The sequence below is a fragment of the Sciurus carolinensis genome, unplaced genomic scaffold (assembly GCF_902686445.1).
Source record: "Sciurus carolinensis unplaced genomic scaffold, mSciCar1.2, whole genome shotgun sequence".
In the NCBI taxonomy this organism is placed as follows: domain Eukaryota; kingdom Metazoa; phylum Chordata; class Mammalia; order Rodentia; family Sciuridae; genus Sciurus; species Sciurus carolinensis.
Genome location: NW_025920138.1, coordinates 252,314 through 324,402, shown reverse-complemented (window position 1 = coordinate 324,402; position 72,089 = coordinate 252,314). Strand labels below are relative to the sequence as shown.

Here is a 72,089-nt window from a genome sequence, read left to right as displayed (position 1 = left end):
ATGTGTCTCTGTCTGGTTTAGGTATCAGGGTGATATTGGCTTCATAGAACGAGTTTGGTAGGGTTCCCTCCTCTTCTATTTCATGGAATAGTTTGAGGAGTATTGGAATGAGCTCTTCTTTAAAGGTTTTGTAGAACTCGGCTGAGAACCCATCTGGTCCTGGACTTTTCTTTGTTGGTAGGCTTTTAATGACCTCTTCTATTTCATTGCTTGAAATTGGTTTATTTAAGTTGTGTATGTCCTCCTCGTTCAGTTTAGGTAGTTCATATGTCTCTAGAAATTTGTTGATGTCTTCAAGGTTTTCTGTTTTGTTGGAGTATAGATTTTCAAAATAGCTTCTAATTATGTTTTGTATTTCACTCGTGTCTGTTGTGATGTTTCCTTGTTCATTCCGAATTTTAGTAATTTGAGTTTTCTCCCTCTTTCTCTTTGTTAGTGTGGCTAAGGGTTTATCAATTTTATTTATTTTTTCAAAGAACCAACTATTTATTTTATTAATTTTTCCGATTGTTTCTTTTGTTTCGATTTCGTTGATTTCGGCTCTGATTTTAACTATTTCCTGTCTTCTACTACTTTTGGTATTGGTCTGCTCTTCTTTTTCTAGTGCTTTGAGCTGTAGTGTTAACTCGTTTATTTGTTGATTTCTACTTCTTTTTTGAATGCACCCCATGAAATAAATCTTCCTCTAAGTACTGTTTTCATAGTGTCCCAGAGATTTTGATATGATGTGTCTTTGTTCTCGTTTACTTCTAAGAATTTTTTTATTTCCCTCCTGATGTCTTCTGTTATCCATTCATCATATAATAGTGTATTATTTAGTCTCCAGGTATTGGAGAAGTTTCTGTTTTTTATTCTGTCATTTATTTCTAATTTCAATCCATTATGATCTGATAGAGTACAAGGTAGTATCTCTATCTTCTTGTATTTACTAACAGTAGCTTTGTGGAATAAAATATGGTCTATTTTAGAGAAGGATCCATGTGCTGCTGAGAAGAAAGTGTATTCATTCTTTGTTGGATGGTATATTCTATATATGTCCGTTAAGTCTAAATTGCTGATTGTGTTGTTGAGAACTATAGTTTCTTTATTCAATTTTTGTTTGGACGATCTATCCAGTGGTGAGAGAGGTGTGTTAAAATCGCCTAGTATTATTGTGTTGTGGTCTATTTGATTTCTGGAATTGAGAAGGATTTGTTTGACGTACGTGGATGAGCCAATGTTCGGGGCATAGATATTTATGATTGTTATGTCTTGCTGATTTATGCTTCCCTTAAGCAGCATGTAATGTCCTTCTTTATCCCTTCTGACTAGTTTTGGTTTGAAGTCCACATTATCTGAGATGAGGATGGATACTCCAGCTTTTTTGCTGTGTCCGTGTGCATGGTATGTTTTTCCCCATCCTTTCACCGTTAGTCTATGGGTGTCTCTTTCTATGAGATGAGTCTCTTGCAGGCAGCATATTGTTGGATTTTTCTTTTTAATCCAATCTGCCAGTCTGTGTCTTTTGATTGATGAATTCAGGCCATTAACAATCAGGTTATTATTGTGATATGATTTGTATTCCCAGTCAATTGACTCATATTTGTTTTTGACATGATTTGGTTTCTCCTTTATTTGGCTATTCTTTAGGCTAGCACCTCCTGTTGCTGATTTGCATCATTGTTTTTCATCTCTTCCTCATGGAATATTTTGCTGAGAATGTTCTGTAATGCTGGCTTTCTTTTTGTAAATTCTTTTAGCTTTTGTTTATCATGGAAGGATCTTATTTCATCGTCAAATTTGAAGGTAAGTTTTGCTGGGTATAAGATTCTTGGTTGGCATCCATTTTCTTTCAGGGCTTGGTATATGTTGTTCCAGGCCCTTCTAGCTTTTAGGGTCTGGATTGAAAAATCTGCTGATATTCTTATTGGTTTCCCTCTGAATGTAATTTGATTCTTTTCTCTCGTGGCCTTTAAAATTCTGTCTTTATTTTGTATGTTAGGTATTTTCATAATAATGTGCCTTGGTGTGGATCTGTTGTAATTTTGTATGTTTGGAGTTCTATAAGCCTCTTGTACTTGGATTTCCATTTCATTCTTCAGATTTGGGAAATTTTCTGTTATTATTTCATTGAATAGATTGTTCATTCCTTTGGTTTGTTTCTCTAAGCCTTCTTCAATCCCAATAATTCTCAAATTTGGCCTTTTCATGATATCCCATAGTTCTTGGAGATTCTGTTCATGATTTCTTACCATCTTCTCTGTTTGTTCAACTTTGTTTTCAAGGTTAAATATTTTGTCTTCAATGTCTGAGGTTCTGTCTTCCAGGTGTTCTATCCTATTGGTTATGCTTTCTATGGAGTTTTTAACTTGGTTTATTGTTTCCTTCATTTCAAGGATTTCAGTTTGGTTTTTTTTCAGTATCTCTAACTCTTTATTGAAATGATCTCTTGCTTCCCGTATTTGGTCTTTTATCTGTTGATTGGTGCGATCATTTAATGCCTGCATTTGCTCTTTCATCTCCTCCTTCAATGCCTGCATTTGCTCTTTCATCTCCTCATTAGCTTCCCTGATCGTTTTAATTACGTACATTCTGAACTCCCTTTCTGACATTTCTTCTGCTGTGCTGTCATTGGGTTTTTTTGATGTAGTATCTAGGTTTGTTTGGGACATTTTCTTCCCTTGTTTTCTCATAATGGTCAGTTGTCAGTGGGACCCTGAGATATTGCAGTTTTCCACTATTGGCTTATAGTGTCCCAGTAGATTTCCAGTGTATCACCTCCCAGCCTTCAGTAGCCTGATGTCTTGGAGGAATCTGATAAAGCTGCTCATTCGAAGAATACTGCCCCTAGCCCCCTACTGTTTCCACGTTTTGGAACTGGCTCTGTGCGGAAATGCTCTCACTGTGGGCCTGCACCGTGCAGCTGGCCGTGTGGGAAGAGCCCACTGCCGGAGTGTGGAAGACTACCTTGGGAAGACTCAAGCTGCCCTGCCCGGCTCTGCTAAGCCACCTCTATCTGGGCCTGCCACCCGGGCTGAGCTTTACCCAGTGGGCAGAGTCACCCGTGGCTCTATTTCAGTCCGAGTCTCTCTATGCCTCCCCCTCTTAGCTCCTGGGTTCTGGAGCGACTGGGGGTGCAGTCTCCCTCTAGGCCGCCATCTTGGATCTCCCCGTGAAGAGAGCCCGCAGCTGGAGTGGGCAGAGCCGCCTGAAGAGGTCTCTGGCTGCCCTGCCCTTATCCCTGAGGCTGATTGCAGATCGAGGCTCTCCGCTGGTTCTTTGCAGGAGTACACTGCACTGCAGCGGCTCCGGGACTCGGAGCCTGCTCTGTTCAGAAAGGCTCTCACTAGCGGGCCAGTTCCGTTCCGAGAACCTGGAGAAGCTGGCTGTGTGGGCGGGGCCCACCGCTGGAGTGCGCAGGACTGCCTGTGGATGACTCTAGCTGCCCTGCCCGGCTCCGATAAGCCACCTCTATCTGGGCCTGCTACCCGGGCCGAGCTTTACCCAGTGGGCAGACTCACCCGTGGCTCCACTTCAGTCCGAGTCTCTCAATGCCTCCCCTTCTTAACTCCTGGGTTCTGGAGCGACTGGGGGTGCAGTCTCCCTCTAGGCCGCCATCTTGGATCGCCCCGTGAAGAGAACCCGCATCCAGAGTGGGCAGAGCCGCCTGAAGAGGTCTCCGGCTGCCCTGCCCTTATCCCTGAGGCTGATTGCAGATCGAGGCTCTCCGCTGGTTCTTTGCAGGAGTACACTGCACTGCAGCGGCTCCGGGACTCGGAGCCTGCTCTGTTCAGAAAGGCTCTCACTAGCGGGCCAGTTCCGTTCCGAGAACCTGGAGAATCTGGCTGTGTGGCCGGTGCCCACCGCCGAAGTGCGCAGGACTGCCTGTGGATGACTCTAGCTGCCCTGCCCGGCTCTGATAAGCCACCTCTATCTGGGCCTGCTACCCGGGCCGAGCTTTACCCAGTGGGCAGACTCACCCGTGGCTCCACTTCAGTCCGAGTCTCTCAATGCCTCCCCTTCTTAACTCCTGGGTTCTGGAGCGACTGGAGGTGCATTCTCCCTCTAGGCCGCCATCTTGGATCACCCCAAATTATGGCATTTGTAGGTGAATGGACAGAGTTGGAGAATATCATGCCATCAGGGGTCTGGTAGAAGACCTTCTCCTCCTCCTCCTCCTCGCAGCCTTGTTCTCCTTGTCCTCTTCTTTTCAAGGCTTCCAGGGGTAGTAAAGGCCTTTGCCTGTGATTGTGGGCAAATGTGGGTGAGCAGGGTGCAGGTGTGGGGGCTCTGCTGGCTCCCACTGGCTCCAGCGGGATCCGGCTGGCTCCAGCTGGCTGAGAGCCTGGGCAGAGGCTGCCACTTTTCTCAGCACAAGTCCTGGGTAACAGTTTCGCCTAGTGGAACAGGATTAGGCTGGAGAACAAGCACCCCATGAGGCCTGGATTCCCACAGGTCATAGTGACTGCCACCATCAGGTCGCCCAAGCTGGGGTCTGAAATGTCCTTCTTTATCCCTTCTGGCTAACATTGGCTTGAAGTCCACATTATCTGAAAAGAGGATGGATACTCCAGCTTTTTTGCTGAGTCCATGTGCATGGTATGATTTTTCCCATCCTTTCACCTTTAGTCTTTGGGTATCTCTTTCTATGAGGTGAGTCTCTTGCAGGCAACATATTGTTGGATCTTTCTTTTTAATCCAATCTGCCAGTCTATGTCTCTTGATTGAAGAATTCAGGCCATTAACATTCAGGGTTATTATTGAGATATTATTTGTATTCCCAGTCATTTGGTTCATATTTAAAATTTTTGACACATCTTGGTTCCTCCTTTATTTGACAGTTCCTTTAGGATAATTCCTCCCTTTTTTGATTTGCTTCTCTGTGTTTTATCTCTTCCTCATGAAATATTTTGCTGAGAATGTTCTGTAATGCTGGCTTTCTTTTGTAAATTCTTTTAGCTTTTGTTTATCATGGAATGATTTTATTTCACCGTCAAATTTGAAGGTAAGTTTTGCTGGGTATAAGATTCTTGGTTGGCATCCATTTTCTTTAAGAGTTTGAAAAATGGTTTTCCAGGCCCTTCTAGCTTTTAGGGTCTGGATTGAAAAATCTGCTGATATCTGTATTGGTTTCCCCCAAAATGTAATTTGGTTCTTTTCTCTCACAGCCTTTAAAATTCTCTCTTTATTTTGTATGTTAGGTATTTTCATTATAATATGCCTTGGTGTGGGTCTATTGTCATTTTGTGAATTTGGAGTCCTATAAGCCTCTTGGACTTGATTTTCCATTTCATTCTTCAGATCTGGGAAATTTTCTGATGTTATTTAATTGAATAGATTGTTCATTCCTTTGTTTTTTTTCTCTCAGCCTTCCTCAATCCCAATAATTCTCAAATTTGGCATTTTCATGATATCCCATAATTCTTGGAGATTCTGTTCATGATTTCTTACCATCTTCTCTGTTTGTTCAACTTTGTTTTTGAGGTTAAATATTTTGTCTTCAATATCTGAAGTTCTGTCTTCCAGGTGTTCTATCCTATTGGTTATGCTATCTATGGAGTTCTTAATTTGGTTTATTGTTTCCTTCATTTCAAGGATTTCTGTTTGGATTTTTCAATATCTCTAACTCTTTGTTGAAATGATCTTTTGCTTCCTGAATTTGCTCTGTTAACTGTCGATTGGTGCGATCATTCAATGCCTGCATTTGCTCTTTCATCTCATCGTTTCCTTCCCTAATCATTTTAATTATGTACATTCTGAACTCCCTTTCTGTCATTTCTTCTGCCATGCTGTAGTTGGATTTTATTGATGTAACATCTAGATTCGTTTGGGGCATTTTCTTCCCTTGTTTTCTCATATTGTTCAGGAATCAGTGGGTCATTAAGATATTGCAGATTTCCTCTATTGACTTATAATGTCCCTGAAGATTGCTAGTATATCCCCTCTTATCCTTCAGTAGTCCTGAAGTCTTGGAGGAGGTTGATAATGCAGAGCTCCACGAAGAAGCTGCCTCTCTAGGGGTGGTGACCCTCAGGTGGCGTATATTCCCTGCTAGTGGGCAGAGGTGCCTCCACTTGTTGACCAATGGTCATCCAAAGCAGAACTAGACTGTGGGCTGAGGCAAGGCCTGTTTGTGCCTGTGTCTCTGGTTTTACCGTCCCTGTGGGAAAACCTCCCCCGGCAGGGAAGACTCACTTGGTGGGGACGTCTCGCTGGTCAGTTGCCCTCCTAGAGGTTCCCCTCAATCTACAACTACCACCTGGGCTGGGCTGTCTTCCTCTGCAACATTACCAGGGGCCCAGACCTACCTCCTGGGCCTGGGAGCCTCACCCTTCGCAGGTGAGTCTCCTTAGGCTGCCTCTCCCAGAGAATCTGCCCGCAGTCCTGGAAACTTCGCTCCGCCCCTAGGCGTGTCTCTGTGCGGCTCTTCCAGCAAGAAGCTGCCTAGCTCCTGGGACCCTGCTCTGCACCTAATCACCTGGCTATGCGGCCCCTCCTCTGAGCCGCCACCTGGAGCCCCATACAATAGCTCCAATACCCAGAGACCTGCCACACACCTCCTCCTCCGGACAGCAGCCTGGTTTCTGATGCAGTCACTAGGAGTCCAAGCAACTCACTTCACATCTCCTCCTCCCACCAACCACTTGTAGCCCTAGGCAGTCACTCAGAGTCCAAGTGACCTGCCCTGTTCCTCCTCCTCCTCCTCGGGGTAGCCCCCTGGGTGTTCAGGAGTGGTGGCTCTAAGACCAAGTGACCCACCACGCTCCTCCTCCAGGCAGGCCACCGGTGTTCTGGAGCGGTCGTTCTGAGTTCAAACAGCTCACCACGCAGCTCCTTCTCTGGCAACTGCCTGTGGCTCTGATGCAGTCACTCCTAGACCAAGCGAACAGCTGCGCTTCTCCTCTTCCTCCGGGCAACCCCCCAGTGTTCAGAAGTGGTCGTTCTGAGTCCAAAACAGCTCGCCACACAGCTCCTCCTCAGGCAGCCGCCTGGAGCCCCAGTGGTTGCTCCGAGTCCAAGCACTGTGCTGAGCCACCTCCTCTACGATGATCCCAGTTGCCCGTGTTTACCGATCCTCTGGGGGGAGGGGCGTCTTGCTGGGCAACTCTACTTCACAAAGTTCCCTGTGTTCCAGGGCTACCGCCCCATCCGGGACACCTCCCCAATGGGAGAGACTCACCCGACATCTTTGAGTTGGTCCCAAGCCTCTCACTATCTCCTCTTTTGAATCTTGTGTCCTGGAGCAACGTGAAATGCAGCCGCCCTCTAGTCTGCCATCTTGAAAACCCTGTGTTCTTTCTCTTGACCAGACTAGTGCCAGCCTGGCACAAGGTCCTATGGAAAATTTCCACCAGTCCTCTTAGCAGCCCTGGGAAGATGCTGACTAAAAGTCAATGGATAATCAAAGAACCTGCTGATGGCTCAAGGAACACACAGCATCACGTGGAATAACTCCAGATTGGAACATGCACCATACTGAAGGGGCTAAGATGAAAAGTTTGCAAGATGAATATTCAAAGAGGTAGAGCAAGGACATTGTGTTGGCACTGAAAGCTCAAGGCTGTTGAAGCTGAAAGCCTACTTCAATGAAGATATATTCTAAAACTATACAGCCATCATCGTCCACCCTCAAATTCCACGATGTGTCTTCAGGTTCAACATACTCTACAAATACAGAAAATCATACTTGCCAGTTTATTCTGTAAGCATCCATCCTTACAGACCAAATTCCCCTTGCAAGGACCTCAAAGGCCTTGCAAACTCATGGCTCTGTCTTGTTGCTCTCAAGGGAAAACTTATTAGATATATGCTGAGTCATAGCTTTTCTGGCACAAGAACCATGAGAAAGGACTTTCTTAAAGCACAGCAAGTATACCCATGATCTACAGTTTAAACGAGTTGAATTTGGAATATGCAGCACTGAACCCAAGTCTCAAAATAAACCTGCACCACAACATCACGAATGTAAACAGAAAGAACTCTGCTAAAAGGAAAAAGTGAAGACCCAAAACTGAATATCAAAACAGGAGTGGTTCAAGAATATCTGAATGTGAGATCAGACTTACCTAGCAGGAAACATATACCACAGGATTTTTCAAATTGTTAAATGCTTTTCATTTCTTGACTTGCTTCTACCCACCAACAACCTGCAACATGCCTAATGGCTCTTGTTTCCTTCATTTGGTGTGAGTTCTTGCAATGAATTTTTTTTTCCCCTTGCCCTACAAAAAACAATCCAAGGATTCCCAGATCCCTGGTAAACATGAGAAGAACATATGCTTTTCCCGCTTCTGCAGTGTATCTACTGGGGACATCCATCAAAATTAACAAGTCTCTACAAGTGTTCCCTTCCTTTTGACACTGGAACTCCAATGATAGTGGGAGAGTAGGTGGTAAATTCCCCCTTTCTCCTGAATACTATCTACACCAACTAACATGGATTCAGCCCCAAATCCTTCCATTTTTCATCAAGTCATAAGCAAGGGAATACAAAACAAAACTGACTAGGAAATCTGGTACAGGGGTGGGTGTCTTTTGTCTTCACATGTTGGTTTTGCAGTTAACCTTGTGGTTCACATGGCAAGTGCTCAGGTGTGGAAGTCCCCTTCACTGGCAGTCTGGGAGTGTGTCCAAAAAGCCTCAAAATTGGCAAGGGCCTTGTGAGGGATCAATTTGAATTTTGTGCCACTGCAACTTGGTGCACATTGCCAATGAGGAGAATTTGCTGGGAAAATAAGGTAATAGCATACTCGTGAGTGAGTGGTAAGGTCTGAAATGATGAGAGTTGAATGATGGGAAGGAATAAGTAGTCTTAAGAAATGCAGGTGACTGGGGATGCACTGCTTCCTTTGAGTGCAGCTCCTGAATCAAAGGTATCAATGGAATTTGCTGGCAGGTGAAATTGATAGTTTGTGAAAAGGGTTGATTCCGTTGAATAAGAGAGGACAAAAAGAAAAAGGCCAAGAGGATAGGAGATTTCCACCCTCCTAAGTATCTTTTCTTGTTTTTTTTTCTTTTCTTTTCTTTTCTTTTCTTTTCTTTTTTTTTTTTTTTTTTTTGGCATTTTACTTTGGAAACTTCTACCCAGTCGACTATAGTGCAAAATGCATAAGCCAATGCTGGGTCTGGATCTTGCCTATCATCTCAGGTAGGGGTGAGTAGAGGAAGGTGTTTGTCCTGGGAAAGTCCAGTTTCCTTCAATGAGGGAATGCCTCATCAACTTAGCCAGACGATGTCAGAAAATAGAAACAGGCAAATGCAAGTGGTGATGACTGTTGAGGTCTGGGTCTCCAGTACCCATATTTTCTGGCAAAAAAACAAACATTCCTCATCCAATTTCAATCTTCCTCTTGGTATGTTTGTAGATTTCACTCTCAGGATTTGTAACAGTGAGATAAGGGCTGAAATTCATATCCCTGATATCTCAATGATTCAGTTGCCTTCAGTTACACTCAGGCAATGCCTCAGTTGGTTATCAGTGCTCCTGTGATGTGAAAGCAAATATGGATGATCTCCTCTCTCCAGGTGGAAGGAGCAGGCATCAAGGATTTCAGGTGTGAATGGCTAGGGGATGCCAGGTTCCAGTTGGAGGACAGTTGGTTTCTCGCCCCAGAGGGTTTTTCAGAACCTTGAGCTACATGGAGTTTGAGGAGTGGATCCCATGACCTGGTGCCCGCCCCGCAGATTCTGCCTGAGATCACAGAGGAAAGACCTAACAGCACCATGGCCTCTCAGTTCCCATGGCAACCAGAGAAGCTTCTGCTCCTGGCTGCTTCAGACCAAGATTGAAGTGAAGCACCAGGTCAGTTGCAGTGGTCAGGGGAAAGAAAATGGGAGTGAGTGCCAGGGAACTGAGGTTTTCCAAAATGTGATTCTAATCACAGCCAAGAGAGCAGAGCCCCATGGTTCATGGATCCCTCCAGGAACATGCAGGACAAGGAACTCCTCTAAAGCCTGAAAACTCACACTAAACTTCATGTCCGCTAGGTGTCGATGCACTCATTTGACCACACCAGGCATCACAAAAGCAGGCAGTTATCCCCCACCATTTCCAGTGGGCCTGGTTGGGTGGAGGTGCACTTGGGGCCACATGGATCACCAAGCTGAGCACAGGCTCCAGCGCTATTTCCTTTGACTGGAAACACCCAGAATATCCTAGTCAGAAAACTAGCCTAGGGTCCTAGCAACCACAGAGAATGATGACTGGTGAGAGCTCATGACAGTGGAGACTGCAGTGAGCATGGTGGCTTAAGTGATATTTGAATTGGGAGACTTCACACACAATCTTGAGGGTTGCTCCTTTTTTCCTAGAAAGTTCAGCCAGGTGCCATCTGGAACCTGGGAAGTGGGTCTTCTAGGTGAAGGTGGATGCATCTTCTGAAGGCTTATGTGGTGTCATGGGAGTCATTCACTCAGGATGTCCCATGGAGGATAGATTGCTGCTGAAATGCCAGGAGAGATATTCTGTACTCACTATACCTGTAAGGCCACACTTCCTTGGCCATGACCTTACAACAAAGATGCACTCAGAAATTTACCTGCTGAGAAATTCCAGGGACACCTCAACTCAGGTTGAGATGCAGAAATGACTGGCCTCTCTCTGTCTGCACATGTGTTCTTTCTCTTGACCAGACTAGTGCCAGCCTGGCACAAGGTCCTGTGGAAAATTTCCACCAGTCCTCTTAGCAGCCCCAGGAGGATGCCAACTACAAGTCAGTGGATCAGAGAAGAGCCTGATGATGGCATGAGGAACACAGCGTCATGTGGAATAACTCCAGATCTGAACATGCATTGTGCTGACAGAGCTATGATGAAAAGTTTCCAAGACCAATATCCAAAGAGGGAGGGCAAGGACATTGTGTTGACACTGAAAGCACAATGCTGTTGATGCTGAAAGCCTACTTCAATGAAGAGATATTCTAAAACAATACAGCTATCATCGTCCACCCTCAAATTCCACCACATGTCTTCAGGTTCAACATACTCTACAAATACAGAAAGTAGTACTTGCCAGTTAATTCTTTAAGCATCCATTATTACAGACCCAAATTCCCCTTGGAAGGACCTCAGAGTCCTGCAAACTCATGGCTCTGTCTTGTTAATCTCAAAGGACAGCTGATTTGACATGCCGATTCATAGCTTTTCTGGCCCAAGAATAATGAGAAAAGACTTTCTTTAAAACACAGCACGTATACCCATGAGCTAGTATTTTAACAAGTTGAATTTGGAATTGCAGCATTGAACCCAGCTTCCAAAGCAAAGACTGCACCACAACATCACCAATGTGAGCAGAAGCAGCTCTGCTGAAAGGAAAACATGAAGACCCGACCTGGGCAAAACCTGAATATCAATACAGGACTGTTTCAAGAATACCTGAATGTGGGATGGGACTGGCTGAGCAGCAAACTTGTAACACAGGCATTTGCAAATCATCAAATGCTTTTCATTTCTTGACTTGCTTCTACCCACCACCAACCTGCAACATGCCTGATATCTCTGTTTTTTTTCTTTTGGTGTGAGTACTTGCAATGAATTTTTTTTCTCCTTACACTACAAAGCACATTCCAAAAATTCCCAGATCCATGATAAACATCAGAACAATATATATTTTTCCCACATCTACAGTGCATCTATTGATGACATTCATCAAAATTAACAAGAGTTTACAGAAGTGCTCCATTCCTTTTGATACTGAAACTCTGGTAATAGTGGGATAGTAAGTGTTAAATTCCCCCATTGCTCCTGAATGCTCTCAGCTGTAACTACTATGGATTCAACCCCAAATCCTACCATTTTTTATCAAGCCATATTCCAGCCAATGCACAGTAAAACTTACTAAAAATATCAGGGCCAAGTTCAGTTGTCCTTTGTCTTCATATTTTGGTATTCCAGTTGACCTTGTTGTTCACATGGAAATTCCTCTGGTGTGGAAGTTTCCTTCATTGGCAGTCTGGGATTTTTTCCAGAAAGCGTCAGAACTAACAAGAGCCAGTAGGTGTCATTTTGAATTTTCTGCCACTGCAACCTTGTGCACATTGTCTATCAGGAGAAGTTTGCTGGAAAAAGATGGGCATATGCACATTGTCTATCAGGAGAAGTTTGCTGGAAAAAGATGGGCATAGCATACTCGAGTGAGAAATAACTTCTGTACTCATGTGATTTGAAAGATGTGAATGAACACATCCTCTTAAGAAATGCAGGTGAATGGGGATGCAGTGCTGCCTTCAAGGGCAGCTCCCAGCTGAAAGGTGTCAATGGAAATTGCTTGCAGGTAAAACTGGTAGTTCTTAAACCATGTTAATTACAATGAATAAAAGATTAGCGTGATGGAAGGTTGGCTCTCTCAGAAGTGTGTTTTCTTGTTTTTTTATTTTTTGTTGTTGTTGTGTTTTGTTTTTTGTTTTGTTTTATCCACAGTGCTGGGGATTTGAACCCCATTCTTTCCATTTGCAAAGCAAGCACCTACTGGATGGGCTATATCATTAGTACAGGGATAGCTCCTTTAAGGTACATGACTTGATCCCCTCAGGTTCTGTGTCTGTGAAGTTCTATGCAGAGAAGCATCCCTTAACAAAGCCAATCAATGACTAAGAATATCTTAATTTTCCTTTTCACAACAATCTTCCAAATTACCATTTTTGCATGTGAAGAACCACAGTTTAAGTATTTGTACTGAGGGAAAAATTATCCCACTTTTAATTAAGGAGGATACTGATTGTAGGTGATCCCTAAGTAGAAAATTATATCAGTGATCCATGGAGGACAGGGCATGAGGAGAAGCAGGACTATGTGGGTATTAGAATATGCTCAGCTTGTTAGTATGAAAGGAGATTTTGGCGATCATTCCCCATTGCCTCCCCAGCCATTACATTCACAATCTACTGACACCTTCCTTGATTTCTTTTTCTTACTTTTCTTTTTGGCATTTTACTTGGAAAATTCTAACTAGCAGAGTACTGTGCAAAATGCATAAGCCAGTGCTGGTTGTGGATCTTCCCTAACATCTCAGGTATGGGTGAGGCAGAGAAACGTGTTCCTCTGGGCAAAGCCAGTTTTCTTCAATGAGGGAATGCCTCATCAACTTAGCCAGATGATGTCAGGAAATATAAACAGGCAAAGGCAAGTGGTGATGGCTCTTGGTGTCTTGGTTCCCAGGACCCCTATTTGCTGGTAAAAAGGAAATATTCCTCATCTAATTTCAATCTTGATCTCAGTATGTTTGTAGGCTTTAATCTCAAGATTTGTTACAGTGAAATAAGGGCTGAAATTCATATCCTTGATCTCCCAATGATTCAATTGCACCAGTTCCACTGAGGACAATGCCTCACTTGGTTACCAGTGCTCCTGTGACTTGAGAGCAAAAATGTGAGATCTCCTGTAATTCAGGTGGAAGGGGCAGGCATCTGGGTGGTCAGGTGTGAATGACTAGGTAATTCCAGGGTCCTGTTGGAGAACAGTTGGTTTCTCTCTCCAGAGAGCTTTACCAAGTTTGGGCAACATGGAGTTTGAGGAGTGGCTCTTGTGACCTGGAACCCACACTGCAGATTCTTCATGAGGTCACAGAGAAAAGGCTTGACAGCACCATGGCATCACAGTTCCCATGGCAAACAGAGACTCTTCTGCTGTGTAGAGAAAAATGGAGTCTTGTTTAAGAGTGCTTTCAAAAAGTGAATTCAGGGTAAGGAGTAAACAACTTGCATGAGAAACTTAGTGGTCTAGGCAGTGCCCATGTTCAAGGACTGATAAGCTCTCTACCCAGAAACATTAAAAAATAAAAAAAACTTAAAGACATCTGTTTTCTACTCTCAAGGCCTGGCTCCTGGCCAGATCCAGGTCTGGAGACCAAATCTACTGATGGCACTGAGCCCAGTGGTTCCAGACAATAACTTTATATGTTTATTCCAGTGTATTTAAGAGAGAGGAGAAGAACTCAAAGGTGTCAAAACTGCTTTCTTTGGTTATGTATGCTGTGAAATGCCCATGATATCTCTCCAGTTCTGAGTTGGTATGCTACCTGGGATGGTTCTTCTTTTGTATATACTTTATGTCTTAGTAAATACTATCTTTTCATATACAGCTTGTGGTGGTGATACATTCAGCAGATCAGCCCATATAAATTATAAGACTGTGCACACCAACGGGAAATATGTTCCTAGACAAATTTGCATAGTCGGCAAGATCCACTGGGGTGCCAAAGCAATGCCACTGTTTAAGAAAAAGGACCAGTTAGATGTGTCATATGTGATGTTCCTGGATGGGAAGATGCTCAGTTAGCTCCTTGGCTCTGGTATGGGCCATAGGGACTGGTTTGGGGGAACATTGGGATTTTAAATTACAAATGGCTGATCCCCCTCAAGTGATTGAGGTTTTGCAGACTATGCTGGTAGATAAAGACAAAAAATTTACTGCTATTCCTCATATAGAATGGGTTCTGTTGTCTGCCTGTCAAAAAAAGTGCTTGCAGACACAAGATTTATTGTGGGAAAAACTAGCTATGGATTAGGAGCTCACTGAACTACAAAGTATAATGACTTTGCTGCTATGTCAGAATTTCATTTTGGGAGATCAGGCTCGAAATTATCAGAATGTAGCCAAGAAGGCTACAGTGTGGAATGCTAAATATAAATATAAAAAACAGAAGGGTAAGGTAAATGTGAAGAAAGTATATGCTGTATTGCTACTGCTAAGGCTGATTGGTATCCTGATACATGGATGTGGACATTTGTCATGATACTGAGGATGATGATGATGTGAACTGGTATACTTTGGATGATGTGATTCATAATGATGATGAGCAGAAATATCCTCCAGTTTTGCAGGCAAAACCTTTATCTAGGAGACGAAAAAGTGCAGTACAATGGGAGGTGAGAGTTTTATATTGTACATGAAGACTTTACACAGCAAGAAATAAATGATATGTTAACAAAGTTTACCCAGAGGTCTAATGAGAAATTGTTGGACTGGATGATTAGAATAACTGATGCTGGTGCTGGTAGTATTCAAATTGGTCAACAAGATGCTTTAAAATTTACAACTGTATCTACTGATCCTTTTGTCCAAACAGCAATACGTGATCAGCAGTATACTCAAGATATGACCTTATTAGCTTTAGCAGCTAGAGGATGTATTGGACAATGTCCCTCTAATTCTTCATGGCCCATGGAAACTAAACCATGGTACACTTTGAGAGATGGAATTTATATATTGAAGGGAGAAACAATGAAGACAGCTAGTATGATAGAAGCCGCTGACCAGTATTTGACTGGATCTTTAACTGCCCCACAGCATAATGCAGTGGTTAGGACTGCTTTCCCTGCTTATAAAAATTTGATCATTACTTTACTGCTTGCTGAAATGGGCAACGCTATTGAACAGATTCAGGAAAAAATGGCTGAGTTATGATATATGGGGGAATGGAATTCACCAAAGCAAAAAGATCCTGGAAGAAATGATTCAAAGAATAATGGAGGTAACTGTGTTTCTAGGAAAGAGATGTTTCAAGCATTATTAAAAGTAGGAGTTAAACCTAAAAAGTTAGATGGAATACCAACAAAGGATATGTGACAGATGTACAAGGACAGAGTAAAACGGTTTAATCAAGTAGAGGTAAAGAAAGAAAATGATTCTACTCTTGATCAAAAAATTAACACTTTCCTCTCAGATTCAGGACTGTACCCCTTTGCAGATTTGCAAAAACTGGAATAGAGATTGGCCCAACCTCCAGTATCCAGGATAAAAATAGTTTGAAAAGATTATAGACCTCATGTTCCTATAATAATTTTTTGAAAAATGGATCCTTAACCATGCCAATGCTCTGGTGGATACTGGAGCAGAGGCCTCCTTAATCTTTGGAAACCCTAATAAATTTAAAGGGGCCCCCATAACAATATCAGGACTGGGAGGAACAGAAATTCATGCCAAACAAACTAAAATATGGATAAGTATTGGAAACTTACCTAAACAAAAATATTCTATTGTAATAGTCCCCATCCGTGAATATGTAATTGGAACAGATATACTTCAAAGAATCTCATTAAAATTGACAGGTGAAATATACAACTTTGCTATTAGAACAATATTTAAAGTAAACTCTTCTGCTGTTATACTGGGGAAGGTACAAATGCCTCCATTAAAACTGCCTGAACCTACTAAAATGATCACATGTAAGCAATATCATATTCCAGGGGGCCATAAAGAAATTGGGGATTATATACAAAAATATGTTCAGGCTGGGGTAATGGTACTGATAACTACAGAATGAAATAATCCTATTTGAACAGTGTGAAAATCTGATGAAACTTGAAGGATAACGGTGGATTATAGAGAATTAAGTAAAGTAACTCCTCCTTTACAAGCTGCTGTTCCAGATACCATTAACTTCATAGAACTTATACAATCACATCCTTACCAGGTATGCAACTACATAGTATGCAGTTTTAGATTTAGCTAATGCTTTCCTCACTATTCCTATAGATCCTACTCAATGGGAATACTTTGCCTTTACATGACAAGGGAGACAATATACTTTTACCCACTTACCTCAAGAATATAAACATAGCCCTACCATTAGTCATAGAATTGTAGCTGAACATCTAGATGACTTTACTAAGGATTGTTCTATTTTGTTAACCCACTATATTGATGATATATTAATACAAGGACAGAATAAAAAACAAGTATAAACCTGCTTGGAACAATTATTAGATCATTTACAACAAAGGGAGTGGAAAATTAACCCAGATAAAATTCAGGATCCTTCACAAACTGTTAAATTTTTAGGAATTATTTGAAAAATGGTACATCACTCAATATTACCCAAGACTTGTCAAAAAATACTAAATTTTCCAACTCCAACAAATAAAAAAGAAGCACAGAAATTTATTAGATTATTTGGGTTTTGGAGAAATCATATCCCTCATTTAGGACAAATACTTTATCCATTATATAAAGCAACATGGAAAAAGTATGAATTTGATTGAGGTAATAAACCAGAGCATGCATTTCAGGCAGCTAAGATTGTTATTAAACCAGCTATGGATCTTTGGTCAGTGCAGGAAGGGACCCTATAATTAATGGTAACAGTAGATGATGACTATACAAATTGGAGTCTCTGGGAAATGCAACAGAGGAAAAGAGTTCCTCTAGGATTCTGGTCAAGAAAATTACCTGAAGCTGGAATACAATATACTCCTTTTGAGCAACTATTATTGGCTGTTTCTTGGGCATTGGTGGATACTGAGCATTTAACAATAAATCATGATGTGGTTATATGATGTCATATTCCTATCATGACTTGGATAATGAGTAACCCTATATCTCATAAAATTGGACATGCTCAGGAATCAAACCTTATAAAATGAAAATGGAACATACAAAATAGAGCCAAAGCAGGACCTGCAGGTATATTACAATTACATAAACTTATAGCAAATTTGCCTGATGCACAATTACCTGAAGTATCTAGTAAAAAACTTGTAAAACAACCTCCTGTTAAATATAATAAAGGATATGATAATTAACACCTACACAAGAAGAACATGCATGGTTTACAGATGGATCAGCCAAATATACAGGAAATGAATGTTATTGGAGGGCCACAGCTTTTAACCCATCTAATAAAAAGATATTAGAAAAACAGGGTAAGGGACAAAGTAGTCAATATGCTGAATTATATGCAGCTTTCCTGGCTTTAAAATATAAAGAGGGAAAGAAATGTCATTTGTTTACAGATTCCTGGGCTATAACAAATGGATTAACTACTTGGTTACCTAAATGGTATAAAAATGATTAAAAAATAAGGGATAAACAATTATGGGGAACAGAAATATAAAAAAATATTTAAAAATACTTAAATGTACTAATGCATCTGTGTTTCATGTAGATGCCCATTCTCGGAGAGACACCCCAGAATGTGAGTATAATAAAATGGTGGACAATCTGGCTAAAATAACCATTTTAGAAGAAAACACCTCCCAGTCTAAAAAAGATAAAATTATCCAGTTGGCTAAATGGGTTCATCAAAAGACAGGACATACCAGACCTGCTGCTATGTACAGGTGAGCATGTGAATGAGGAATATATATTCCATTATCTAAACTTAAGGAAACAGTTATGCAATGTCCCATTTGCCAATTGGATAAAGCTTGGTCAGTACCTCCCATTGTCACTGGAGAATTAAGTAGAGAAACTCATCCAGCTCAGATTTGGCAAATAGATTATATAGGACCTCTGCCTATATCTAGAAGATATAGATATATTTATACTTGTGTAGATACATATTCTGGGGTGTTAGTAGATTGTGCATATAGAGATGGTACACAAAGGAAGACTATTAGAACTTTAGACATAATAAATTTATATTATGAAACACCTTTACAAATCCAAAGTGAAAATGGCTCTCATTTTAAAGAAAAATTAATACAATTACACTGCCAAGAAAACAGTATTGAATGGATATTTCATATTGGTTTTTATCCACAGGCTGCAGGGATGATGGAATCAATAAATGGTCTTTTGAAGAAAAAACTAAGAAAACTGGGAAATGATCAATATGGACAGTGGAAAGAATTTATTTGCAACTTTAAAACAATTAAATAATCAAATATTTACCAAATCAGGAACTCCCTTGTCTCAAATGATGACTCCATATTTACAAATTTGGGAAGCTGAAATTTCTCATATAAAATGGTGGGCCTTACATCCTAAAGCCAAACTTCCCTGGCAAGGCACTCCTGCTTCTGCTGGTTATGATTTGTATAGTGTAAAAGATGTTCTTATCCCTCCAAATCAAACTCAAGTAATACCAATAGGTCTACAGATTAAAATCCTTCCCCAACACTTTGGGCAGATTGCTGCTTGATCTAGCCTGGCCATACAAGGAATCCAAATCATGGCTGGGGTAATTGACTCTGATTATCAAGTAAAAATTAAAGTTATATTACATAATGTATCCCCTGACCCATTTCAAGTTAAAGCTGAAATGCAAGTTGCTCAAATAATTATAATACCTTGTATAATACACAATCATTGGACTCAAATAAAACAATCTAGTATGGATAGCAATAGGAAAAGTTATTTTGGATCGACAGATATTATTGCAGGGACCAAAGTATGGATAAAACAACAAGAAACTGATGTTCTTATAGCTGCAGAAATAATAACACAGGGAAAGGATAATACGGCAATAGTTATGATTCCTGGCCATAAACAACCTAAAATATTACCTACTAACCATCTATTTTTACAGAACTAGGTTATGAGCTGGATCTTCATGACAAGTCCTTTAGTATGGGCCTGGACTCCCTGAATAAAACTTCATGCACCATCAAACAGCTCCTTGATCAGATGGTATTGGAGAAATGACATAGGCAATAGGACACAAGATAATTTTCCCTACTCAGCTAATAAAAAATGTAACTTTACTAATGTGACTGTGAGTGGACAAAACATAACTGCTTGGAAGGAAAAATCATCTGTATATAGATTAATATTCTCCAGTAGTGATGAAATACAAGTAAATACTACCTCTAAAGTATTAAGATGTTATAAATTTTCCACATTAAAATTACAATTCAAATATAAATATCATTTGACACAAGCCATAAATAGAGTATCAATAGTACTAAGTATTTAGCTTTTAATGTAAATACTTCTGCCTTTCTTCTATGCAGTAATAGAATAAATATTAAGGGATGAGGAGTATGGGTTGATTATATATGATATTCTAATAAAAACAAGCCTGAGATTAATGCTCCACAACTAATACAAGTGTCCCATACTTGCAGTAATGTAAGTTTCTTAGCTAATAAGTTATTTATACATTTTAATGTTTCTTTTCCCCCGACTCCCTTGTGTACCCAAAGAGAAAGTCCCTGGTATGATACTTTATTAGGAGGATTAGGATCTGGAATAGGAATTACAAATTCTGTAGACTTAGAAGTATTATCTTCTTGTCTACAAAATGCTGAAAAAAAATATGACTCAAAGTGTAATTTTAAATGCTTAATCGTTGCCTACTATTATTATCCCTCATCAAAATACCTTAACCTATCAAGAGTAAATGTTACAAATACTTAATACTTCCCAAGTAGAACAATATAAAGTAGACTAATATTAATACATGGTTAAATTGGACTAGTTATAGTATTCAAATGTTATTTATTAACCTCCAAAAGGAAAGGGCACAAAGATTAATTCAACAAGGACATAGTAATATCTGGGAATATCTGCTTCCCCCTGGAGCTCGAATGGCTCCCCCCATTGTGGTGGATTGTACCTCTGCTTGGTGTAGTGGAACTTTTCCTATTTGGTAAAAAATTATAGGGTTTTATGTTCTTTTTGTGTTTTACCAATAATCCATAAAAATTATATAATGTTTCCCCAAGTTGAAGAGACTCTTGTTGATGAACAGAATATAGCTTATAAATTAGTAGATTGCATTTCCACCACCCATGGACCCGTATGTCAAGGATTAACCCACATAAAGGAACACTGTTTGTTATGTTACTCTATTAATATTTGTTTATGGACATTTTATCCTCTAAAGAATTTTACCTTACCTTATGAAATTGAACATGAACATATGTGTATGTTAAATAATAATGGTACTGAATTACAATGAATGAATTTTTCCTCTCCTTCTGTGAGATGTTTAAAAGATGTGGAGATCTTGTATTGGGCTGGAGAAACATTCTATTTATCCCCTGATGTTAATAAAGAATTTAATATTTCTTGGATTTCTACCCCCCTACCAATGCCAAATATTTATATTTACTTATCCCTACCTACTATCTTAACACATTCAAGTTTACTAAATCAATATCTACAGCATAATAAATGTTCTCTAGCAGAGCACCAAATAGCCACAACTATTGTTTCCAATAAGTTAACAGATTTGTCAAATGTAATAACTGAGAACACTAATCATAATTGGTCTGATTTTGAGTTTTCTAGTGCTAGTGCTTCTACATACTTTTCAGCTGTGTTTTCTATGATGTTCTATATCATTGGAATTTTAATCATATTATGTATATGTAATTGTCAAATGTATTATTGAATCAAATGTATTGTGCAAAGATAATGACTTCCTTTACTTACTCTCCTAAACAATCCTAGGGCTGAAATGTATAGAAAAATGGAGTCTTGTTGAAGAGTGCTTTCAAAAAGTGAAGTCAGGGCAAGGAATAAACAACTTGCATGAGAAACTTAGAGGTCTGGCAGTGCCCCATTCAAGGACAGATAAGCTCTCTGTCCAAGAACATTAAAAAAAAAATAAAAGAACTTAAATACATCTGGTTTCTGCTCTCAAAGCCTGGCTCCTGGCCAGATCCAGGTCTGGAGACCAAATCTACTGATGGCACTGAGCCCAGTGGCTCCAGACAATAACTTTATATATTTACTCCAGTGTATTTAAGAGAGATGAGAAGAGCTCAAAGGTGACAAGACTGTTTTCTTTGGTTATGTATGCTGCAAAATGCCCATGATATCTCTCTGGTGCTGAGTTGGTATGCTACCTGGGATACTTTTACTTTTGTGTATACTTTATATGTCTAAATAAATACTATCTTTTTCTATGTAGCTTGTGGTGGTACATTCAGCCCATATAAATTATAAGTCAGTGCATATAAGCAACGAGAAATACATTCCCAGACACGAGGCAGGATTGCAGGTTTGAAGCCAGACTCAGCAACTTAGCAAGGACCTAAGCAGCTTAGCTAGACCCTGCCTCAAAATAAAAATTAAACAAAAAAACAGAGGGACTAGGAATGTGACTCGGGTTCAATCCCTGGTACCAAAACAAATAAATAAATAGAGGCAACTGATTAGCAACATAGCAGAAGAAAGCCTACCTTGAACTGTATATAAATTTATCCCAGAGGCTCAAAAAGTTAGCATTAAAGAAAAAAAGAAGAAGATGGTGAGTTGTAATATTGGAGACAACTTTAGGTACTACAATATCAAACTCAAAATCATAAAAATGGTAAAAGTTGATACCTTCAGTTTTTCTACCTCTCATCCCCTTGGCAAATTGCTGTTTTTAACTTAAGAGAATAATATACACAGTTGATTTATATGTTAAATTATTTCAAGTTTTTATAAAACCTGGCTTTCCACAGACTAAACAATTGGCTTTCATTTCTGTTTTACATTTTCACTCTAAAAGGATTTAAAACATGCAAACATAGTAACCGTCCATGACACTGTTCACACAGATAAATCTTTGACTATCACCCTTGAGTATCTGGTAAGCATTTAAAAAACACTCAGTATTTTATTTTTCTTTAGTAATAGAAAATTAGACTTTTTAATAGCCCCAGGACCATTGTTTATTTATTGGTATTCAAATAGATTAGGTGGTGCATTCTGTATCTTTCCTTGACAATTTTCTTTAAAAAATTAAATACTATTAAATTAATCAGTCAAGCATTCTGAAAACTGTGTTATCATGTAGTAAAATGTTGTGCTTTTCCAGGGTAAAGACCTAAAACAGTACATGGATGACTATGGGAACATCATGAGTATGCACAATGTGAATGTATGTTTATTGTGTAATGTTAAAGTGTAAACAAAATGAGCTAGATTGCACACTAAAATATACCAACCTCATAACCAATCTTTGGAATTTTTTGTTTGACTTATTTACCAAACTTCTGTTTTTTATACTACAGCTTTCCTGGGATCATACCTTTTTGTAAAACTGCTTCATTTAAAAAGTCTCCTAAAATATTTTTGATATTTTATTTCACATTATAACTGATTATCCTACATGTGTATAATATACCTGCAGGTATATTTTGCTTTCTGAAAAAATACAAATGATGGGTACATTTTGCAAAAGGCCACCTTTAAATGGTGAACTCCCCTAATATATTTAAAAGGGTATTACATTATATAATAACAGTGACATTTTTGGGTTATGAATTATGAATAAGTGTTATAAGCAAGGCTGGAAACATATAGGTATTGTGATTTCTTTGTTTGAAGTAACTATCTGTATTGTTAGAAGGAATAGTAAGATAATTGTGTTTTTGTAATACATCTAAGAATTCAAATAATGCTGAAGAAGTTTGCTCTAATAATCAGATACAGAAGAAACCCAGAAGTTATTAGATAAATAGAAGCAATTGACATACTTGTATTCTTATAGACATCTTTGTTCTGAGTGGTATATTTTACATTTACAAAGATTTTATTTGTATAAAATTCAACAGTTTATAAAACCTATTTTGAAAATGGACTGCCCTATCTTGTGTGTTTGAGACCTTTATAATTCTGTAGATAGTAAATAGTAACTTCAAACTTACATTTTTTTATAGTGAATTTGGTAAATATGAAGGAAAGCCAGTTTCTGTTATTGAAAGAGAGGTCTAACCATATGGCTAGCACATTGCTAAGAATTTTAGAATGAGGCTTTAAAAGTATTTCCATATACATTTTATGTGAATTATTTTCATCATAGTTTATATTTTCCTTTGCGAGGTGTTGTGAAGGCTATTTGTAGATCTCCATTTTTAAAATTCTGTTTTTTCTGTTTTTATATTAGCACTAATTTTACAGAGGTTTGTGAAGTCTTTTAAGTCAGGTCTAAATAGTTTGAAAATAATTTTTGTTTGTTAAAATTGCATTTAATGTTTTCCAAATGTAAAATTTAACAGGAATATGCTGAAAGGTAGCTGTGTTCACCACTGAAACCCCAATGCAACACAACAGGAGTATATTAAAGTAGTAACTTTAGAGTTTTCAAAACATAAATAAATAGGTGGAGTCTGAAGACTTCAGAGTTTATAATTCATTCAGACCAGACATGGTGGTGCAAGCCCACCACCCAGCTACTTGGGAAACTGAGGTAGGTGGATCACAAACTTGAGGTCAGTTTGAGCAATTTAATGGTACCCTGTCTCAGAATTAAAATGCAAAAGAATTGGGGACATAGCTCTGATGTAGAGTGCTCCTGAGTTCAATCCCTACTACACTGCTCCAAAAAATCACCAGAGGCATTCCTGCCATTAATCACCTGTTGCCTTGGATTATTCTTGGTATTTAGATGTCATTTTTCATCTTCAAGTAAACCGAAGTTATTTCTTGAGTCTTCAGTAATTTAAGTTCTTTTTGGTAACCCCAGAAAATCAAGATGTGTTCCAAATCTCTCTTTTTACCACAATACACTAAATACTTCTATCATTAGTTTTGTAGGAATTTCTTTTTTCAGAGCACTAGAGTGCATTACCCCATTTTGAATCACAGCTTATTTTGAAACTGAGTAGGAGTTGCTAAAATTAAAGTATCCAGGAGGTAGGTGTTAAAAACTGATTGAGTTATTTTTATAACTGGTAATTTGCCAAGTTATGCAGCCCCATTCTCTCTGATACCTGAGACTTTCCATAAAGCCACCAAGTCCAATGTCACATTTAAAGGTACTGACCCAGAACAGATTGTTTTATAAGAGAGTAATTGCCTGTGTTTGTTTGACATACTGGAATTTTATAATCAATCTATAAGCTTTAGTAGTATAGAGGATACATCTGTTTAAGCTGGTTTCTCTAACAAATGAACTACTACTATGAAAACAAAAGTTTGTTATATTTATAATATTTATTTTTATAGACACTGTTGACACAAATGATAGATGCTTCAAATTGAACAATAAACTAAAATTGAGAAAACAACTCAAAATGGAAAAGGCATTGTTCTTAAAATGATGTAGTTTCTTTTTTTTTTTCTTTTACTCTTCTAGGCCAGTTGCTTTACCATATTATGCTAATACCAAAGTATCTCTTGATATCTGTAAGACTAATTTTTAATTATTTGCTTTTGTAGCTGTTTCTATAACAAATTCTACATGGGTAAATTATTGCCACTGAAGAATGGTGTTGCATCAAGACTTGAAACCACAGAACCTTCTCATTAATGAAAAAGGGGATTTAATGCTAGCAGATTTTGGGATGGAATAAATAAATATTTATAAATTCCTCCACATGATTAGGTATAAAAGAAAAACCATTGTCACAATGTGTTATCACTTTCATGTGAGTTTGAAAATTTTCTCTGAGCACACTGAAAAATAATTGACAGAATTTTGTGGGTGGAATACATTGGTTGTTAGCAGCAAAAACTAAAAAGTGTGGGTTCCCATGTGTGGCCCATGAACCCCATGTTTTGGATAGCCTTTCAGGGAGTGTCCAGAGGTTTAAAATATATTTTCAGAAGTGCACTAAATGTTATTTTTTTCCCTGTGTTAATATTTGCACTTTTGATCCAGAAGCAATAAGGATAAAACTACTGTTTCCTGGTATGCATTCAGGCAGTGCCACCAAAGTATATCATGGTATTCTTTGCCACTGCAAAATCTTAGAGAAAAAGTATCAGTTACACTTAAAATATTTTGCCAAGCAGTAAAATGCATTAATTTAATTAAATTTCCATCCTTGAGTTAATGACTTGTATTTTTGTGTTGTATATGTATGATGAAGTGGGAATTATATAAAAATGCATGGACTGCACACAGAAATACTCTAGTTATCTCAAGGAAAAGTTTTTGGGTGATTATTTGGCTACAAGCTGAACTAGACCTCCCCTTTTTTTTTCAAGAAACTTTATTTTTTCTAGGAAAATTGACCAACAAACTGTGGTTATTCAGACTTAGATATTTGGCAGATTTTTCTTGAAATTAATGAATTAATTTGTCACTTCAAGGAAATCATTTACAGTTATTTCTTGCCAATACTAAAATTCAGGTTTACAAATACACTTATATTTTGAATTTTTGTATCTGATGCTTTAAGCTTAATATGTTTCCACTACTTAGAAACTTTTCTTATGAGGTCAGTTGTAATATTAACAAATAGAGGGTTTTTTAAATTTTGAATAAATATGAACAATTTTAATCTATAACTCAAGAATAAATATTTTTCCAATTATCAGCACCTCATATTATAGAATCATGCATGGTAAAAGATTCACTTAAATTGCAAGACTGACCAGAAAATTTTAACAAAATTATGAATAGTTTATGCATATAATTTGTTATCATATATTCTTGAAGAAAGAACTTAATCTAATTTTAATATATCAAAGAATACTAACTACAGTAATTAGAAAATACTATTAAAATATTTTTCCTCTTTTCCAACTTCATATCAGTGAGATTTGATTTTCTTCATATAGCTATATATATTATGATATGTTGTGATATGGAGTAAAGCAACATATAACAACAGGGAGAGAGCAAATTCAAATATAGAATATAGCTGTCTTCTAGCAAAATAAATTCTGAACAATTTATTGAAATGTTAAAAAGACCATTCTTAACTATTTTTTTGGAAAAAAAATTCATAAAAATGTTATTCATGCTAATATGAGAGGTGTTTTAATGCATAATTAAATGTTTCAATTTTTCTCATATTGTATGGCAAACAACAGCAGTAATCCACATAAGTAAAAATACTTGGGATCATTAATGATTTTTAAGAATTTAAAACGTGTTCCAAGACCAAATAATTTAAAATCCACCTCTGAAATATGGTCCCTTTATATGCTTGCCGCCATGACTGCATTTATTATGTGCTTAGTAATTAATTGGTAGTTATTTACTTATATAATTTTAGGTAATCTGATTTTAAGGAACTTGAAAGTAAAGCAAAATTAGATGTTCTTTATGTTTTGAGTAAATAGTTTCTACTAGAAGAAAAAATTTGTAGATTAGCTTTGTAATTTTTGTTTCTCTCAGAATACTTTGATAGAACTTAGTTTTCAAAAACCCATGCCATTTTCCAAAATTTCATTTTAATTTTTCACAAATTATTTCAATAGATTAATTTTTGGAAAATTTCACTAAATTTTATGAGTATTTCAGGTAATTACTCAGTAATAGATTAATAATTACTTTTTAAATGGTGAATTTGTCTTTGGCAATTTGTATACTTCTACTCTCTCAGTATTTTATTATTTGTTTTTAGCAGACATTCCTATTTGTATTTTCTTCCTTAAAAAGGAAATGAGTGGGCCAACTATGTTTAAACAAAAAATGACAAGTTATTTACATAAGCTTCCAAAGATTATAGTATTTTTAAAGAGTTTATGTTGTTATTTCCGTCTTAATTTTTCCCACCCCTTCTCTCATTGTCAAACTGCATTTATTGCTCTTTCACGTAATCACAAAATTAATGACTATGACAGAAACATTCATGAGTATCTGAAATGCAAAAGGAATGTCAAGGAACAACAAAAATCCACTTTTGTCTGGGAACACACTGAGTGTTTTAAATTTTGCCTCTAACTTATTTAAAGGAAACAAAGAAAATTTTATATTCTTACAGGTCACTAGGAAATTCTGATTATTCCCAGGTGCACTGATGCATGCCTGCAAACCCAGTTGTTGGGGAGACAGAAACAGAAAGATTGCAAATTAAATAACAACCTCTGAAAGGTAGCAAAACTCTTAAACAATTTAGCAAGACACTGATTCAAAATAATAGCTCACTTTTAAAAAGGCCCTGGGTTAAATCTACAGTACCAAAAAAGAAGAAAGAAAGAAACAAAAAAGAGAGAAAAGAAATTCTGATTGTTCCAAGAGATAATACAATCAATGTTGTTGCTTTTGCTATTTATTTTATTGCATAGTAAATACACTTAAGGTTTCAACTAAGTGAGGGTCAATTCAGTTTGAGTCTTTACATTTGCAAACTGAAAGGTGTCAGTGAAAATGGATTGCATGTGAAACGGATGCTCTTTTCCAGTGCTGATTCATTTTGTGAGGAGTGGAGGAGAGAAAAGAAAGAGGGGAGAGGATTCTTAATTGATTTATTTTGTTTGTTTCACATTTCTGCAATCTACAAGTGCTTAGGACACGAACCCAGGTCTTGAGTTTGAGAGTCAGGCACTCTATGTGATAGGCTATATCGCCAGCACATGACCGGCCTCTGAGTTAAAACACTTGATCACCTACAGTCCTACTTTATGCAAATGTATGCAGGCAAGAAATCATGACCAAGCCAAACAATGACTGAGGAATTCTTAATTCTCTTGTTCACAAAAATCCAGTAATAATCTTTTTTGCATGTCAACACTTTAGACTAGCAGTGTGTCTTGAGGGAAAGATTTTTTTGCTCTTCAGTTGAGGAGGAAAACGAATGTAGCTGATGCCTGAGCAAAAATTTTTTATTAGGGATCCAAGGACACCAGGAGCAGGGGCAGAGGCAGGACTATTTGGGATTGAGAATGTGCTCAATTGGTGACTATGAATGTAGATATGGGGAATCATTAACACACACATACCAAGCCATTATATTCACAATCTACTGGCAATTTCCTTGATCCTATTTTTTTCTTAATTTTCTTTTTGTCATTTTTTTTTTTGCTTGAAAAATTCTAAACAGCAGAGAGCTCTGCATAATGGAAAAGCCAGTTCAAAAGATGGATCTTGCCCATCCTCTCAGGAAAGAGTGAGGAGGAGGAAGTTGTTCCTCCTGTGTTAGGCCTGTTTCCATCAGTGAGAGTGTGCTTCAGTAATTTAGCCAGATGCTGTTAGGGATATAAACAGGCAAATGTGAGTGGTGATGCCTCATCTGTTCTGGGGTCCCAGAAGCAAAACATGGTGTCAAAAGAAAACATTCATCATCTAATTTCAATCTTCTGCTCATTATGCTTTCAGTTATTCCTCTCAAGATTCATTACAGAGAGATAAGTGGCATAAAGTCATATCATTCTTACTTCATTCATTCAGTTGAATTCAATTACACTTAGAAAAACACATCAATTACTTACCACTTCTCCTGTGACATGACAACCATTCATGTGAGATCTCCTCTAAACAAAGGGGAGGGAGCAGGCATTGGGCAGCTAGGTTGTGAAGGGCAAGGGGCTTCTAGGCTCTGGTAGAAGACACTTCGTTGCACACCCCAGGGGTTTTTTGAGGCCTTGTACAATATGAAATTTGACGAGTGGCTCACGTGACATGGCCTGCACCGCAGATTCCAACTGAGGTCACAGAGGAGCAGCCAGAGAACACAGTGGCATCACGGTTCCCATGACAACCAGAGACCATTCCTCTCCTAGCCGCTTCAAGCCAACATTCAAGAAAAGCACCAGCTCAGCTATCAGGGTAAGAGGACAGACAAAGGGAGGGGCTGCCAAGGTCCTGCATTTTTAAAGAAGTAATACTATCCTTGTTGCCTAGTCAACCAGAAACCATGCTGTAAGCGGTATGCAGCCCAGTGGGCAAAAAATCCCTCCATGTTCAGGCAAGTCAAGGGATCCCACTGAAACCTGACAGCTTGATCTTCCACACAGGACTGCTAGGTGGTGCTGTGCTCTGTGCCCTGCACCCTTCATGCTGAGAGCCTGCTCACCTGGCTCCTGGTGCAGGCTATAAGCCCCCACAAGTTCCAGTGGAAAAAGTTGGGACGCAGGCATGCCTGAGAGGACGTAGCTCAACAAGCTTAGCACCGGCACCAGTGGATTTGCCCTCTGACCACACTCCTCCAGGACTGGTAAAGCCCAGGTCTCCCTCAGAGGCATAAAACTACCCTAGAGGCCTAGCAGCCACACAGAGTGATGGGTGGTGAGTGCTCAGCTAGGTAGATCATGAAGAGCAGCGCCATGGCTTAAGTGATCATTGAATTGGGACACATCACATTCCATCTGTTGGGTTTCCCCTACTAAACTACAAAGTCTGGAAAGGAGACAGCTGTTACGTGGGATGTCCATGTTCCATGTGAAGGTGTGTGGCTCCTCTGGTGGCTCATGAAGAGAGGAGGGAATCATTCACTCAGCATGTTGGACGGAGGACAGGATGAACCTAACAAGCAAGGAGAGTTGTATGCTCACTCCAACTGCCAGGCCCCTCCTCCTTGGTTGCTGCATTAAGACTAGGCTGTACCCAGATATTTACCTGCTGGGATTTCTCCAGGGGCACATCAAAACTCCTTAAGACACAGAAAAGTCTGTCTAATCTATATTCACACAATGGTTCGTCTTCTTGACCAGACAAATGCCCCTCTGTCACAAGGGCCTGTGGGATATTGCCAGGAGTTCTCTAACCAGACCCTGGAGGCAGCAGACTACAAGCTGGTGAATGAAGTAACAGCCTGGTGATGGCGCGATGAGCACAGTTTCACAGGGCATAACACCAGGTTTGAACAAAGACCATGCTGAACTTGGAATTGGGCATAGCTTCCAAGCTGAATATTCAAAAGAGGACAGTAAGGATGTTTGGGGGCAAGAAAAGCTGGAGGTTGTTCATGCTGGTAAACAACATTGGAGAACAGACACTATGAAACTCGCCATTGTTTATGGTCAACCCACAAACTCCACAACATATATTCAGACTCACCATAAACTACAAAAACAGGAAGTAGTTATTGCCCTTTCATTCATTATGCAACCATGAACACCTACCCTAATTTCCCTTGAAAGTACATCAATGCCCTTGAAATTCCTGTCTCTTTTCTGTAGCTCCCAAGGGACAGTCGCATATACGTATGTTGATTCCTATTTTTTCTGGCAAAAGAACCATGAGCAAAGGCTTTCTTAACATCAGAGGACCTACCCCACGACCTGCAATTTAAACCAGTTGATCCTGTGATATGGAACTCTAATGCCCAGTTCTCCGAATGAAGAGTGCACCACAATCTCAGAAATTCAATCCCCAAAAGGTCTATGAATATTCAAGTTGGAGGACCCTATTTTGGCAAAACCTGAATATCAAAACCGAAGTGGTTTCATAATAGCCAACATTATAATTCAGTTACTGAGAAGAAAAAGCGTTCCTCAAGCATATGAAAATTGTCAAATCCGTTTTCTTTCTTCACTTGTTTATATCCACTGCCAACGTGCCATATGCTTAATGTCTCTGTTTTTCTTCTTCATGTGTGAATGCTTGCAAAGAGTGGTTCCTGTGTCATTCCTTGCCATCCAAAACACAATGCATTAATTCCCAGATCCCTGGTGAACATGAGAGAAACTAGCAACCTGAGTTGTTGTTATGCTTCACCCAATTCTACACTGCATCTCTGAGGGGGTCCATCCATTTTAACAAGGGTCTAAAAGTGGGCTCCATTGTTCTTGAAACTGGAACTCCAATAGTATTGGTTGAGTGGTTTGTGAAGCCCCCATGACCCTCCTGAATGCTCTCCATAGAGGCTAACATTGATTCAGCCCCAAATCCTAATTTATTCATCAAGAAGTCACATGCAAGTCGCCGGAAAGCCAACTGTCAGAGAAATTCCAGGAACAAGTGCAGCGGTCTTTTGTGTTTACCTCTTGGTTTTCCAGTTGACATTGAGGTTCACGTGGAATGTGCTCAGGTGTAGAAGTCCCCCCCATTGGCAGAAAGAATGGGAGTGTTTCCAAGAAGCCTGGAGAGTTCCAGGTTCAAGTGCAGGTGTCACTTTGAATTTCCTGCCACTGAAATCTGGTGAACAATGTGAAGTGGAAGAAGGTTATGAAGAATAATTCACATAAGCATGCTCATGAGAGACCGGTGATATCTGTCCTAAGGAGAGTAGAGTGCGGTCGTGGAAGTAGTACTCTGAATAAATGCAGATGAGTGGGCGTGACGGCTCTCTTGGAGCAGACTTGCAATCTGAAAGGTGCCACTAGAAATGGGTTGCATGTGAAACGGGTGCTGTTTTCCAGTGTTGATTCATTTTGTGAGGAATGGAGGGGAGAAAAGAAAGAGGGGAGAAAATTATGAATTGGTTTCTTTTGTTTGTTTGGAATTTCCACAATCTACCAGTGCTGGGAACTCAAACAGGTGTCTCAAGTTGAGAGGCAGGCACTCTAAGTGTTGGGCTATATCTCCAGCACAGAACTGGCCTCTGAGTTACAACACTTGATCACCTACAGTCCTAAATTGTGCAAATGTATGCAGGCAAGCAATCATGACCAAGCCAAACAATGCCTGAGGAATTCTTAATTCTCTTATTCACAATAATCTGGTAAGGAACTATTTTTTACCCTAGACTAGCAGTGTATCCTGAGGGAAATATTTTTTCCCTCTTCAATCAAGGAGGAAAATGGATGTAGCTGATGCTTGAGCAGAAAATTTTTATTAGGAATCTGAGGACTCCAGGAGCAGGGGAAGAGGCAATACTATTTGGGATTGAGAATGTGCTCAATTGGTGACTATGAATGTAGATTTTGGAGATCATTCACACACGCATACCAAGCCATTATATTCGCAATCTACTGACACTTTCCTCGATCCTATTTTTTTCTTTATTTTCCTTTTGTCTTCTTTTTTTTGAAAAATTCTAAACAGCAGAGAGCTGTGCATAATGGAAAAGCCAGTTCAGGAGATGGATCTTGCCCATCCTCTCAGGAAAGGGTGAGGCAGAGGAAGTTGTTCCTCCTGTGTTATGCCTGTTTCCATCAGTGAGAGTGTGCTTCAGTAATTTAGTCAGAAGCTGTTGGGGATATAAACAGGCAAATGCGAGTAGTGATGCCTCATGTGGTCTGGGGTCCCAGAAGCGAAACGTGGTGTCAAAAAGAAAACATTCCTCGTCGAATGTCAATCTTCTGCTCGTTATGATTTTATTTATTTCTCTCAAGATTCATTACAGAGAGATAAGTGGCAGAAAGTCATATCCTTTTTTCTTCATTCATTCAGGTGCATTCAATTGCACTCAAAAATGCATCAACTGCTTACCGGTTCTCCTGTGACATGACAACCATTCATGAGAGATCTCCTCTAATCAAAGGGGAGGGAGCAGGTATTGGGGAGCTAGGTTGTGAAGGGCGCAGGGCTTCTAGGCTCTGGTAGGAGAAGGCTCTTGGTTGCACTCCCCAGAGGTTTTGTGAAGACTTGGGCAATATGAACTTTGATGAGTGGCTCACATGACATGGCCTGCACCGCAGATTGCACGTAAGGTCACAGAGGAGTGGCCTGAGAACACAGTGGCATCACGGTTCCCATGACAACCAGAGACCATTCCGCTCCTAGGCGCTTTAAGCCAACATTCAAGATAAGCACCAGCTCTGCTGTGAGGGTAAGAGGATAGACAAAGGGAGCAGCTGCCAAGGACCTGTATTTTTAAAGAAGCAATACTATGCTTGTTGCCTGGTCAAGGAGAAACAAGGCTGTAAGCTCTATGCAGCCCCATTGGCAATAAATCCCTCCATTTCCAGTCAAGTCATGGGTTCCCACTGAAGCCTGACATCTTGTCCTTCCTCCTGGGCCCGCTAGTTGGCGCCGTGCTCTGTGGCCCACACCATTCATGCTGACAGCCCACTCACCTGGCTCCTGGTGCAGGCTATAAGCCCCCACAAGTTCCAGTGGAAAAAGTTGGGACGCAGGCGTGCCTGAGAGGACGTAGCTCAACAAGCTTAGCACCGGCACCAGTGGATTTGCCCTCTGACCACACTCCTCCAGAACTGGGAAAACCTGGGTCTTCTTCACAGGTAGGAAACTACCCTAGAGGCCTAGCAGCCACACAGAGTGATGGGTGGTGAGTGCTCAGCTCAGTAGATCATGAAGAGCAGTGCCATGGCTTAAGTGATCATTGAATTGGGACACATCACATTCCATCTGTTGGGTTTCCCCTACTAAACTACAAAGTCTGGAAAGGAGACAGCTGTTACATGGAATGTCCGTGTTCCATGTGAATGTGTGTTGCTCCTCTGGTGGCTCATGAAGAGAGGAGGGAATCATTCACTCAGCATGTTGGATGGAGGAGAGGACAAAACTAGCAAGCAAGGAGAATTGTGTGCTCACTCCAACTGCCAGGCCCCTCCTCCTTGGCTGCTGCATTAAGATTAGGCTGAACCCAGATACTTACCTGCTGGAATTTCTCCAGGGGCACATGAAATTTCCTCAAGATGCAGAAATGTCTGTCCAATCTGTATTCACTCAATGGTTTGCCTTCTTGTCCAGACAAATGCCCCTCTGTCACAAGGGCCTGTGGGATAATTGCCAGGAGTCTTCTAACCAGCCCGGGAGGGAATCAACTACAAGCTGGTGAATGAAATAACAGCCTGGTGTTGGCATGATTAGCACAGTTTCACAGGGCATAACACCAGTTTTGAACAAAGACCATGCTGAACGTGGAATGGGGCAATGTTTCCAAGCTGAATATTCAAAAGGGGACAGTAGGGACGTTTGGGGGCAAGAAAAGCTGGAGGTTGTTCATGCTTGAGAAGAGACATTGGAGAAGAGACACTATGAAACTTGCCATTGTTTATGGTCAACCCACAAAGTCCACGAAATATATTCAGATTCATCATACACTACAAATGCAGGAAGTAGTTATTGCCCTTTCATTCTGTATATTCACCCAAGTATACCCATCTTGTTGGCAGAATGAATACTTTACAGTCTAATTTTATTTGCTACAATGTCTAGAGCATTATATCTGTTGTTCAAGACCTCCTAGCTTCTGCTGAGGCTTCTTTGAGAGCTGCTGTTTTGTAGTCAATTTGGGGCAGGAGAGATGGGCTAGTAGTAAATTAAAATAATCATTTGTATATAGTTACACAGAGGAGGGGGAATGTTGCCTTTGTATCAAATCCCAAAATTTACTTTATAATCTTCCATTTTTTGGCAAGTTGATATCTGCTAGATACCTGAAACAAAATTCTAATTTTCTGTCAGAATCCCATTGAATTCTTGGTATTACTTAAATACAGTGTGTTCAGGGCCATTTTTTTATTTGTTTTTTGATACCAGAGATTGATCCCAGTGGTGCTTCACCACTAATTCACATCTCTAGACCTTTTTGACACTTTGAGATGGGGCCTTAGTAATTTGCTTAGTGTCTTGATTTATTGCTTAGGACCTTACTACATAGCTAAGGCTACTTTTGAACTCCTGATCCTTGTTAGCATGATCAGTTCAGTGTGTTCACTTTTCAGAAAGAAGAGCCTTGCCATTATGTTTGCCAGTGATATTTAGAAATAAAATAAGTACACTATGCATCTTCATGGGTGGTTTATGGGACATGCTTTTCTGTGAGGGGAGGGCTGGTACCCAGAATTGAACCAAGGTCTACTTTGCCATGGGGCTGTATACCTAGTTCTTTTTAATTTTCCTTTTGAAACAGTCTTGGTAAACTGTTGGCTTTTGATTTGCTGGTTCTCCTACTTCAATTACCCAGGTAGCATGAGTCACTTTACCTGACTAGGACACTATTTCTTTTTCTTTTTCTTTTTCTTTTTTCTTTTTTGGTACCAGAGATTGAACCTGAGGGTATTTAAACACTGAGCAACATCCCCAGTCCTTTTTATTTATTTTTATTTTGAGAAAGGGTCTTTCTAAGTTGCTCAGGACCTGACTAAGTAGCTGAGGCAAGCTTTGAGTTCACGATCCTTCTGACACAGCCTCCAAAACCTCTGGGATTGTAAGCATGTACCACAATATTTGGCTAGGACCTTTTCTTTTTAAAAAAATCAGTTACTGATCAACCTTTATTTTATACATTAATTTATATGTAGTTCTGAGAATTGAACCCAGTGCCTCACACATGCAAGGCAAGTGATCTACCACTGAGCCACAACCTCAACCCCAGGACATATTCATAATGAGTATTTGACTACAAGACATACCTCTTTTTAAAAAATGTTATTAATCAAAGAAAAGAAACCTACTCTTTTGAGAACTGGCTACTATTTTAGACTGCATATTTTCTGAAATATTTTAGTATTATTTATTAAAGCTTAGTTTGTAACCTGGTGAAATGCTTATAATATCTAATTGTTTTCAAGTAGTATGTATTGTTTCATTTAATAACATTCCCTTTTACAATAGTAACTTTGACAGGTAGTAAAGAAGAAAAAATAGAAACTGTTGAATATCTTCTTCATCAGACTTACTTGATAAAATACTTGAGGGCATCATAATAGACATTGAAGAGATTGCAGGTAGCAAGGACTACCACAATCTGATATTGCATATACCCATGTTTTCATTAATAACTTTGACAGAAATTCTGTATATTTTTGATAAATGCCTGATAATTGCTTTCATCACATTATTTAGTTATGTAGTTTTTTGTTTGTTAGCATAAAATTATTTTAAATAAAGAGAAATGTAGAATTTTTCTAAAAAAGTACCTGCAAGAATAGAGAATTCTGAGCCCATAAGATTTTTAAAATATTTAATTTTTAAAAAATTTTCAAAAATTAATTCATATCATTTCCCTTAATATTTAAATATAAAATTATTATATGAAGCAGCAATTCTGTTCCCAGGGTTATACTCAAAAACTTTGAAACAGTTTTACAAAGTCTTGTTAATGTTATTTGCCATTTATAACTAAATATCTTATTTTTGGTACCAGGGATTGAACCCAGGGGCACTTACACACTGACATACATCCTCAGCCTTTTTTATATTTTATTTCAAGACAGGGTCTTGCTGAGTTACTTAGAGACTGACTAGGTTGCTGTGTTTGACTTTGAACTTGTGATTCTTCTGCCTCTGCCTCTTGAATCACTGGGATTATAGGGATGGACCACTGCACCTCACCTAAATAACTTTGAAATATTATATTTTAGGAATGTTTCTGCTTGGTAATAGATCCATGATTATTTAAAGATTCTTTATATTAAAATATTAAAATAGGGACATTAATTTTGTAGCCTCTGTATAAATGATACTTAAGTTCTTTTGTTTAATTCACTAATTGATACACTTTTCTGGCTCTCTCTCAATAGGAATGTAAGTTCATTTAGGCAAGGATTATATCTTTTATATTCTATAGGATGTTTAGTCATAAAGCACATATTAGGTAGTGAATTCATGAAAGAATGGATGTAAACAATTTTGAGATAGTTAAAGTTAGCAAATGAATAAAACCATTACATTAGTTTTGTGATGATCTAATTTCTATTATATGAGTGACAGATATTAGATAAATTAAAGTATTTTTAATATTTTTATAAATATTTTTCATAGAAATTATTTTAACTCTACTGGTTTGCATGAAGAGTCCTAGACATGAGTTTATATGTAATGACCTCTCTTACAACTTTAGTTTTCTGCCTTGCTTTCTCAATCCTTCCCCTGTGATCCTGAATCTTGGGCAGGTGATGGAACAATTTTCAAATACTGTGAACTACAGAGCCTGTGGTGAAGACTGGCAGGCCTCCATCATCTCACAGCACTCATTCCTTCCTCCACCAGTACACAGGGTCTTTCAAGAAATGCCCATTGAAGAGACCCCACAGTTTTACTGGAGGAAGCCTTGATTCCATCATGGAAATGCCCAGATGAAAGCAGATTTAGTAATTTGATTATTCATCTATTTTATCAAACTTTCTGATTGTAGAATGTGCATGTTGTTAGGTTTTAGCTTGCCAGCCTTTATTATCTACTTTCACTTTGCCAGTTAAAAAAAACAAGTTAAGAGTAGAAAGAATATCAGAAAGATGGAACATTTTAGAGGGGGTATTTTTGATAATACAGAGAAGTAATATTTGAATACCTGTCCATCGGAAAGGAACCAAATCCCATAAGAAGGACATGCAGAATTTCAAAATGATTGACAGCTTAGGGTGGTGCTTAATTTAGGATCATACCTCATTAATGCTTGAAATCATCACTATAGATTTGTACAGTAATTAGATTATCACCTCAGTTGTTACTCTTTTATTATTGTGTCCTTTTAAATATCCAGGAAAATACATAGCTTAAAGTTTCTATTTATTTTATGCCTACTTCCCTGATCATTTTTGGTGGTGTCTATTTTTTAAATTTTCAAAATACTTTTTAGTTGCAGATGGGCACAATCCCTTTATTTTATTTATTTATTTTCATGTGGTAAGAAATGAACCCAAGTGCCTCACATACGCTGGGCACACACTTTACCACTGAGTCACAACCATAACCCTGGTGATTTTCTTTCTAGATTCATGTTTGATTTGACTTTTGCAACATGTTATGTTTTTAAACATAACAATTCAGAATTTATTGAACAGTTTTTGAGTACCAAAATTGAACTCAGGGTCAATCAATCACTGAGCCACAATCCCAGTCCTATTTTATACTCTACTTAGAGACAGGGTCTCACAGAGTTGCTTAGTGCCTCATTTTTGGTGAGACTGGCTTTGAACTCATCATCCTCCTGCCTCAGCATTACAGGTGTGTGCCACCACACCCAGCTAAACAGAACAATTTTTTTGTTTCATTAGAAAATTGTATTTACTAAAGTTTCTGAGCATTTTTGTACTGCTTACATTCTTTCTTGACATGACAGATTATTTCCTGATTTTTTCATGAAATTTTGGAATATGAAGAAGTGCAGTTTTTATCTGTGTGTAATGTGTATAACCTTTACCTGTTTAGGTGTAACCCTATGGTATGCTGTGCTGCAGTCAGCTCACACTGAGAGATGATTTTCAAATTTTTAGCAATTTTCCTGCTAAACATGGCCATTATTAATATTTAATCATATAAACTTATAATTAAGGTAAATTCAGAAACAAAAATAATGAATATGCAAAAGTAATTATTTCTGATTATTCTGTTGATTTTTACTATAGTTATCTATGCAGTAAGAGTTACTTCTGTGGTATATTTATTGCAAAGTACCGTGTAATGGTGTGCTACTGTATGTTCTTCCAATTTTTACACATTCCATGTCACGTTGGTAGTGTGAAGTCTGCTATGGAGGACTGTTGCCTAAGGAAATCAGAAAACACTACAGGTCAGGGCTTGACTGATTGTTGATTGTCTAATCCAGGGGATTCTTAGTACATTTTTACGTTGTGTGGACTATAGTCTCTGTTGCATATTCTTTAATTTGATTAGTAACATTTAAAATGCAAAAACAAAATAAACAAAAAAAAAACAAAAACAAGTTTAGTTCAGGAACTATACAAAAGCATTTATTCTTGTACTGCAATCTTGGTCTAGATTTAAGAAAGCAATGTTGAAAGTGTTAGGAAATGAGATGAAATTTAAATTTACTGGATCTATAGCTATTATGTAGTGAATGGCACAAAAATTGAGCAAGTAAGTGTTCTTCTGGTTCTCAAAAACAACGACAGCAAAGAAACATCTTACCCCACTGGGAAATTAGTTAAGTTTTGACATAAACCTGCATTGTTTTCATTTTTCTTGATGGGATCAAAATTACCAATGAGCAGTTGTGTTTGAATCATACTTGTTTGTTAATAACATAATTACTTCTTTGTGTCAGGTAGAAGTCAAGTTTTTATTCATAGTCTGAGACTAACAAACTTACCTCATAATTCTTTTGCAAGAGACTGGTGTTTCCGGGAGGGCTCAGTTGCAGTTTAGACACCCAAGGCTTCACCTTTTATCCCAGTGTGCACCAAAACCCAAGTACTTTCCCACCAATATCAGCAACCCCTACCAAGAAAATGACAGTCAGTCTATGCTTAAGAGCTCTTGACTTTCAGTTCTCTCTTAGTTAGATTTTCTTCCTGAGTATTGCTTATACATCCTTACAACCACCTTTACATATTTAAGCATTATATTTTGATCTACATTTCACTGAGGTAGGAAAATTTTCAAATGTTGCTAGAAATGTAAGGCATGTTTTAATTCTCTAACATTTCATTTTTTAAGTGTTACAGAAAAAAATTGTAATGGTAGATGTATCTGATATCAAATTTTAAGAGATTAGGAAACAATCATCAATACAATGATTTTTGGTGACAAGTTAATTTTTTGTCTAGATGTCAACAAAAAATTTCTCCAGAATCTCTTTATATTAGAAGTGTATTCCATTATCATTTGCAACTGCTTATGAATAGGAATCAAACTTTTTTTAGTATTAAATTCCAAGACAGAAATACAGAAATAAGGTAAATTTTAATATTGATTTGGTAAGAAACCCTTGAGTTCAATTTTTAAATAGCTATTTTTAAATAACTATTACTAAAGAACTATTATTCTTTAACTTTTTAAATGTATAGTTCCAGGTTATAATTTTTATTCAACTCTGGATAATGACTTGAATGAAATTTCTTTCATAATGTTTCACAATCCAAAAGTGTAAAAGAATTATTTAGTATTTCCTATTTGAAGACATTTGAGTTAGTGTTTTGATCTCTTAACTGCACATATATGCATCTGACTCTAAAAGACTGTTATGCTCTGATTTTTGTATGTTGGTTTTCTATATTTCACCTGCAATGATAATTACACAGTAGGATAAAATAAATATTCAGTAAGTTAAACATTGTCTCATTTTCCAATACAGATATTGTTCACAAATATCAAAAAATGGAATCAGATGTTGGCAGTGACCAAGCTTCTGGGAAATCACCTGATGAAGTCCAGTCACCTACAGATGTTTGTCTCAGAAATCATAAACATAGATGGATCTCAATAGAGGTTACACTTTAAAAAAAATATATATATATACATTTATATGTGTGTTTTTGTATATAAATAAACACAAACACACACACATATATGTACATGTGTGTAGATATATATATGTATATATATATATCAAGCAAATAAAGCAATTTGAAAATTTTCATGAAGAGCTGTTATAATTATATCAGTGAGTTGTATTTTTAAAATTTTCTTTTTACTAATTATTATTCCAATGCAAGTACACATTAATCATAGTATTCTATATTCTACACAATACAGAATATTTATTTTTAGTTCCCTGTTGAGGAAAAGTGATTTTTTAAAAAATCCCAGAAATCTGGACTGACATCATTCTAGAGGGCCTTAGCACAGTCCTCTTTTCAGAAAATGTAATTTCAGTTATATCTCTGAGATTCATTTGGATAATTCATATTCAGATTTTAAGAGAGAAAAATAAAATAGACACCACCATTTTTTCCCTTGTTTTATAAGTATCAGTATCAGTTCCTTTGTGGTTCATGGCACCTAGAAATCCCTATGTAGTGAATTATTTCTCCATGTAAGTTATGCAACATATTTTCTTTTTTATCAATGGAATATTATAACTTTGAAAAAATTATGACTTTTATTATTTCAGTGAAATCACTAAAAATAGAAGTTTGTTTATTTCTTGTAACTGTAAAGACAATGAAGATTAGAGTGTCTGTCCTGCTTGTTGATTATATTTTTATTGTTAAAAGATTGTTTCTGAGTGAATTAAGGAAAACAATATCAGTGTTCTCTATAATAAATTAACACTTTCAATTCTTGAGATCAACATGATATTTGTGTAATTAAATGGATATATCAAAACAATAATATAATTGTCCTTAGTTTCCTTTATAATACATGTGATTTTACCACAGGTGTAAAAGTTGTTGGCATTCGGGTCTATATGTAGATTGCCTAATTCTTTCATTGAATTATATATTTTCCCCCCAGAGGTGACATGCTTAGATCATATATTTATTTTTAGTTTAATTCATTTTAGTATCTATAACAATTTATTTTTTCATTCCTCCCTTTGCACATATACACATGATCTATTTATCTTTCATCATGGCCTAACTGATGATTTCAACTTTACAATGCTGAAAAATTAATACACATTTATAAGAACTCATATTTCACATTATGAATATTGACCTTTTCCCTGACTGGCAATATGTAGTATGATACTACTTTGTGATGCAGTATCACAGCTCCCAGTTAGTCATGAAGCCACAGGACTAAATTAAAGTACTCTACAGAGTTCTCTGTTGCTAAAATATGATATTCAGTGAGTTAGTTATATTTAAGTGCATTTCCAACTTAATGATATTTTCATCTTAGAATTGGTTTATCAGGGCATAACCTGACATAACCTCATGGTAAGTTGAAGAGCATGTAATCTTATTCAAGAATATTTTTGGAATTTTTTTTGTTTATTGTTCTAGATGAGTTTTAGGCATTTCATTGTTTTTGGCAAAAATAATCTTGGTATTTGATTTGGGTTATATGAAATATTAAATTAATATGATGACAACCACTATTGTTGCATTGTTTAATCTAACCATTTGGAATATGGTGTATATCTGTATTTAAGTCTTTTATCTCAGTAAATATTTACACAGTTCTTTTCTTATTTCTTTTGTTTTTCATGTTTTATTATACAAGGATTTCTTTTTATAGAATTCACATTTCTTGATGTGATGATAGAGGCAAGTTTCTCCTTGAAGTTTGTCTCAGCTCACATTCTACAGTTAAATGAAATAGAACAACTTTTACTTCTATTAACAGTCAAAAGAAAATGTTTTAATTTTATTTCACATGTTGTATTTAAAATAATAATATCTACTTGTTTAAGTATTTATATTGATCAAATGTTGTACCTGCCTGTTCCTACCATATGGTGTAATAATTCAAAGTAAATCCAAGTTAAATTTACTAATGAAATGACCCCAAAATAACTGAGTCCAATTTGTCTTATGTCATTTCTGTAAAACAGCATCATATACCATTGCTTACAGTAGTAAATATTTTGCCTTCAATATATTATATATAATCAATGTAGGTAACTTTTAAACTTCAGTTAACTTCAGCTAATTATTGCTACAAAATACTACTCTAAAGTACATGAATCAAAAGTCAAATGCCCTGTCTTTTTGTTTTGATTACTTTTTTTCTTTTTGTAGAATTTAAAGAAATGGTTATCCCTACCTGCAGATATCAGAATACCTGATGGGTATCTGGAAAATTTGCTGCTCAACAGTCTACCATTTCATCAACCATTGAGCTGGAGGTCTCATAGACATATCTTAGTAAATTTTTGGTATCTTACATAATCAGATCTGCTTTTTCTATTATCTGAATGTAAACCTTTTAATTTTGGCAGTTATGGGAATTGACACAAATTTGCACAAGCCAGGCAAGCTCTGTCAATTAGTTAAAACCCCAGCACTTAACTTAATATTATGTAAACCTGAGATTTATCATTTTCCATTCTTTAGGGTTTATTGGAACACTTAATATGCTTGCATATTGGAATGGGATTTAAGCTATGTTATATTTTATTTTTGGTAAATTTTATTGATAAATGCTACATATGCAGAATATATACTACATATATCTTCTTAGAGGTACTGTACTAGATACAATGAACATTTGTCTATATACATGGATTATCCAGTGAAGTACCCAAACCATCACCCTACAACTCACTGAGTTTCTGTAGTGCTAACATACCTGTATGAGTAGTATGCAGGTGAATAAAATTTTTAAAATCCCAGAAAGCCCCTTCTCTTACCTTTTGTTTCACTTAATACTCCTCACCTGTGGCCATGATCCCTGTCTCTTTTATACCAAAGATTAGTTTTACCTCCATGCATCATACTATTTTGACCATATTATTTTATATTATATTTTAATACCTGGAACTTTCTTATTTTCATAAGTACACATTCATAATTACCTTTAAAATGGTTAATATTTCTATTCTGATTATTATTGAAACCAATAAACTTTGTGTAATTTATTGTAGAAAAATATTTTCAAAAATTTTCAGACATGGAAATGTATATTATTTATACAGATTGTATGTATGTACATACACATATGTACTAAATGCTTTGAATCTTGATATATATGAAAGTGTACAGTATGCATTTTTTTGTGGTTGGTTCCTTGTGCTGTATTAAGTTTGTGAGTTTTATTTATGTTGTTGCATATAGTGATATTCCATTTATTTTGTTGCATGCTGTTTTACTGTATAAGTTTAATTTTTTAGTGTATTACACTTTTTCAATTTTGTTGATGGTCATTTTGCTTCTATTCTACTTTTTACTGTTATCAGACAGTGCTAAAACCATTCCTGTGAATTTTTGTGCTTAACATATGTAACACTTCATACCTAGGAGTGGAATTATTGGATCATATAGTGTGTGTATATATATATATATACATATATATATATATATTCAGTCTTCCTAGAAAATATAAAAAGATTCCACAGTAGTTTTACTAATTTATACATCCAACACCACTGTATGATAATTCTGATTGGTCTTTTTTCCCATTTTTAAGTCTTTTTCTTTTTTAATTTTAACTTTTCTGGTAAAATAGTGGTCTCATTGTGATTTTATTTTGCATTTCATTGTCTAAGTTAAACACTTTTAAATATGTTTGTTGGCCATTTAGGTATCCTCTTTTGTAGATTAATTGCCCAAGTCTGTTGTCTGTTTCCTACCAGTTTTTGTACCTTTTCCTTACTGATTTGTAGGGATTCTTTACATTCCACATAAAGAAACTTTGTTAGCTTTATGTTTTGCAAACATCTTCTAGAATGTAGTAATTGTCCTAGCACTTGTTGTTGAAAGCACAGCATTTCTGGTGCACTGTGATCTTTGTCATAAGTTCAGATAATTGCATATTATGTCTTTTGGATGACTAGAGTCCTCTACTAGGGATACATATAAAGTGTTGTAATAAATAAAATTGGCAAAAAGTAAGTGGTCTGCAAATCGTAAGTCTTCAGAGAAGGAAGCACTTGAGATGGTCCTTGAAAGATCGGTAAGAATTTGTCAATTTGAAAATGAGTCTATGAATGAAGAGCATTCTAAGCAGAGGACATTTTATGCAATAAACCCAGAGATAGGAATGTGTACGTTATGTTAGGAAAATTGTAACAGATAAGAAGGGTCTATATGTAATAATTTATTTTAGAAAAAGGATTTGAAGGGATAGAATTAAACAGAATATAAAAAGCATGAGATATCCATTCAAGGAATCCGAAACTCCCATGTAATAAAAAGTGTTTATTTAAACAAGGGCTGATATGATCACATTTTTCTTTCAAATAATAGCTTCAGGAAAAGTAGAGACAATTAACTATAGGGAGAGAGAGAGAAGAGGAATGTAGATGAATTAGAAATTTATTCCAAATTAGGTATGGTGTGACCATCATATGGAAATATAAAGTAGAACACAGACCCTAGAGGTAATGCTGAGAGAAGATAGACAGGAACTGGTACCCAGCTAAACTTTGTGTCTCAGGGAGGAACAATTGATGATGACTTCTGTGGTTCTTATGGTTATTTATCTCCTTTCCTTATATTATATCATGGGATTTTTTTTTATTCACAAAAGCTTCTGTTTTAATTAGATATTCTAAAGTGAATAATTACTTTATTCTCTATATACTCTGAGGACATTGACAAAGTGTATCCAACTCGATTTTGGTACACGTGCATGATCATCATAGTTTCTCACATCACTGCTTAAAACATTTTAAAATATATTTTGTCACTTGATTTTCTGGTCAAAAGTTTTCTTTGGCTATCAATTTTTATAAAATATTTGTACTTAGATGAATTCTTAATTATGTTTGTTCTGATTAGGAGGGAAAGAATGATTTAATACCATTTGATAGCTTTTTGGGGGAATTACCAAACCCAGGGTACTAAATAAGTGCTTTACCAATGAGCTCCATTCCCAACCCTTACAATGCAGTTCTCAGAGCTATCATTTAAAAACAGTTGTCTCTTGCAGTCTACATGTAACCCTATTATGAATGCTTAATGATTAGGGTTTTTATTATTGTCTGTTCCTATCCATTCCCCAAGCTTTTTGTTTTTGAAATGGCTTATAAGTCTCAGATTAATCATGCCAGCTATATTTTGGTTTCTATTCATACATTCTTTTCTTATCATTTACATTATTAAGCAGATCATTTTTAATATGTATTCAAAAATCATTCTTCAAAATGAGAAATATTTGCCTTGTGTTTATATTTGAAGGTGGGAAGTAGGCAAATGAATGGGATAGTGGAAAAGGGGTGGGAAAAGAAAATTATTTTTCACAAAACTTAGAATTCAAATTTATATAGATGCCATATTCACTATGTATCTAAAATTAGATTTTCAAGTTTACATAGATGCCACATTCATTATGTATCTAAAATTACATTTTTTTCCTCAGTGAGGTCTATTTTTCAATATATCACTCTGAAACTTAGACTTTATGTTTGAAGAACAAGGGTGAGGTTAGGAAAGGATGGAAAGCAGTTGAGTAAAAACAAATATTCTTCACATGTATTATTAAGAGTTCAAATTTCCATGAATAACATACTCTTCATCTTAGATGGGAAATAAGAAAATAAATCCTAGAATTCATTTTTACTGGAGGAAGTGACAAGGAATGCTGATGGAATCTATAAATCCATGGTCATCTACTGCAAGTGGGCCCTCAGTTTTGCATATTGCACTGTCTTGCTCTAAGCAAGGAGCTGATCTCTTCTACATAACAGAACAAATGCTGTAAACCTGAAACTCCCCCATTTTATGAATAACAGTCATGAAAATGAGTCTACACTTACTCTGTTGTTTTCAATCATGTTGTGCTTTTGTACCATCTGCTCAGGGTTATTGGAATATCTGTTATACCTATAAAACTCTTTTATATTCAGTCTCCCTTTCTTAACTTCATCCTTCCCATTAACTTTCTACTTAAACTTTTAATTTTAGATTAGCAGAGAAATTAGAAAGTAAATACAGTTATTTTACCATATACCAAGTTATTCCTATTAGAATGTTAGTTTAATACATTTTGTAAATTACTATTTACTAAACTCCACAATTTATTCAATTTTTACTAGTTTTTTACTACCAAACATTTTTTTCTCAGTATCCCATCCAGGATACCATGTTGTATTTAGCAATCATATCTCATATTAAAGATGCCAGTTACTGAATTGGGAAGTGCTATGCAATACTTATATATGATTGATAATAAATGAAGTGTTCTCTTAACACAGTTAAATATTAAGCTAATGGAAAATCTTATATGATGATAGTCAGAATTTATCAGAGTGTCATTGAATTTCCAATAATAGCATACCCAGTAGAAGTTTTATGAGACTTTTAGGTGTAACATCAATAGAATGAAAGCCTAAATATGAACATTTGTCATTATATTAAAAAGAGATTAGGTACATTAAAAGTGCTTATTTCTTTTCTTTGTGTGGATTCCTCATTCCTATGCTGATAATTTTTGTTAAAAAAAAAAAAGGCCAGTAGAATTGAGGTTTTTCTGTCTCTTTTCTGTCTCCACATGTCAAGGAGCAAAACCCATTTCTGTGAAATAGAGCAATTCAGTAATTCGCACAGGGAGGGAAATGGGTGTTTGAAGTAACCTCCTGCTGTTCACAGTGTTTTTCAATACATACTCACCTTTAACATGACACCTGTTTCTGTCTCAGGATATTCTTCACTTGTTCTAAAGCTAAATTGGAAATATATCTCCAGCTTAATACAGTTTGATGACTGTGTACAGTTTGCATGAATTATGTTACTAGAAACAAAGTCACCTAGAAATCTCTTGTTGCACTTGCTACTATAACCTTTTTACACTGAATAATAGGAAGACCAATTACAAGTTGTAATTTATCTTATGTATGTATATTTTTAGTGTTCATATGCGTTTGCTGTAAGATCTATCTGAACAGGACTTTGCTTGGGCTGTTAAAAAGTGAAGTATTTTCTTAGAACAATGAAATATCAGAAAAATGACCATCTTTTGTCTGGAAAGCAGAATTAAGGGAGTTTTTATATTATATTAAAATATAAAGCTCATTGTTATTTTTTAGCTGTTATTTGTGTTTTTATGCAACTTTTAAAGTTTCAAAATATTCAAAATAAGGTGCAACTCATTCTAGATTTTGAACTCATGAATGCAGGGATCATGTCATTCTTCTTCACTGTATGCTCAACACCTAACACTGTGCTTGGTAAATGTTAAATAAATGAGTTTTGTCTCCCTTCCTCTAAATAATTTCCACTGGAGAGCATGTAAATAAGCTAGTGATTATATCTACTGTTAATCTTGTGTTCAACAGACAGAAGTGCAAGCAAATTTTTCTAAAAATTCTATTTAAAAATGTTTTAATTCTACTAAATACTATTCAGGTGTGCTCTTTAAATCCTTAAGGTTGGAAATTATTAACATGGGTATTGCAGTATGCTTTACTCTTTGCATTAGGATATGATAGTTCACTAATGTTTGAATTCACTGATAGTTCACTTTTGTTTGAATTCTCCACTTTATTGCATGAGTGGAATTCAGTCATGCTGTCTCTATTAGAAACTGATTATTCAAATTTAACTTCATAATTACACTATGATAATTATGTTTTTCTTTATATATAATTTTATTTTTAATTGGCACATCATTTTATATATTTTTTGTATACTGACATTTCAATATATTTATATAGGTGTGCTGAACAGATGAGAGTAACTGGCATATCTGTTGCCTTAAATATTCATTATTTCTTTGTTTTGGGAACATTCACAACCCACTCCACTAGCTGAAATACAGTTAATTATTGCCAACCTGTTACTCTTTAAAAAATTTTTTTTAGCATTTTTGATGTCATTAAATTTTATTCTCTGAAATGTGGTTCCTTGTAGTCTTAATTTTTTTATGTATCCTTTATAAGTCATTCCTTACACCATATAGTAAATTTTCATCTTTAAAACAATTTATAGTCAGTACACATATGTAATCTATTTTTTTCATTTGCATAATCTTTAAAGCAAACTCCATTGTTTTTGTCATGATTACCAATAGACCAATGTGTACTTCATGTTAAGGGTATTCTCATATTCACTTAATGTACACTAATGAGTAAGAAAATTTCCCTATTATTGAGAAGAAAAGGTTTCTAGGTCACAGTCATGTCTTCTCATGTACTCTCATTGTTATAGACAATGACTTTATATATCTTTTTCATGGATACTTATTATTTTGTTCATATTGGCTTATGTTTTTTTTTTTCAAATTAGTATTATTTTCTCTCAGTAAAAGATGACCCAAAACTTAAAATTCAAGTTGCATGTGCAATAGTTTTATGATTGTAAATTTAAACACTGAATTCCACAGATAGGTATAAGAAAATAATGTCATTTTATCAAAGTTTTGTTAACCTTGTGAACCTCACTTTTTATATAAAGTGAAAAATTATTAGAATCAGACTGTCATGTACCAGAGAGTGGGCTGTTGGCCTCATTATCCATAATGAAGTAAAAAATCTTTGTTTCTGGAAAGTGTTGCATCTTGTAGTTTTGCTTCATTATTCTGCACAGCTATTGGTAGTAGAAAGCAAGAATAAGTTACATACAAGACAGTACCTGGGTAGGTAGTATATGATGATTCTAAAACTTCATTTCTCTAATTTAATGTTTTTCATAAAAAAACATCATATACATAAAGTGAAAAGGTAACAACAAAAACAAAAAGAAGCTCTTCAGTCATATAGTAATATACTCCCTATGACTACTTTTAGTTTATCAAAATTGAATTAAGCACTTCTTAGTTTGACCTGCAGTTTTCCACATCATTTTATCTTGGTGTATGCCATTGTAACAAAAAGATAAAATTAATTTCTTTGTGGGACTTCTACTTTTGGCCATTCAAGTTTGCAAAATTTACTGTTTTGTCTAAAGTGGTAAGTGATGCCAAGTCTAATTATCAAGTATCAGTTTTATTTTATTTGACAGCTTCAGAAAAATTTTTATATTTGATTCTCTAGAATTGGAGTACAATGCAATATTTCAATAATTTAATATGATTTGTATACCTATGAAAATTGAAGTTATGCATTATATCCTTTAACTTGCTATTTATTTAAGGACATTAGCATCATCTATGCAAGAAGTGAATCATTTTTAGATTATTATTGTATCTTCTACTTTTGCAAATGGATTCTAGAAAACATTTTTAAGAAAATTCTTATTCTTGGCTTCTGTTTACAATTTTTTTTTGTTTTCTCAGTTTCTATTTTCCACATGTTTGTATTGTTTTTCCAAATCTTTGGTGTTAAGGTTCCTTACTTTTTAAAAATTTCTTCTAAAATACACATTGGATATATTGGGTTTCTGTGACATATTTTGATATATTTCACCTAACCCATTTAATGACTCAATACAAAATAAGCAAAGAGTTTAAGATTAAACAGAAAGAGTTTGGGAAATCACTTTTAAAGCTTTTAAGGAGGGGAAAATGAGACTTACATTACTGGTTTTGTGTTTGCATGTTTCCTGATCTATAGTAGAATGTATATTGGTTTTCTTTTTCATTGTATTTTGATTGGAGAACCTGAAACAAATTGCATTTTGTTGGTTTCAAGTCTCCATAGGAATTCAAAGATCAATCAGAAAATTATTTTCTGATTTAGCTAAAAGGAAAATCAAATAGTAATTTTTACAAGATTCTTTAGTATCTTAAAATATAAGTCTGTGGTAGTTTAAAATTCAGGGTCTTAAAATAGAACAAGGCATTCACTGCAGACTATTATCCAATCCATATGTAAGGTAGGTTGACTACTTCCATTATGAATACTGATGCTTTTTACCCTTTTAAATATTCCAATATCAAATATATTTTGAAACTTGGTCAATGTTCAACAATTTGTAACCAACTGTTTCTATTCTTAAACACTGTAGAATTGGAGAGTTTTAGATGTTGAGGAAGAGATAAAATTTTAAGAATACATACTCAAATTATCATGGTTTTACTTGCAGTCAGAAATTGGATTTGGGAAAATGGAAAGTTGCATAAAATTGGAAAAGTTTTGAAAGGTATGCAAACTCTTATTTGAAAATGTAAGACTTTCTCATTCATCATGTTAACTGTATGGTTTTGCCAACTGTACAAAATTGTGAGCATGACTGTCTAAAAAGTTATATCTTGCTATGAAAAGGTAACAAAATTAGGAGGATTGACACTTTCAATTTTTTAAAGTATCTTATCAGTTTGAGAGAAAATGTGTATTTTTAATAGTCTTAAAATCTTTTATTAAAACACAAAATATTTTGCTTTCTTGGTAACACAACAGGCATCTGTTTAGCCTCCTATAAATCTCCTGTCTGTGCTGTCATGGGAAATTGCATGAGTTAAAATTTCTGAAAAATAACTTTAGAAATAAAAACATTTCATTGAAGGGTAAGAAATCCTTCAAATATGTTTTTTTCTTGAACTTGTCACTACCTGTAATGCTACTAATTTAGAAACATTCTATCTTCCACAGTAATAAAGTGCAAGATTATAATAAGTAAAAAGTAATAAATAAAGAGTAAGAAATAAAAAAGATAAAAGTAATAAATAATAAACAGCAGGAAGGAAAATAAAAGAGAGTTGATAGGGAAGCTTCTTTTCTTTTTAAAAGAATTAATGTATAAAGATTTTTAAAAGTTTGGAAACCTGGGTAAAACATATTTAACAGTTTAATTATTCTTTCATTTAATGTGCTCAGTACCCTTCAGTATTCATATACAATTACAGGAAAAGCACCTTTGATATTAATAATATTGATTCAAATCTTAATTTAAAATAAAGCCTACAAGTAAATTAAATTATTGCTTTATACTTTTAAGACATTTTTTGGTTTTTAGAAACATGGTAACTATGTGTATTTAACTGAAAGTCATCTTTGCCATGAGAAAATCTAATACTGGACATTGTGGAGTTTTCTTTGCTAGATGGAATTTAGCATGCTTAGAAATTAGAAATTCAGTTAGGACTTTTTATTGTTCTTCATTGTTACCCTCTTATGATACTCTTGACTTGTTCTTCCAAAACATGTTTTATAGGGCACATATGCAACAGTTTATAAAGGAAGAAGTAAGCTGACAGAGAATTTGGTGGCATTGAAAGAAATCTGTTTGGAACACGAAGAAGGAAACACCCAGTACAGCTATAAGAGAAGGTATATTTATTTAGAATATTTTAAAACCAAAGCTGTGTAAGAGTAATTTTAATAAATAAAAGCAGATAGAAATAATAAGTGACTGGAAGATATAATTAGACATTTAAAAATTATTTCTGAAACTGACATTCAGTAGAAAGAAATTAATATTCTTAATGTATAGTGAAGTACTATGAAGTCATTAAAAGTACTGACAGATAAATATCTGATAAGGAAATTATACATATTGATACATGGGAAGCATGGTAACTATAAATTAGCTGTGTATATTAACTATAATAAATAAATGAATTGTATATAAACATGTCATGATACCATTTTATTTAAAAAATGAATTATTCAAAATTTGTTTGATTCAGAAATGTAGTAAATGCCTTCAATCCTGGTGGCTCTGGAGGCCAAGACAGGATGTCAGGTTTGAAGCCAGTCTCAGCAATTTAGCTAGGACCTAAGCAACTTAGCTAGACCCTGCCTCAAAACAAAAATTAAAGAGAAAGCAGAGGGGCTAGGGATGTGGCTCAGGTTCAATCCCTGGTATCAAAACAAATAAATAAGTAGATAATGTTTGAGACAACTGATTAGTAACATAGCAGAAGAAAGCTTACCTTCAACTGTATATAAATGAATCTCAGAGGTTCAAAAAGTTAACATTAAAGAAAAAAAAAAAGCATAGGATGGTGAGTTGTAATATTAGAGACACACTTAGGCACTATAATATCAAACTCAAAATCCCAAAATTGGTAAAAGTTGATACCTTCAGTTTTTCTACCTCTCATCCCCTTGGCAAACTGCTGTTTTTAACTTAAGAGAGTTTTATAACATTTGGTTTATATGTTAAGCTTACTTCAAATTTTTATAAAATCTCACCTCCCACAGAATGAACAATAGGCTTTCATTTCTGTTTTACACTTTTACTATTAAAGGTTTTAAAACATGCAAACATAATAACCATACATGACATTGTCCACCCAGATTAATCTTTGATTCTGGTCCTTGAGTATCTGGTAAGCATTTCAAATATACTCAGTATTTTAGTTTTCTTTAGTAATAGAAATTTAGACTTTTTAACAGCCCCAGGGCTATTGTTATTTATTTATTGGTATTTAATAGATTAGGTGGTGCATTCTGTAACTTTTCCTGACCAAAATTTTTCTTTAAAAAATTAATTACTATTAAGTTAATCAGCCATTCATTCTGAAAACTGTGTTATCACATAGTAAAAGGCTGTGATTTTTCAGAATAATGACCTAAAACAATACCTGGATGACTGTGGGAACATCATGAATATGCCCAATATAAATCTATGTTTATTGTGTAATGTTAAAGTGTAAAGAAAATGAGCTAGATTGCACACTGAAATATACCAACCTCATAACCAATCTTTGGAATATTCTGTTTGACTTATTTACTCAACTTCTGTTGACTATACTACAGCTTTCCTGGGATCATACTTTTGTAAAACTGTTTCATTTAAAAAAAAATCTTCTAAAAATATTTTTGATATTTTATTTCACATTATAACTGATTGTCCTACATGTGTACAATAAATCTGCAGGTATATTTTATTTTCTGAAAAAAAATCTAAATGATGGGGACATTTTGCAAAAGGCCAACTTTAAATGGTGAACACCCCTAATATATTTAAAATTGTTTTAAATTATGTAATGACTTTTTGGGTTATGAATTATGAATAAGGGTTGTAAGTAAGGCCAGAAACATGTAGGTATTGTGATTGTTTTGCTTGAAGTAACTATTTGGTTTGTCAGATGGAATAGTAAGATAACTGTGTTTTTGTAATACGTCTAAAAATTCAAATATTGCTAAAGAAGTTTGCTATAATAATTAGATACAGAAGAAAACCAGAAGTTATTAGTTAAATAAAAGCACATGACTTACTTGTGTTCTTATAGACTTCTTTGTTCTGAGTGGTATATTTTACATTTTCAAAGATTTTATTTGTCCAAAGTTCAACAGTTTATAGAAACCTATTTTAAAAATAGACTGGCCCATCTTGTGTATTTGAGACCTTTATAATTCTGTAGATAGTAAATTAGTAACTTCAAACTTGCATTTTTTTTAAAGTGCATTTGGTAACTATAAAGAAAAGTCAGTTTCTTTTATTGAAAGAGAGGTCTGAATATATGGCGAGTACATTGCTATGAATTTTATAACAAGGCTTTAAATATATTTCCATATACATTTCATGAGAATTATTTTCTTCATAGTTTATATTTTCCTTTGCAAGTTGTTGTGAAGGCTATTTGTAGATCTCAGTTTTTAAAATTCTGTTTTTTTCTGCTTTTATATTAGCACTAATTTGGAAAGAAAATAGTCTTTAATTATCATAATTTGACAGAGGTTTGAGAAGTCTTTTAAGTAAGTCTAAATAATTGAAAAAGATTTTATTGTTTGTTAAAAGTGCATTTAATGTTTTACAAATGTAAAATTTAACAGGAATATATTGAAAGAAAGCTGTGCTCAACACTGAAACCCCAATGCAACCCAACAGTAGTATATTAAAGTAGTAACTTTAGATTTTTTCAAAAAACATAAATAAACATGTGGAGTCTGAAGACTTCATAAATTATAGTTTATTCAGACCAGGCATGGTGGTGCATGTCCACAACACAGCTACTTGAGAAACTGAGGTAGGAGTATCTCAAATTTGAGACAAGACTGAGCAATTCTATGAGACCCTGTCTCATAATTAAAATGCAAGAGTTGGGTGCATAACTCTGATGTAGAGTGCTCCTGAGTTCAATACCTACTACACCCCCTCCAAAAAACCACCAGAGGCATTCCTGTCTTTAATCACGTGATGCCTCAGCTTATTCTTGCTACTCAAATGTTCTTTTTCATCTACAAGTGAACCAAAGGTACCTCTTGAGTCTTCAGTACTTAAAGTTCTTTTTGGTAACCCCAGAAAATCAGGATGTGTCCCACATCTCCCTTTACACCACAATACACAAAACACCCCTACTATTAGCCTTGTAGGAATTGCTTTTTTCAGGGTACTAGAGCACATTATCCTTTTTTTTATCATTAGTATTCTTTATTTTATTATTTTTTTTTATTGTAAACAAATGGGATACATGTTGTTTCTCTGTACATGGCGTAAAGGCATACCATTTGTGTAATCATAAATTTACATAGGGTAATGTTGTTTGATTCATTCTGCCATTTTTCCCTTCCCCCCTCCCCTCCCACCCCTCCCCTCCATCTATACAGTCCTTCCTTCCTCCATTCTTGCCCCCCTCACTAACCCTAACTCTAACCCTAACACTAACCCCTCCCACCCCCCATTATGTATCACCATCCACTTATTAGCGATATCATTTGTCCTTTGGTTTTTTGAGATTGGCTTATCTCACTTAGCAGGATATTCTCCAATTTCATCCATTTGCCTGCAAATGCCATAATTTTATCCTTCTTTATGGCTGAGTAATATTCCATTGTGTGTGTATATATATATATATATATATATATATATATATATATATATATATATACCACAGTTTCTTTATCCATTCATCAATTGAAGGGCATCTAGGTTGGTTCCACAATCTGGCTATTGTGAACTGAGCAGCTATGAACATTGATGTGGCTGTATCTCTGTAATATGCTGATTTTAAGTCCTTTGGGTATAGGCCAAGGAGTGGGATAGCTGGTTCAAATGGTGGTTCCATTTCAACTTTTATAAGGAGTCTCCATACTGCTTTCCAGAGTGGCTGCACTAATTTGCAGCCCCACCAGCAATGTATGAGTGTACCTTTCTCCCCACATCCTCAGCAACACCTGTTGTTGCTTGTATTCTTGATAATCACCATTCTAATTGGAATCTTAGGGTGGTTTTGATTTGCTGGGTAGGAATTGCTAAATGTATACTGTCCAGGAGGTAGGTGTTAAAAACTGATTGAGCTATTTTTATAACCAGTAATTTGCCAGGGTATGCAGCCCCATTCTCTCTGATACCTGAGACTTTACATACAGTCACCAAGTCCAATGCCATATATAAATGTGCTGACCCAGATCAGATTGTTTTTTAAGTGAGTAAGTGCCTGTGTTTGATTGACATACTGGAATTTTATAATCAATCTATAAACTTTAGTAGTATAGAGGATACATCTATTTAAGCTGATTTCTCTAATAAATGAACTATTAAAATGAAAACAAAATTTTGTTCTATTTATTATATTTATTTTGAGAGACACTATTGACAAAATTGATAGATGCTTCAAATTGAACAATGAACTGAAATTGATAAAACAACTCAAAATGGAAAAGTCATTGTCATTAAAATGATATAATTTCTTGTTGTTTTTCTTTTACTATTCTAGACCAGTTGCTTTTCTACTTACAAGAGCTTATGCTAATACCAAAGTATATCTTGATATCTGTAAGACTAATTTTTCCATATTTGCTTTTGTAGCTGTTTCTATACCAAATTCTACATGGGTTAACTTATTGCCACAGAAGAATGGTGTTGCATCGAGACTTGAAACCACATAACCTTCTCATTAATAGAAAAAGGGGATTTAAAGCTACCAAAATTTGGTATGGCATGATTAAATGATTAAAGGTGGTTAGGTATAAAAGAACAACCATTTTCATAATGTGTTATCACTTTCATGTGAGTTTGGAAATTTTCTCTGAGACCACTGAACAATATTTGACAGAATTTTGTGGGTGGTTTATGTTGGTTGTTAGCAAAAAATACTAAAGGCATGGGTTCACAGGTATCGCCCATGGACCCCAGGTTTCTGATACCCTTTCAGGGAGTGTCCAGAGGTAAAAATATATTTACAGAAGAGCACTAAATGTTATTTTATTTTTTCCCTGTGTTAATATTTGGACTGTTGAGCCAGAAGCAATAAGAATAAAACTCCTCTTTCCTGGTATACCTTCAGACAGTGCCACCAAACTGTATCATGGTATTCTTCACCTCTGCACATTCTTAGAGAAAAAATATCAGTTACACTTAAAATATTTTGACAAGCAGTAAAATGCATTAATTTCATTAAATTTCCATCCTTGAGTAAGTGAATAGTATTTTTGGGTTGTATATGTATGATCAAATGGGAATTATATAAAAACACATGAATTGCACACAGAATTATTACAGTTATTGCAAGGAAAAGTTTTTGGGTGATTATTTGGCTACAAGCTGAACTAGCCCCCCCTACTTTTTTAAGGAGCATTATTTTTATCTAGAAAAAATGACCAACAGACAAACTACGGTTATTCAGACTTAGATATTTGGCAGATTTTTCTTGATATTAATGAATTAAGCTTGTCACTTCAAGGAAATCAACTGTAGGTATTTCTTACCAATACTATAATTCAGGTTTACAAACACAAATTAGATTTTGAATTTTTGGATCTGCTACTTTAATTTAATGACTTCCCACTACTTAGAATCTTTACTGATGAGGTCAGTTGTGATATTCACAAACAGAGGAAATTTAATAAAATTTTGAATAAATATATATATTTAACTCAAGAATAAAAATTTTTCCAATTATCAGTACCTCATATTATAGAATCATGCATGGTAAAAGATTCATTTAAAGTACAAGATGAACCAGTGAATTTTTACAAAAGTATGAATAGTTTATGGATATAATTTAAGTTACCATATAACCTTGAAGAAAGAACTTAATGTAATTCTGATATATCAAAGAACACTATCTACAATAATGAAAAAATACTATTAAGTGTTTCTCCTCTTTTATAACTTCATATCCGTGAGATTTGATTTTCTTCATAAAACTATATATATTATAATATGTTGTGATATGGAGTAAAGCAACATATCACAACAGAGAAAGCAAAATCAAAATATAGAATACAGCTGTCTTCTATCAAAATAGACTGTAAACAATTTATTAAAATGCTAAAAAAGATCATTCTTAACTAAGTTTTTTAGAAAAAATTTTTCATAAACATTTTATTTATGCTAACATAAGAGGTTTTTTAAATTTATTTTTATTGTAAACAAATGGGATACATGTTTCTGTTTGTACATGGAGTAACAGCATACCATTTGTGGAATCATACATTTACATAGGGTAATGATATTTGATTCATTCTGTTATTTTTTCCTTCCCCCACCCCTCCCTCTTTTTCCTCTATACAGTCCCTCCTTCCTCCATTCTTGCCCCACTCCCACCCCCCATTATGTGTCATCATCTGCTTATCAGGGAGATCATTTGTCCTTTGTTTTTTTTAGATTGGCTTATCTCACTTAGCATGATATTCTCCAATTTCATCCATTTGCCTACAAATGCCATAATTTTATTATTCTTTGTAGCTGAGTAATATTCCATTATATATATATATATATATATATATATATATATATATATATCACAGTTTCTTTATCCATTTATCAATTGAAGGACATCTAGGTTGGTTCCACAACCTAGCTATTGTAAACTGAGTAGTTATGAACATTGATGTGGCTGTATCTCTGTAGTATGTTGATTTTAAGTACTTTGGGTATAGGCCAAGGAGTGAGATAACTGGGTCAAAAGGTGGGTCCTTTCCAAGTTTTCTAATGTATCTCCACACTGCTTTCCAGAGTGTCTGCACTAATTTGCATCTCCACCAGCAATGTATGAGTGTACCTTTTTCCCCACATCCATGATAGATGTTTTTAATGCATAACTAAATATTTTAATTTTTCTCATATTTTATGGCAAACATCAGCACTAATCTATATAAGTAAAAAATACTTGGGATCCTTAATAATTTTTAAGAACTTAAAATGAGTTTCAAGACCCAAGAATTTAAAATCCACCTCTGAAAGGGGGTCCCTTTATTTGCTTGCCACCATGACTGCATTTATTATATGCTTAGTAATTTAATTGGTAGTTATTTACTTATATCATTTTAGGTAATCTGATTTTAAGGGAATTGAAAGTAAAAAAAAAAACTAGATTTTTTTTTGTTTTCAGTAAATTGTTTCTACTAGAAGAAAAAACATTGTAGATTAGCTTTGAAATTTTAGTTACTCTCAGAATATTGTGATAGAACATAGGTTTTAAAAACCAATGCAGTTTTCTAAAATTGAATTTTTAACTTTTCACAAAGTATTACAATTGTTTCACTTTTGGAAAGTTTCAGTGAATTTATAAGTATGAGTATTTCAGCTTATTACTCAGTAATGGATTAAAAATTTACTTTTTAAATGATGAATTTGTCTTTGGCAATTTGGATACTTCTACTCACTTAGTATTTTGCTATTTGAAGCCTAAATTCCTATTTGTATTTCCTTCCTTAAAAAGAAAATGAGTGGGCCACCTATGTATAAACAAAAAATTAAGTTCTTTACATAAGCTCGCATAGATTATGCAGTCTTTTAAAAATAATTTATATTGTTTTTTCCCTTTTAATTGTCCCCACCCCTCCTTCTCTCTTCATCAAACTGCATTTACTGCTCTTTGGCCTAATCACAAAATGAATGGCTATGACAGAGAAACATTCATGAGTATTTGAAATGCCAAAGGAATGTCAAGGACCATCAAAAATCCACTTTTACCGGGGAATACTCTGAGTGCTTTAAATTTTGCCTTAACTTCTTTAAAGGAAACAAAGAAAATTTTATCTTCTTACAGACCAGTAAGAAATTCTGATTACTGCCAGGTGCACTAAAGCATGCCTGCAATCCCAGTTGTTTGGGAAACAGAGACAGAATGATTGCAAATGCAAGAACAGTCTCAGAATGTTAGCAAAGCCCTTAAACAATTTAGCAAGATCCTGACTCAAAATAATAACACACTTGTAAAGTTGCCTTGGGTTTAATCTCCAATACCAAAAAAAGAAGAAAAGAAAAAAACAAAAGAGAGAGAAAAGAAATTCTGATTTCCATGCAATAATAAAATCAACTTTGTTGCTTTTGTTATTTATTTATTTTATTGCATAGTAAATATACTTGGGGCTTCAAGTAAGTGAGGGTCAATTCAGTTAAAGTTTTTATACTGTAAGTTGTTCTTGATCCTTCTGAAAATTCTACCCTTTTTTCATGACCAGTGAAAGTCAGAGGTCTAGGAATTACCATATAGTCATTTTCATTAATGATAAAAATTAGCTTGTGTAGAATTGATACCCCCATTTACTGGTGATGAGTTCTGCTCCTTCTAATGTTGAAGTTTGAATACTAGAGAAGCATGCAAAGGCAAGCATATTAAGCAGGTTTTATTTAAAGGGAATAATACAGAATTCTCTGGGGATGGAGAAGGGGGCCACGAATGATGTTCTAAAGTTCCAAGAAGTGAGTGCACCCTACATCTTTTATAGGTTAAGGTCTCTTTTGTTCTTCAGTTCTCTCCCCCCTTATCTCTCCTTCCTGCCTAGTGACTAGGCCTGGTTTTGCAGGTGAGATGTAATATGTGAGAAGCTGATGGGGCAGGGGGAGGGCCACAATGATTCAGCCAGGCAAGGACTCAGGAGGCATTAATTATCAGCTCCTTGCCTGCAGTCCTTGATAAGGGCAGGTAAATTTGGTAATCAATGAGCTCAGAAGATCCTTAACATTCCATTCTCCCAGGGGCAGTCTCCACCTTCCAGAGGCAGATAGCTTTCATGGCCTTCATTTTTTCAATTTGACCAGATCTCCTATTTCTACACTAACTGCCTGACTCCAATTCTAGCTTCAGAATCATGTGACATTGAGTTAGTTGAGATTGAGAGATTGTATATTTCATTTCATACCAATACAAAAATTCTGATTGTAGACCAGGAACCTATTTGTACAAGGATGCTAGTTCATGATCTTCTCAGGAGTAGGAGAGTAAAGTATTGGGGCAACTACAACTGGCAACTTGCAAAGCTATAGGATAAGCAAATTTATAGCTCTGTACTTTACCTCCTTATAACTCAGTCTTAGCATCTGAAAGATAAATCAGAAAGCTACCTTCCATCATATTAATTACCAAAAATTATAGAAAATAATTTACTGTACTCATTTCTCAAAGTTGTGAGATTAATAGTTAAATTGTTAATAAATAAAATTGTGTCAGCATTGTTCCAGTTACTGTTAGCCATGATTTAACTTTCTGGTATTGCTTATGCAATTTTTATGCAATGTAATAATGTATTGATTTAAGTTTTTTGATAATATTTTATATTTTAATCAGATATATAAAGTTCAGTGTCATATGAAGTTACATTTAATAGTAATCACAGCCTAAAAAATTCTATTGTTTGAAATAAAATATATGGTAAAAAGAAGTTTATTTTCTTAATCTACCTTTCAAAAGTGCTCCTTCAAGTGATCAGGATTTAGAGGCTTAGAGATGATAATAACACTAGTGCTAATGACAGATAAATTGGAAACTCTAGTCTTCATTTCTGGATAATTAGTGTATTCCATATTAAATTGACAAAGAAATGGCAAATATTTTGCATCATTTATAGCAAATAATAATACTCAAAAGCAATGAGTTCTCTTTTAGTCTAAACTTATCCATGTAACAAGAAGAATACACAATACATTGTAATTTCTATTCCATGGAAAACTTTTCTGAATGGATTTCTGCAGGGAAATTGTCAGTAAAACTCAACTGGATTGTAGACTAATGACTTCAGGATATTTAATAAAAAAGTGGTATAGCAATAAATGTTAGAATTAGGTTAAAGGCGACAAAACCTTATAACTCTGGCAAGTAAAATTGTATATCTCAGTGTCACTGACCTATTTTGGATTGATTTGATTTCAGTTAGAAAATAATTTTGGCACTATGACTGATGGATAAAAGGAAAACATCTTTAGCTTAGATTAAGATAAACTAAACATCTACACCTTATACCACATACATTCAGCAAATAAAAGTAGGTAAAAATGTGTGGCCTCATAATTACTGTATTTAGATGAATTATATAATGATATCCTGACCCAAGACCACATGTAGTCAGCAGAATTCATAAAACCAATTTTGTTGAAGTTTCAATAAACCATGGAGTAGCCATCTCAGTATCCCTGTGAATGGAGTCATGGTGAGGATAGGAACTAAGAAATACTCTATATTATTAATGGATTTCAGTATATTTTTTTGTTTTCTTTTCCCTAGAAAGGACTAGTGAGATCAATGTCAGTTCCCACAAGACTTACTCAAGTGATGTTGTCACACTATGTTATCAGCCACCTGATGTGCTTCTTGGTTCTGCAGAGTACTCAACACAGATTGACAAGTGGTAAATATATACAGATACAAACTTACTACATTTATAATTTTGAGATCATAGCTGATAACACAGGGAGTACTAATAGTCATCTTTAAAAAGTTGTTATTTTAAAGAGCCACAGCATAAACAGTGAATAAGAGATCTGGCATGGTATCAAGATTATCTATGTTTAAATATCAATTTCATCATCCAAATCACTGGCCTGTGCCTTAGATTCCACATTTAAGTAAATAGGAATATTTCACAATAACTACTTTAATTTTCTGTACATAATGTTAAGACCAAATTAATTAACACATTAAAAAAACTTAGAAAATATTGATTGACACAGTAATTGAAAGCAAAATTATTTTATTATTATTTAATATTCATTAAAATCTACCAATTTTAAGTTGTTCTAAAAACAATAATCAAAATATCATAACCAGAAAAAGTAAGCTCTGACAAAAATTTAGAACAACACTTATACATGATAAGTAACTTATAAATAGTTGCTGTCAATTACTGAAATTATGTCATCTAATGAAATAAAAGATAGACTTAGGGACCTGACTCATCTTGCAAACAGTAGTGAATATGGTGTGTTCTCCAGTGTCAACCAAGGGGGCAGGGCCATACCATCCCAGGTAGTGTTAAGAAAGGGGGTATATGGGGGAGAGATGCTTGTGCATATTTAAGCATAAAAGGGCATTTTGTAAATCTGATTAAGTTGAACTATTTTATGCATAAACTGGACTAAACAAATCTGTTCCCTTCTTGAGTAGATATACCTGTAACAATTTATTTTCAATGTTTGTTTCTTCACAAACTGAATGAATTCCTACCCTACCTACAAGAATACATTATAAAATGTGTGACTAGCAATTCTCTGTGACCCTTTCTGGCACTGTAGAGGTACTGAAACTGTCAGTCTGGGTCTCCTTTTTCTATTATTTTCTTCTGCCTCTCCTCCTCTACATGCACACCAGTCATCCTGTATCAGACAGAGATGGAGACATTTTTGATCTCACCAATGAAAGCCAGAGTTAGGTCAGCCTGGAAGTGAGATTGGGGAGACTAGTAACCTCTGTCACCAAACCTGGTGGTTCACATTCTCCTTCAAAAAAATAGCCTAAAGGAAGAACAATGGTTCAAGTTTTTTTCTTCTTCATCACTTCTCCTTTCTCAGTACAGAGCAGTTGATAGAATTTAAGATTCAAATGATCAAGGGATCATTCTCAAACACATTCCACTCTCTCAAACTCAACCTCAATAATTATATGTACTCCATTACATATATGTATTTAAAGTGTTTTTTGATGTGCCATATTTAAGGGTAGGTGACAAGATACATTTCCAAACTTGTTTCCATATGGAAAAAGTAAAGTTTGGGTCATTCCAAGTAAATCGAAGAAAAACAACATAATAACTCTAAACACCTCTCATCACAAAGTATTTATTCCACAAAAATATTATCACAGTAAAAATGATCCATATATGAAAGTGAATGAAGATTGCAATCACAGATAAGACATGTACAGAGACCAATGCTCAGTTTGTATAGTTCTAAAAGACTTCAGCCATAGCACTTTAACACTGATCAAGCAAACATTAAAAGAAGGTGGGTGTTTGCTGCCCTTTGGAGCCTATTTGGACTAATGTACTTATTTTAAGAACACACACAACATGAGGCAGCACTCTGAGAATTATTCTCCATTTCTACAGTTGTCCCTGCATAGAGCATTTTCATCTATCAAAAATTTTAATATCCCATATCTAGTAAGTGCATCTAGAGTGTAGTTAAAGTATTTTGAGGAAGAAAGATACCAATAATAATATTTCTGTTCATTTGAATATTTCCAATCAGCATTTAATTTTAAACATATATTAAATTTTTAGTTGAAATTCTTGCCCATTGACTTGTTAGTTTCTCTGTAAGAATCTTGTGTTTTGTATGTGTTCTTTTATTCTACAGTTTTTTTAAAAAAATTAGTTGTCAATAGACCTCTTTTTTATTTATTTATATGTGGTGCTGAACCCAGTGCCTCACACATGCTAGGGAAGTGCTCTACTTCCATACGGAGTTATACACTGAGTTATAACCATAGTCCTTATTCTACAATTTTTAAAGATATTTCTTTTCCTAACTGTTTTGAACAAGTAGTTATTTACAGGTAGACCTCGGGAAAATGAAATTGGAATGCCCATCACTGTTCTACCTTCAATGAGTTCAGTGGCCCTAGACAACACGCAGCTTATTTTGCAAACTTGTCCTATTCAAGAAACAGGTGGAGGGAAGCATTTCCAAAGTCCCCTTTTAGCTTCTAGCCCACACATTTCACTTTCAGTAATTTCCAGTTCCCTGAACCAGCTCCTTTTATTTTAGTAAAGACTTAACTTCTATGAGAGAGTACCAGTAGTGTCTGTTTGTGGATTTTGGAGCCAATCCCATAACTTTGCAGTTACAGCATACTGGAGTTGTTGATTTTTTTTTTCTAAAAACCTGTGTCTCCACAAAAGAGAGAAGCTTGATTCCAATTGAAAATCTGAATTTCTAACTAAACCTAATTTTAGTTTCTGAAAATTCAAGTAATATGCTTTCAGAAAGTTCAATTTTTAGCCTTTTCATAATCCTTGCCATTTAATGCCTGGTTTGGATCAGCTATTTAGTCACATTCCAAGTTGGTTTCTGTTACTTTGTAGTTAAAGATTTCAGTTAACCTAATCTTCAATGGGTACTTTCAAGTTCATTTATCTACTTTGGAACATTCCTGCTTCATATATAGGTTTGGTGCCACTGTAATGGTGCCTCATAGTTTTTTTTTTTTTCTTTTACAGAACAGAAAATGTTTTATCACTCTTCTAAACTACACTACGCAAAGGAATCCCTTTGTTGTATCTGCAGTTAGTTCCACAGTGATGTGATTCCTGAAGAATTTTTGCCAGGTTTTCTTCCAATGTTACCATCAAGTTAGTAAAATATAAAGCAGTTTGTCATGTCTCAGTTTCCATAAGCAATGCCTTCATTACCTAGTTTGATATTTATATTATAGTACATTTTTTGATCCTTCAAAAATTGTGACTATCCTCACTAAAGTCCTAAAAAATCACTTCATTTTTGTTTGAGTTCATCACCAGTGACTTTCAAAATATTAGATTTTTAAATGTTAATTATGGTTGCAGGTATTTAGAGAAACCCAACTTCTATTGATACAGTAAATATATCAGGTAGGTGTGATTTTTTTATAGGAAGAATCAGGACTTATCTTTTGAAATAATATGCTCAACTGGAAAGTATAGCAGTCTGGATGCTATGGACTGGTGACTATCCATTTCAGATTTTTGTTAGGGAGGAGAAAAGATATGAATATTTATGTGGCTTCAAAGTTTAAAAAATGCTCTTCAGAATATTTTCTTTTATGAATGTTTATTGTCTAAATATGGCTTACTTTACTCTTATAAAAATGTTATGTGGATATTACATTTATTAACTTTAATTCAAAAGAGATTCTTAGGCAATTCTTTTACAAATGAAAGCTGAAAGGAAAAAGTGATATGAATATGCTTTCATATTTTACCCATTGGGAAAAATAATAAAATTTTACTAGGGAGTTCTTTGGTAGTAATTTTTGTCTTTCAAATATTTTCTCTTAATACCAAAAATATACAAGTCTTTTTCAAAATTGAATGCAAAGGAAGGCAAAGCTGGTTATAGTGTGTATACAAGTATAGTTCAGCATATGCAGAATTAAAGAGGAAAAAGGTTCACATCCTTACTAGTTCCACTGAAAACATTAAGAAAATTTCTTCACTGTCAACAGTGTTCAATGCTTAAGAGCGGAGAGCAGATAAAAACAAAAACATTAAAATTCACTTAATGCAAAATGGATTTTCATATATACTTGAATATATAAAAACAGCTTTTACAATGCCAACAAAAATGTAGACAATCCATTTTCTGAAAAGTGCAAACCAAATGGACAGAAGGTTTTACAATATCCTTTTTTTAATGATTCACACAACATTACCCTATGTAAATTTATGATTATGCAAATGGTATGCCTTTACTCCATGTACAAACAGAGAAACAACATGTATCCCATTTGTTTTCAAGAAAAAAAAAAAAAAAACCTTCTTTTGACACAGGTAAACTAGCCCAGGGGAACAAACTTGATCAGTTAGTGAGGCTTTAATTTTAGCCAGACTGCATCAGAATTTTTTGAGGTCAAAGAAAGCAGTACTGGAGAAGCAGCTCTTTCCAGACGTGATTGGCACTGACATGTGACTATTAAGCAGTGTGGGAAACTGAAGGGGGGCAAGAAAATTAAAATAATGATTACAAATTCCCTGGGAAAAAATGGGGTTTCTTACATTTCCAAACAGACCATAGTAGTTTGGCTCTCTCATCACCACTGTGATGGATCGATTTCCAATCCATTTTATAGAATGATTTACAGATGACATTTGCAAGATTCCTTAGAGCAAAGAAGAATGAAGCCCATATAAAGTACTTAATTGTTCTATATGACAGACTACTAGAAAAGGTACATAATTTAGATGTTACTAAAGCATATTAAAATACTGTTTTTAAAAGGTTCTAGGCTATCTAGGAATGCCGATCTGCTTTAAATATTGAGAAAAAATATTTAAATCAAACTCTCCATAAATCCATAATTTCTAATACTATATTTTGGAATTTGTCTTCAGTTTTCCAAAGCACTACAAAGATGTTTCTCAGTAAACTAAAAATGAGGATTGTTTATCTTAAAATATTTAGAAGAAATATCTCCTCTAGAGTTAAAAATGTATTTTTAAAATATTTTTATTCATTCTACTTAGTTACACATGACAGCAGAATGCATTTAATTTTATTGTGCACAAATAGTTTATTTTTTTTGTTTTAGTTGTCAATGGACCTTTATTTGTTCATGTGTGGTATTGAGAATTGAACCCAGTGCCCCAAACATGCTATACAAGCCCTCTACAACTGAACTCTAAATCCCAGCTCCTGAAAAAATATTTTCAATGATAAATATATCAAATTTATTAGAAAGATGACTAAGAAAAAAAACTTAGTCTAGAGTTATTTTCTGTATTTCTAACAACTAAGATGAAAAATAGCAAGATTAAAAGGTGTACATTTTAGTGACAAATGTCAGTTCTGAAGTAAATTCATCATCTGTGCTCCCAACTGAAAACTATGAAGTAAAGGCCTCCTGTTAATATCTGACTGCATCTAGATGTTTTATTGCCTAGGATCATATGTGTCAAAATGATTTCCTACACTGTCATGTAGCTTAATTCCTATTTAGTTCAGAGTAAGTTTAAATATCAAACTTCAGGACTAAATATCAAATTACAAAACCTGGAACCTGTGAGAAGAACAGTAAATATCTGTGGAACAAGTAAATATATTTTTACACCTTTCAGATTATTTTAGTACATTATTTATGTCTGTGCTTTCTTGCTTATCAAGAGTTGTCATTTCAATTGATCTTGGGGTTACAAATGAGGAGGCATTTAAAGTTCTGATTACATAAAAGTCATAGCTAATAAGCAGCAACACCTAATTTTAAGCTCTGACTAGAATTTATCTGTACTAAACTGCCCAATGTCTTACTTTGGCAAGGGTTAGAGACTGTCTTAATTACTGGTTCAATTTATTCAGTGGTTAATGGTATTTTCAATGTTCTATTTTCTTTTCTGGTACTTTAAAATTTTAATTTTTTCTAAAATGTTATCTACCTCAACTCTGTTTTCAAATTCTTCATATATACATTTTAGTCTTTTATTTATGCTTTCAACCACTATTCCCATTGACTTAGAGTCAGCAATGGAGGAGAGCAGTCCTTGAATTTTCATTGTTAGAAGTTTTTTAATATTATGTTTGGGGTTTTTGTCCATGTTGTTGATATTTTTAATAGAATCCCCTTTCTGGGACTAGGGTTGTGGTTCAGAGGTACAGTGCTTGCCTAGCATGTGTGAGGCACTGGGTTTGATTCTCAGCACCACATATAAATAAATGAATAAAATAAAGGTCCATTAACATCTAAAAAATATTTTTTAAACATGAATTCCCTTTGGTTTCATTAGTCTAGTCTGTTGTTCTAAAAAGATCACTGACTTCTGCCTCTAATTCTTTATTTGGGTACACTTAATTGTCACAGTTCTCATTTAGCCTAGTTTTACTGGCATGTTTCTCAGTTCTTTTTATTAGCTCTTCACTACAGCCTCCAGTTTTTCCTTCACATAATAAGTGTTTAATAGAAATTGTAGTGATAAAAGTACTAATTAAATGATTATAAGAGATCCTACAGGTGGTCCAAAATTAACTAACTTTGGGGACATATGTCTGCCAGAAGTCCCAGTCAAAGCTGAAGCTCAGTGCTCCAGGTCAGACCACACTTGTTTCTGGACTTTATTCCCTCCCATTTCCTGTCCTTCAGCATCTAATCTGTAGAGTATGAATGGTCAAATCAACCCTGTGGCATCAGAAGGATGTTTGGGATGGCTGACCTGAGATAACCTGGGGCAACTTTAAGAAACCAATAGAAAAATGCACTTGATAGAAAGGCAGATCAGTTCCTGACTGAGGGCAGTATGTTGTGTGGGGTGTGAGGGATGGGAGGCAGGGGAGAGGGATCATGGTCCTTTTTATGTTGCAGCATAGACCAGACTTTTGTCCTCGGTCTACTTTTCTCCATAGCCATACCTGAACCTGACAACCGTTTTCATTTTTGGCATTCCCAGTCACTGCTTCTTTTCCAAGAGAACTCCTCTTCTCTGATGCTCTAAGTCAGTGAGAGCAGTGGTTGGGAATGCAAACTAAATTTTAATCAGGCTGTGACACTGAGTAGTGTGTAATCTTGGGTAACTGGGCAATATTTCTGTGCCTTAGTTTCCTCAACATTAAACTAGAACTACTGCTAGCATTAAATGAAAAGCCATGATGAGTCGCCCAGACTGGCACACAGTAGCAAGTCTTCAATTCATATTAGTTATTGTTACTAAAATATTGCCAGTCTCATAGTCAATCAGTTTGCCTCTTCCTCATTTTCACTACCTGCTTATTTCTCAAACCAAACTCAAGTTCTCCTCAATCTTGCCTCTGAAATGTCTTCAAAATTGATTCCTATGTCCACTCTCCCTTAAGTGTTTGAAGTACTGTAAAATTTTCTCCTTTCTGTTCCTTCCACTTTCTATTGAGTTCTTCCTTCACATGGATATCACTCTTGAAGGTGTAAAAACACATTAAGGTGGAACTCTTCAAGACCCACCTCCTTTTCAGAATTCATATATCACCAGGTTTCTTCCTGAATAGGATTTCCCTCTCCAAGTTAGGCAGATCTATTAAGTTCTGAAATATGCTTTGCTCTCTATCAAAATCCTGTCCCTTCTCCAGCTCAGCTCAGGCAGCACTTCTTCCTCAGAATCTGTCCACTCCCTGGATGCAAAGAACCACTCATTCCCTGTGCACTTTTTTTACTCACCTATTACTTCACATGTTGTATATCTCTTACAGTTCCTACTTAAGAACATTGCAGATATTTGATGGCTTAGATTTGTCAAACTAAAAATTTCAGCAATCTCAAGTGCAAATTTAAACTAGCTCCACTGAGTTTCAACATGTATCTGTACCTAATGGATGCATTAAAATTTGATAAAATTCTATTCAAAAGGTTAGAATGGAACAGACATGTAAGCTCAAAATGCCAAATTATCCAATTAAAAAAGACATTTCACTTTATTTGTAAATTTGGTTCCTTGACATTCAACACTTAGCACCGGGTCTTTGGCATCTCTCTCTTTATTAAATATATCTCAGTTCAAAAGACTACCTCTTCCAGAAATCCTAGTGCCTTTTCTCCTTATTTGGAATTCTTTAATATCTGCTATAGCCTGCTATAATGATTGTAGATGAATGAACAGTTAATATACATGAGTGATTGTGTACAGAAAATCCTCAGCTCTGTCAGTTGTCACTCTCAGGTTTCCAGCCTACCTTTGCAAATATCACAATAGGAAGCCTATAAGCATACTTTAAATTTGTTGTAGATCAAGTCTATTTTGTTTCCTTTACCAGTACATTAATAGCATATGTGGAAGAGGTTTGTTATTTTGAAAGGAGTTTACTCTTATAAGTTTAGTGCAAATGTAATCATAATCTAAATGGTGAAAATCCATCAATTGCAATGTCTAGTTTCAGAAAATCTTCCTCCTCGTATCATATTTTTTGTTTATCATTTTAAAAATTGCTCTGTTCAAATATCTTTTTCATTGGGAGAATAATAATATTTTAAAAGGTGCAAAATTATTTTCCCTTAGATTCATGATCCAACCAAAAAGAGAGAGCCCAAGGCCATATAACCCATCAGTCATTGAGACTGGGTTGTATTTATTTTGGGGGGAGGCTGCACTTTTTTTTTACTGTCAATAAGAAATTTCCTTGTTTAAAAAAATCCAAATGCTGGCATTGTCCAGAAAAAAATAACAGTTTTATTTATAATTCTGCTGAAACTTGTTCACTGAATCATTTTTTACTTGCATTAATGCTTTTCATCCCCACATTTATATTAAAAATTTACACACAAATGAAAATGAAAAAACAGTCAATACCTGATTTCTGTTCCCTATTTTTCCACTCATAATCATATACTTAGGTACATTTTGACCCCATGGGAAAAAATATCTAATGTTCAGAACTACCAATAACAGGAAGAAGGGAAAAAAATTTTTTGAGAATAAAATGTTTCTCATCATAGTGAATTCATAAGCATGTTCTCCATGTATGTGGCGTGCTAGTTGTATGTCTTTTGGCATAAATGTTATGTGTTTGGCATGGTCAGCACACAGGTTGTTGTCTTCAAAAAGGCCAACCAGATAGGCCTCACTTGCCTCCTGCAAAGAACCAATAGCTGTGCTCTGGAAGTGCAGATATGTTTTGAAGTCCTGAGCAATTTCTTGCACCAGACACTGGAAGGGGTGTTTGCAAATCAGAAGTTCAGTGGACTTCTGATAATTTCTAATTTCACAAAGTGCCACAGTACCAAGCCTGTAATGATGAGGTTTCTTCACCCTCCAGTAGAGGGTGCACTCTTGCGAGTGGCTTTTGTAGCCAGTTGTTTCCTGGGTGCTTTACCATGGTTGATTTTCAGGCAGTCTGCTTTGTACAAGTCATGGTAGAAAGATCTCCTTACTTACCCCCACTTCTCCTTTAGCTCAAGCTCAGCGAGCTAGAGGCGGCATTGGTGTTAGAGAGTGATGGCCATGCAGCAGTGACTGTGAACACAATTTGGGGACTGCACTTTGAATGTCACCAAGAGAAATCCAGGACTATTTGGTAAAACTACAATTGAAACTCTCAAGCAAGTAGTCTTTAAATGCAGTAATAAAGCCAGGTACAGTGAAACAGGGCAATAATTCTAATAACTCAGGACTGGGACAAGAGGATCACAAGTTCAAGGCCAGCTTCAGCAACTTAAAAAGACTGTCTCAAAATAAAAAGGGCTGAGGATGCAGCTCAGTGGTAGATCACTCCTGAGCCAATCACCAAAATCACCCCTCACCACACACAGTGCAAATTATTCTGCAGATTTCTAAATGTAAACTAGGAACCCCTGGCCTTCAGTGGTTAAGAAATTATCATCCCTGAACCAAGGACATTATTAGGCACTGGAATTAAATGTTTATGTCAGACCCTATCAAAGACCTAAGGACTCAGTAATATTTATTTTAATACAAAATCCAAGTGACTGGATCCTAATTTTCATATCCTCTTGGTATGTACTTCCCAAGTCCCAGAGATCCTGATAATGTGTAGAAAAACCATGAACATGAACAATACTTATTTTTCAGAATACTGGATGAAAAAATTAGCATAATTTCAGTCATTCCCCAAACCTTTTCTAGTATGTCACCAAGCCATATTTAAATCATGTGGCAGAATTCCCAATAAGGAGGGAAAGGAGAGGTCATTAATTGTTTACATATACTGGCTGAATTCCACAGAAACTCTGGGTCCTGCCCCGGAGCTCAGAGTAGCCATATAAGTCCTTTCTGCTCTACTCATTCCCAGAATTCTGCTGTTCTAACCTTGTACCTTTCAGACAATGAGGCCTTTTATCACCATTTTCCAATAAGACCCCAAATCTCATTGCATACATTATACTTCTGGCACAGAGATCGCACTTGGTATGTATAATTTTAACAAAAGATTAGGATGCACAAGGTAAAGCTTTTTTAAAGTACTAGATTTTCTCATTGCTAATTTTACTTAAAATTATTAATTTTTGCTTGTCTGCCTAAGTTAAAATGGTTAAAAATCAATGTTTTGCTGTGCATGACTAAAGCTTGATTTCATGTGATAGGAATAAAAATGAAGGTAAA

At 35.6% G+C, this 72,089-nt stretch overlaps 1 pseudogene; it reads left to right on the top strand.

Annotated features, from left to right (window-relative positions):
• The first annotated feature begins 14,687 nt into the window (after positions 1-14,687).
• Positions 14,688-61,737, top strand: LOC124974226 (cyclin-dependent kinase 17-like; annotated as a pseudogene).
• The last annotated feature ends 10,352 nt before the right edge of the window (positions 61,738-72,089 follow it).